The sequence below is a fragment of the Antechinus flavipes genome, chromosome 3 (genome assembly GCF_016432865.1).
Source record: "Antechinus flavipes isolate AdamAnt ecotype Samford, QLD, Australia chromosome 3, AdamAnt_v2, whole genome shotgun sequence".
Classification (NCBI taxonomy): Eukaryota; Metazoa; Chordata; class Mammalia; order Dasyuromorphia; family Dasyuridae; genus Antechinus; species Antechinus flavipes.
This window is the reverse complement of record NC_067400.1, coordinates 396,954,210-397,026,298: the sequence shown is the minus strand read 5'-3', so window position 1 is coordinate 397,026,298 and position 72,089 is coordinate 396,954,210. Positions and strand designations below refer to the sequence as shown.

The 72,089-nt window shown below is 35.4% G+C and overlaps 1 protein-coding gene across 1 annotated transcript; it reads left to right on the top strand.

Annotated features, from left to right (window-relative positions):
• Window positions 1-14,888: 14,888 nt before the first annotated feature.
• Window positions 14,889-42,072, top strand: WDR75 (WD repeat domain 75). The gene is made up of 21 exons (XM_051986038.1): window positions 14,889-15,299; window positions 20,447-20,576; window positions 21,110-21,175; window positions 22,112-22,202; window positions 22,906-23,030; window positions 24,169-24,239; window positions 24,898-25,014; window positions 26,294-26,382; window positions 29,454-29,612; window positions 30,890-30,949; window positions 31,040-31,155; window positions 32,162-32,337; window positions 32,781-32,938; window positions 34,140-34,320; window positions 34,845-34,939; window positions 35,809-35,904; window positions 36,294-36,463; window positions 38,326-38,385; window positions 40,522-40,668; window positions 41,277-41,368; window positions 41,763-42,072. The coding sequence occupies exons 1-21, from the start codon at window positions 15,133-15,135 to the stop codon at window positions 41,968-41,970; spliced, it is 2,574 nt and encodes an 857-aa protein (XP_051841998.1). The 5' UTR covers window positions 14,889-15,132; the 3' UTR covers window positions 41,971-42,072.
• The last annotated feature ends 30,017 nt before the right edge of the window (window positions 42,073-72,089 follow it).

Genomic DNA, 72,089 nt, shown 5'->3' with positions numbered 1-72,089 from the left:
AATGAATGAATGAATAAATAAATAAATGAAAAAATAAAAACACCTATACAAGTTTTGACCCTGTGAGCTAGGGAGGTCACTATATAAAAGACCATCATGGGAGAGGTATACAAGATTGTAAAACTGATGAGTAATGATTGTATTAGTGTATAAAAGCAGCCTATATTCATGCTTTATACGTACCTCCTTTTTAAATTTCACTTAGTTCTCTGTTATTACTACCATACTGTGTCATTTAAATTTCATACATGCTAACTTTTCATTTGTATGATTAAAATAAAATTGCAATATTTAAAAAAAAATCTCTCTCTTGCCTCAGTTTCTTTGGCACTACAATAATAGCTCATGTGGCAAATTATGACCTATACAAAGTGGTAACAGTAAGAAAAGAAGATAAAAAAATCAAGAAATGCCATGAATATATGAATCTCTCCAAGCCAGTTTTTCCCCAAATCTAAAACATATATTTATTTGAGTGATTAAATATTAAAACAAATTTAATTCTTAAATAAGAAGGCTTTTTAAAAAAAATTTATTCCAATGGATTTATGATCTATTTGTAATAAATTGTCTGCCCATCCTATTTAAAATTCTCTTCCATGTTACCATGATAAATATTTTGACAGCTTGTGTACAATATAGAATTGTCTGAGCTTAATCACAATGGAAAGGAAAAGGTAATTTTTTTCTTACTTCACTTAAATATTTATAAACTTTTTTGACTTTACTTAAACATTAATAAACTGACTTAATAATTTCATGGTCACGATGTTAACACTACTGCCCTTAAAAAAAAATACTGTTCATATATTCAAAACTGTAATTTCATCACCTTAAATCCATGTAAATAAACTCAGAGGCTTTAAACCAAAAGAGAATTTTTTTAAACTTAAAAAGAGGGAAGATATAAACATTTCCAACTACACCACATTCTTTTTATTTTTTTAATTGAGTTAAGAGTAATGGAAATATAAATTACAACATGAATGTAAATCTTACTCAGAACTACATTTGTGAACAACATGTTTGAGACTGTCTGCCATTTAATTTTTATTGGCATATACTTAAAATACTTTTTATATGCCAAAACAGGATTTCACCATCTGAAAATTCCACGTAAAAAAAGAGTTAAAAGTTTTGCCACAAATGTCTTGCTTTATTACTACTAATCTATAGTAAAATGGCAAATGATCATTTTAGTAAACTAAATTTCAATTAAAGAAGGAAATTTGTGATTAGGAAACATAATTTCTTAACAAATAAATAGCTCAGTAAATGCCTTAAGCTTAAAAGAAGAGGTAAAGTGATTAAGGTAATTGTCATTAATGAGGACTTTCAAGACTTGAACTTGACCATTACCTGGGATTGAAATGCTTAGAGGCACATGGGTAGAAAGAATTTAACTTGAGGATTCTCTAGAGACTCTTTTCAGCTCCAGGATGATATTCACAGTAAAATGGAGGTAAGAGGAGAGGATAGGGAATCGTTTCTTCATGCACCAAATGCACTCACAGAGTTTTAACATCTGGTTTCGTTTACATACTTTAAGTATGACTTTAAGCAAAGAAATTAAATTTAGGCACCCTGCCCAAGAAGAAGCCTGTCCACAAAAGGACTGCATGTACCATCAACAGCTGGAATTTGTATTGATCCACATTCTGAAGCAATACCTCCTACACACTAATCCATGACCCTTACAGGCCCTTAGCTACAAATTCAAAATGTCACCAAAAAGTATTTTCCATGTTCATGGAACTTTAACAATATGTAGTGAAGGGGAAAAAAAAAGAAAAAAGTTTGGACAAATCAAGACTAAATTCAAAGAAATTTGAACAACTGCCAAAAGGTTTTTCAGAATAAAGCAACTTATATTTATCTTTTTGGCAATTCTTTACTATCAGGAAAAGAGTTTAAGAAAAAGTAATTTGTCAACTTCCAATAACTCTACATACAAATTAGTAAAACATAAAAAAGCCACCAACTCCCCCCCACCCCACCCCCCACAAAAAAAAAAAAAAAAAAAAAAAAAAAAAAAAAAAAACTTTTGGTTCCTTTTAAGGGATAATTATAACCTTATTCCTTAATAGGCTAGATTACAATGAACAAACTTTAAAAGTTAGTGTAACTTTGCTGCCATCATGTGGAAGAAAATTTGGCTGTTTTCATGATAAAAAAATATGAAGAATATGCTCTTCTGCCATTATTATCAATTAAATGATTCCTCAACTTAGTGGTAAAAGAATCTCTGTTTTTGTGACAACTCATATACAAATCAATAAATAAATATTTGTGATTTCCCCCATGCAGAAAATGTCCTTTATGTCCTCTAGAATGAAGATATAAATAAAGTCCCCTCAAAAAGCTGGTAGTTGTAATATGAGCAAAAAGTGGTTCTCCAGGGCACATAATAAAAAGGAAAGGGAACTGCTGTTCTTTTGGAGAAAAATGCAAAACATCAAACTTTTATGTAGGTTTGTACCATGCAACGTTAAACTGGAAAAGGAAATAACTGGCCTATAGGAAAAAGAAGAGACAAGTGGGCTCAGCCATGCCCAGGATGAGCTGAATTGGAGTAAAGGTACCAGGACAATTAAGGCAAGACAGCATAAAAAGTAGACAAACGTTCAAGTCAGAGCCAGCTGAGGAAGCAACAAAAGAGTGTATGGAATGGCAGGACCAAGATATCCCTAAACCCTGATATAATCCTAAAAACTTCAGCACTACCCTAAAAGACTTCTGCAGAACACAAGGAGGCAGAATTGACTGGTAAACTTTATGGACTCAGACATAAGCCTTTGGGGTTATTATGAGAGGAATGGAGTTTGAAAGAAAAAGTATAATCCCCCTAGCACCCATAAGGGATTATTAAAAAAACATTTAGAGCAGCAGAAATTTTAAACAATGATTCTACAACTTGACTCTCTCCCTTGTTGTTCCCATGTGGCTTTATGGTTTAATGCCTTTTCAATTTGATTTGTAACTTCATGATCCAGTAAGAGAGAGTATTCTATACTAAATAGAGACATGGGAACTTGAGATGAGATTTGGATAACTAATTACTCAAATCAGTTATTTTGATCCTGGGAAAAGGGGGGAAAAAGGTTGCCAGAGCAGAGATTCTAGAGCCCCAACTGTTAAATTTAGAGAGGTAAGATTTTCACTTAAATATTTTGAAATATTTGTAATTTATCAAGGTGAGCACTCTTTCTATTCAAACTCTTTATAATTCTACTGCAACTTAATAGATAATATTCATAAGTTACTTCAGTATTCTTATCTCCCAAGATATCATCTGGTGGTTAACCTTCTATTAATAAGCCTCTCCTGATCCTAGCTAGGCTGGGTCTCTGAGTGCAAGAATATGAGTTCACAATATGAAGATTGAATAGTCAATAAACATTTATTAAGCAGCTACTATGTGACAGGTACTGGAATGAGTGCTGAATAAACAAAAAATATTCAGTCTTGAGAAAAGACTAAGAACAACATAACAGTTTTTAAGTACTTTGTAAAAGGATTAGACTTGATTTGTTTGGATCAGAACCAGGATCAATGGGTAAAAGTTGGAAAAAGAAAAATTTAGGCTTCATATAAAGAAAAACTCCCAAATAAATAGAGCTCTCCAAAAATGGCTACTTCCTGGCCATCTTCTGACTATGTTTTATCATCCTCATTTCTCTTCCATCATATCTTTAGACTCTACCTCCAACTTTTCAGCTTTGACAAGAACCAGACGTCCATGCCACTTCCCAAGTAATCTCCTCACTATGCTGACTACACCCCAATCATCAGCTTCATCTCTTCCCCTTTGCAGCCTTGGCCTCCATCCCTGGGTCCCCAGTTCTGTTAAATGAATTTTCATCTGCTTTGCTACAATTCTAAAAACTGGTTACTGGATGACAAATAGGTAACTAAGGCAAGGAAGCTTTACTCAGCTAAATCAACTTATTGGTGTCTATTTTTATTGATCATCTTCCTACTGTGGCTAAGTAAATGTTTTTGTTAACTATTAAATAACCAACCAGAATTTAATTTTGTTCAAGTATTGAACCTAAACAAACTATCAGGAGGCTGTCCTGAATTAGGCCCATACCAGAACATCACCTTGGGACTACTTTTATATCATACCTCTTTCCAATCCACCTTTCCATGTCTTGCCCCAATAAAATATGTGAGCTCTTTGAAGGCAGGGATTGCTTTTATTTCCAGTATCTGTATCTCCAATATTTAACACAGTACCTGAGACAAAAGTGCTTACTTAATAAACCATCTGTCCATTTAGCTATCTATCTAATGGATTACCCCTTCTTAGAGATCTTCAAGCAAAGACCAGAAAATCAATAACCAATAAATATTTATTAAATGCCTATAGTGAGCCAGCAGAGCAGCTAGGAAATACAGAGGATAGAGTGTTGGACCTGGAATCAGAAAAATCATCTTCCTGAGTTCAAATCTGGCCTTAGATACTTACTAGCTTGTCACTTAATCCTGTTTATCTCAGTTTCCTCACCTGTAAAATGAGCTAGAGAAGGAAATGACAAAGCACTTCAATATCTTTACCAAGAAAACCCCAACTGGGTCACAAAGAAGCAGATGTGAAACAAGGGAGTAAGGGAACAACAAAATAGTAAATCAGACACAGGGATATAAATATAATTGTTCACAAGGAGCCAAAATTCTAATACAACAAGTCCAAGTCGTTATGTAAGTAAATATAAAAGGAATATAAAAGGAATAAAGCCCTTTATAACCAAGTCCTTCTCCACCACCTTTTTTTTTTTTTTAGACTTAATACTTTCCTATATTCTCCTTACTATTTCTCAAACTCCATCTCCTGATTTCAGATATTTTCACTGGCTGTCCTTTATACATAGAATTTTCTTTTTCCTTTCCTTTACATCCTGGCTTCCCTATGTTACTTCAACTCCCAAATAAAGTCCTACCTTCTACATGAAGCTTTCCCCAATCCCTTCTAATTCTAGTGCCTTCCTCTATTATTTTTTGTTTATCCTGTATATAGTTTATTTGTACATAATCTTTTGCATGTTGTCTTCCCCCATTAGAATGTGAACTCCTTGAGAGAAGGAATCAATTTTGGTCCTTTTTACATTCCCTGTGCTTAATATAGTGTCCATCGTATATAGTAGATGCTTAATAAATGTTTACTAACTAATGGACTAAATAAAAAGTAGTTAAATACAAAGTAGTTTGAGATGGAGATCACTAAGAGTTGAAGTAATCAGGAAAACCTTCCTAAGCTTAGAGGGTAGTGTTTGAGCTAAATAAATCTTAGAGAGAACCTTGATGAGTTGGAGATAAGTAAAGGCTTTCTAGGCATAAAGATTACCGGTACCAATATAATAATACAAAGATGAGAGATGGAGGCTGAGTGAGCACTAGAAGGAAAGCCAGAACGACTAATCAGTTATGGGAAGGGAAGTAATATACAATGATGCTGGAAACAGATAAACTTGGGACTAGATTGTGAAGGTTTTCTAAACTTCTTTTAGCTTATTTTATCCTAAAGCCAACTAGAAACAATAAAAATGAATAAGAAATAACATAGGTAACTTTAAAAAAATCACTGGTGGCAATATGGAGGATGGAATGAAATGGGACAATAATCTAGGTGAGAAGTGATGCAGATCTTAACTAAAGTAACAGCTATCCAATTAGAGGTGTTAAATGCAAGACATATTTATTATGTAATTCAGTCATTCAATCATGTTCAACTCTTCATGACTCTGTCTACTAGAGCATGCAAATATCATCCTTGGGGTTTTCTTAGCAAAGATGATGGAGCAATTTGTTATTTCCTTTTCCATAGGATAAAGGCAAACAAATTAAGTGACTTGCCCAGGATCATACAACAAGTAAATGTCTGCAGCCAATTATTGACTCCAGGTCCAGTGCTCTAGCCACTGACCACCTAACTGCAAGAGATATTATTGAAATAGAAATGCCAAGATTTGACTCCTAACTGGACATTTGGGGTTGTTGAAGATAAAAGTAAGGTTATACACTAGAGGCTGGAAGAATGATGGTGCCAAAAGCTGTAGTTGGATAAGGCAAGGATTTGGGAGAAATACGAGTTCAGTTTGGCTCATAGTGAATTTGAGGTGTCTAGGACATATAGTTTAAAATGTCCAGTGGTCAACTAGTGATATACTAGAAGTGGATATTTAGATGTAGAAATCATTAGCATAGAAATAATAATCAAACCATAAAAGCTGATAAAGTTATCAAGACAAAAATATAGAGAAAAAAAAAAACAAGGATTTAGAGTAAAATCTTGGAGAATACTCAAAATTAGGATATGTGATATAGATATTGAATCAGCAAAGGAGACTGAGCTAAAGTGGTTTGGACAATTAGGAGGAAAACAGAGATTAGTATCATGAAAACCTAGATAAGATATTGTTATTCAGTTATACCAAACTCTCAGTGACTCCATTTGTGTTTGTTTTTTGTTTTTTGTTTTTTGTTTTTTTTTGGCAAAGATAGTGAAATGATTTGCTATTTCCTTCTCCAGCTCATTTTACAGATGAAGAACTGAGGCAAACAGGGTTAACTGATTTACCCAGGGTCACATAGCTAGTAAAGATATGAGGCTAGACATGAACTCAGGAAGTTGAATCTTCCTGACTAGAGGCCTGGAATTCTATCTACAGCACCACCTAGCTGCTCCAAACAGAACAAAGTATCCAAAAGGAAAATTGGTTGTGTCAAATCAAGTAGACAGATCTGAAAAGATAGCAACTAAGAAAAAACTCTTACCTTTGGCAATATCATTGATAATATTAGAGAAAGGAGTTTCACTGAATAACAAAACTAGTTCACAAAGAGTTGAGGAATACAAATAGAGCAACAAGTATAGATTAACTTTTTAAAAGAATTCGGCTGGAAAAGAGAAGGACAATAACTTGAAAAGATGGTGGTATCTAATAAAAATAAGCATTGAGAACTTTTGAGTATGTTTGGAAGACATAGGAAATGAACCGGTAAATAGGGTATTGCGATTTGAGAATGAAAAGGGATGGATGAAGATGGTGGAGTGATATGGAATATCTTTCATGACCTCTTCCTAATAGATCTAGAAAATGCACCAAACCAAATCCAGAAAAAGTCACAGTCAGTCCTCTGACCAGTTCAGCTTAGAACAGGGAGGCAGAGATGGAGATATACAAACATTGCAAGTCAGGACAAGAGCATACTACCAAGAAAACCCTCCAGCATCCAAGAGAGGCCTGTGTACCAGAGCAAGAAGAGATCTCAGTGTTATGCTGATGTAATGTTCTGGCTAGCTTTCTGGAGGTCTTGGGAACAGCCTTGGTTTCAGCAGAATAACTACCACAAGAATAGTCAGAAATAAAGTCCAAAGTCTTTATTATCTCCTTCACAGTCTGTCTCCTTTGCCTAGGGTCAGGCTAGCTTTCTGGGGGACCTTCAGATGGGCCTTGGGTCTTCTTAGTGGAGGAATGGAGACAGAAAAGCCACCATGAGGCTGGTGAAGTCTTTTCTCTCTCTGTGGCTGAGTTTGTCTACAGTTTATATGCTCTATTACAATTAAATCAATTCATCATAGTGAGTATAAACTAATCATTATATCACTAGGAAAGCATTATTTGTTGTAAGATTAAATCTATCATACTGAACTAGAGAACTATTAATCACCACTCTAAACTAGAAAACCATTGTCTGAGTTAACTGAGTTAACACCTTGTTTCAAGTATACTTATCCAGAGTGCTGGCTTTCTACATCTTGAAGTACTCCCATCCATCTCAGGGCACTACAACAAAAGTTATTAATTTCCAGGTTTGTGGCACACTATCCAGGCCCAAATGTAAATCCAGCAACCTTCTAGTTAGGAAGGGCCCTATATACATAATTCCCAGATAAGAAGGCTATAGGCAATGTATGAATAAAGATGAAAGTTCAGAAGTCAGCAGAAGTAACCATAATAAGTGATGTGGCTCAGATCTCAAGTAAAAAGGAGCATATTACTTCTATTTCTTAGCATAAACTGAAGAGGAATAACCAAGGTAGAAATCTCAGATGAAAGAGGAGCCCACAATTCTGCTGTTCTGAATTATTCTGAAAGAGCTTTCCAAATGACTAATAGGGCTGAATGTTGTAGCAATCTACTCTTACTGAGATCTAAATCCAGGTCAGGATTTTCCAGAGGTCAAACCAGGGAATAGAGAATCAGACTTTGTTCTAAATAAAACAACTCAGAGGCAAAGAAAGTCCTCAAATCCCCTGATTGTCCCTGAGATCTTAAAAACATTGAATTCCCCAAGAAAGCAGCATCAGTAAAAATCTGGACCATTCCTATAGAAGAATGGTAGAACTCAGTCCTAACATCAAGCCCAAAGTTGGGAAGCAGACTGGAAGAATGGATCAAAAACCTAAAACAATCTATTATAAAAACAATTTTTAGTGGTAGGGATAATTAAGGTACAAATGCAGAAGAGAATTCACCGTAGGGGAAAAAATACAGATTGGGCAGAATTTTTTTTCCCCTAAAGTGAATTCTCTTATTATGGGCAAAAAAGTGTCCTTCAGGCCTCTGAGACATTGGCACTTACATCAGGGGTAGCAGTTCTTGATCTGGGCCTCAGAATCTTCCTGTCTCCATCAATGGTACCACAGCCCAATAGGCTAAGCAACCTAAGACCAATTCTAATTCTGAACATCTGCCAAGTCAGCAGAGGGAAATTTTAAGATTGTCAGGATATTCTTCTAGAGAAAATTGTAGCTGTCAACATTTTGTGGCCCAAGACTGCAGAGGGCTGAAACTATTGACTTGATGTACTGAGATCAGGACTGCCGAGCACTTGAAGCTAACTACCGATTGGACAATACTCCATGGGCATATGCTTGGAAAATGGTCCTTTTCACTATCGTGCTATCTCAATGATTGGTGTATATAGAGAATTGTAGAAGGGACTAGGGGGTGGAGTAAGACTAGCCAGAGACACACACTTGGGCTGTAGACGAGGGAGAAGGCAGTCGCAGAGATTCTGCTTTCATCCTGTTCAATCCTATGTCTAAGGACCAAAAAGAAAGACTGAGAACTTTTGCTTATCCTGACTCCGGCTGATTCTGAGGTATCCTAGGTGCTAGCATGGTCGTCACACAAAACCATTGAAGCATCAACAGGATCTACAAATTTGAACCTTCTCATCCTGGAAGTTCCCTTCTCAACCCTTCCATAAAAAGGGAAAACATGTCTCAAGAACACTAGAGAAGAGAATCATTTTTATGGCAACTTCATGACTTTATCACTGCAGGCAGTACTACATTTTGATATTCATCTATAAGAAAAGTCCAGCTTCTTTAGAAGACAGCTTTGATTCTGTAACTCTATGGTGGATCCTGTCAGTAGCCAGGCAAGGCCCAAACTTATGTAAAAATCCCTATCTCCTCCCTCTTCTTTTAAGAGTGGGTAGGAAGACTGCTTTCTTTCTTTCTTTTTTTTTTTTTTAAATAACTTTTGATTGACAGAATCCATACCAGGGTAATTTTTAAAATATTATCCCTTGCACTCACTTCTGTTCCAATTTTTCCCCTTCCTCCCTTCACCCCCTTCCCCAGATGGCAAGCAGTCCTATATATGTTAAATATGTCGCAGCATATCCTAGCTACAATATATGTTTGCAGAACCAAACTGTTCTCTTGTTGCACAGGGAGAATTGGATTTAGAAGGTAGAAATAATCCGGGAAGAAAAACAAAAATGCAAAAAGTTTGCATTCATTTCCCAGTGTTCTTTCTTTGGGTGTAGCTACTTCTGTCCATCATTGATCAATTGAAACTGAGTTACATCTCTTTGTCAAAGAAATCCACTTCCATCAGAATACATCCTCATATAGTATCGTTGTTGAGGTATATAATGATCTCCTGGTTCTGCTCATTTCACTTAGCATCAGTTCATGTAAGTCTCTCCAAGCCTCTCTGTATTCATCCTGCTGGTCATTTCTTATAGAACAATAATATTCCATAACATTCATATACCACAATTTACCCAGCCATTCTCCAATTGATGAGCATCCATTCATTTTCCAGTTTCTGGCCACTACAAACAGGGCTGCAACAAACATTTTGGCACATACAGGTCCCTTTCCCTTCTTTAGTATCTCTTTGGGGTATAAGCCCAGTAGAGACCTGCTGGATTAAAGGGTATGCACAGTTTGATAACTTTTTGAGCATAGTTCCAAATTGCTCTCCAGAATGGCTGGATGTGTTCACAATTCCACCAACAATGTATCAGTGTCCCTGTTTTCCCACATCCCCTCCAACATTCCACATTATCTTTCCCTGTCATTCTAGCCAATCTGACAGGTGTGTAGTGGTATCTCAGAGTTGTCTTAATTTGCATTTCTCTGATCAATAGTGATTTAAAACACTCATATGAGTGGAAATAGTTTCAATTTCATCATCTGAAAATTGTCTGTTCATATCCTTTGACCATTTATCAATTGGAGAATGACTTGATTTCTTATAAATTAAAGTCAATTCTCTACATATTTGGGAAATGAGGCCTTTATCAGAACCTTTCATTGTAAAGATGTTTTCCCAGTTTGTCGCTTCCCTTCTAATCTTGTTTGTATTAGTTTTGTTTGTACAAAGGCTTTTTAATTTGATGTAATCAAAATTTTCTATTTTGTGATCAGTAATGGTCTCTAGTTCATCTTTGGTCACAAATTTCTTCCTCCTCCACAAGTCTGAGAGATAAACTATCCTATGTTCCTCTAATTTATTTATGATCTCATTCTTTATGCCTAAATCATGGACCCATTTTGATCTTATCTTGGTATACAGTGTTAAGTGTGGGTCCATGCCTAATTTCTGCCATACTAATTTCCAGTTATTCCAGCAATTTTTGTCAAATAATGAATTCTTATTCCAAAAGGTAGGATCTTTGGGTTTGTCAAACACTAGATTGCTATAGTTGACTATTTTGATTTGTGAACCTAACCTTTTCCACTGATCAACTAATCTATTTCTTAGCCAATACCAAATGGTTTTGGTGACTGCTGCTTTATAATATAGTTTTAGATCAGGTACAGCTAGGTAGGCCACCTTCATTTGATTTTTTTTTTCATTAATTCCTCTGAGATTCTTGATCTTTTGTTCTTCCATATGAATTTTGTTGTTATTTTTTCTAGATCATTAAAATATTTTCTTGGAAGTCTGATTGGTATGACACTAAATAAATAGATTAGTTTAGAGAATATTGTTATCTTTATTATATTCGCTTGGCCTATCCAAGAACACTTAATATTTTTCCAATTATTTAAGTCTGATTTTACTTGTGTGGAAAGTTTTTTGTAATTTTGCTCATATAATTCCTGACTTTCCTTTGGTAGATAGATTCCCAAATATTTTATGCTGTCGGCAGTTATTTTGAATGGAATTACTCTTTGTATCTCTTGCTGCTGGATTTTGTTGGTGATGTATAAAAATGCTGAGGATTTATGGGGATTTATTTTGTATCTTGCAACTTTGCTAAAGTTGAATTATTTCTAATAGCTTTTTAGTAGAATCTCTGGGGTTCTTTAAGTATACCATCATACCATCTGCAAAGAGTGATAGTTTGGTTTCCTCATTGCCTACTCTAATTCCTTTAATCTCTTTCTCGACTCTTATTGCAGAGGCTAGCAATATTGCAACAATACAATATTGAATAATAATGGTGATAGTGGGCAACCTTGCTTCACTCCAAATCTTACTGGGAAAGGTTCCAGGTTTTCCCCATTGCATATGATGCTTACTGATGGTTTTAAATATATGCTCCTAACTATTTTAAGGAAAAGTCCATTTATTCCTATGCTCTCAAGTGTTTTTATTAGGAATGGATCTTGGATTTTATCAAATGCTTTTTCTGCATCTATTGAGATGATCATATGGTTTTTGTTAGTTTGGTTATTGATATAGTCAATTATGCTAATAGTTTTCCTAATATTGAACCAGCCCTGCATTCCTGGTATAAATCCTACTTGGTCATAATGTATTATTCTGGGGATGATTTTCTGTAATCTTTTTGCTAATATTTTATTTAAGATTTTAGCATCAATATTCATTAGGAAGATTGGTCTATAATTTTCTTTCTCTGTTTTCAACCTACCTGGTTTAGGTATCAGTACCATGTCTGTGTCATAAAAGGAGTTTGTAGTGTTCTTTTTCTTCTTTAAAATAATATGATATGATAATATAAGATGATGGTTCTCTCTGGGAGAAAGAGCAGGTTTCTGGGGGAGGTTTTCTGGAGACAGCCTTAGTATCAGTTCAGATCAATAATTACCCCAAATGCAGCCAGGTTCTGTTCTCTAGTGCTCTTGAGACATGCTTTCCCTTTTTATGGAAGGGTTGAGAAGGGAACTTCCAGGATGAGAAGGTTCAAATTTGTAGATCCTGTTTATTTCTCCTTCCAAGTCTTGTCTCTTTCCTTGAGCCTGGATAGCTAGATTCTTAGAGGCTTATCTCTCTGCTTGGTTCCAAGAGCTCCCTCCGAATGTCTCTAAATCCAAAGTTTTGTCCTTCAGCCTCTGCCTCTGCTTTCTTCAGCCTCCAGCCAGCTCCACTCTTCATGTAATTCCGCTGAAATCTGTCCAAGAGCCTCTGTCTGTTTCATTTATATGAGAGAGAGGAATTGTGGGATACGAGAGAGGGGGATTATGGGTTTTCTCCTATAGTGCTCTCTGGTCCTAAGAGCTTCAAGGGAGGTGTGAATTCACAAAGTTACACAGTTAACTTTGTGAATCTCCCATACTTGTGAACTCCAATGAGTAAAGGTGTGAACACAAGCATTGTATCAATTAGTTCTACTTAATATCTTGTTTCAGGTTCTGGCCCAAAACATCTTCTTGTAAGATCAGATCAATAATCTATCAACTCTAATGAGTTAGCAGTTTGTTAAGATTCCAATAGGAGTTTGGAAGAACTCCTTCAATCTCTATTTTTTCAAATAGTTTATATAGCATTGGAGTTAATTGTTCTTTAAATGTTTGGTAGAATTCACATGTAAATCCATCTGGTCCTGGGGATTTTTTCTTAGGGACCTGGTTAATATCTTGTTTTATTTCTTTTTCTAAGATGGGACTGTTCAGGATATTTACTTCTTCCTCTGTTAATCTGGGCAAGCTATATTTTTGAAGGTATTGGAAGACTGCTTTCTAATGGTACTATTAGAAGAAGTTGGAAATTTTATTCTGGTGGAGAATTTCTACTTATCCTGAGGAATTACAGCCATACAATCTATGAAACAGTTCCATCTTTCCTTTCAGGACCCTCACTTCCAGAAGAGAAACCTGACATAGGAGCAGACTATATAAAAATGATGGCCACTGATCGTATTGGTAAGAAAATGCTCGAACAGCTTGTGTTTGAGAATCCCTGTCCTTCCAGGTTCAGGATCAAACATTATATTGAACATCCACATCAGCCCTTCCCCAGCTCTCCTCCCTCTGGAAAACATCAGAGACATAGAAGAAAACTAACCCTGCTACCCTGCTATAGTGCTACTAGATCCAGATGAATAAGTTTCTATAATGCTATTTAGTTAAAGGGCCATTCTTCCAAGTTAAGATGAGCCTCATCCAGAAAAGACTATAATATTGATCAGATAACCACTTAATCTTTACACTGAAATTTTATGATGTTACCATGATTTTAAAAAAACTTAAACAAATTATTAACACTTAGAATTCATTTCTAAGAGATATGGACACCACTGTTTGAAAAACATAACCTCATGGCACAAATATTTTCAGATATCATTATTTTTAGAGTTATTTGAGAATGCACACATTTCCAATCTAAAAATAAACCAATAAAGGGTCTTTAAATGTATTAAAACTTATTTTGTATGCATTTATACTCTAACTCTATTCCCCCAATTGAACGAAAAAATCCTTCCCATCAAATACACACACACACACACACACACACACACACACAAACAAACAAAACAAATTCCCAGTGTCTGTGCCATACAATTTATTTCTCTGCATTTGAAGCTCCTCACGTCTTTGGCAAGAGGTGAGTAGTCTGTTTTATATTCACTCCTTTGAACCTGTGGCTTGTCATTCAACTAATCAGAGATGTAAAAACTTCTAAATGTTTTTTTCTACATAATGCTGTCGTTTATTTACCAAATTCTGCCCATTTTGCATCAATTTATAAAGATTTTCCCAGCTTTTTTTTCTAAAAATGCCTATTTCATAATTTATTATGGGACAATAATAATCCATTGCATTCATAAAAGTAAGTTGTTTTGCCATTTCAGACAACACCTTTATCCATACATCACACACTCTAGCTAGCACAAAATTAGTAAACCATTTTTTATTGGATGCCCAATTTCGTATAGCATCCAACAGATAATTTTCAGTACTATTCCCCTACAGCTAAGCATGAAATGTAGGATATAATCACACACACACACACACACTGTAATTTTAAACATAATCACACTAAAGAATCACATAACGAGTGTTTTCTTATTCACTGTTTATCCTAGGACTACAGAGGGCAGTATAAGCGGATTAAGCTATTAAACTGAATGTTTTCTTTTGAATGCTCATCAGCTTCCTCGTTAGGTTTTGTTTTTTGTTTGTTTGTTTTTTTTTGGGGGTGGGGGGATCCAAATTTTGTGAAGCAGAAGAGAGTCTTGGGGAAAAGTCCCGAAGGAGAACTAAAGGGCCGGGGTGCACCTGCGTCGGGGACTGCAACAAATGTGGCCTCAGTCAAATACAGAGACTTAGAACACAGACCAATCGGAAAGAAGGATAACTTGACTAAACCTTTGCACGCCATGAGAAATGCCTTTGACCCCTGGTTTTAACGTCATCAGAGACTAGTTTTGCCAATGAGATATCATCGGCGCCGTTCACGACGGGGCAAGGCAGGGGAGGAACCGATGTAGGTCCGGAAATCTCCACATTTACTGAGGGCGAAAGCGACTTTCGAGGCTTATTTCTTGGGCCAAAATGAAGCTACTTTTTTGCAAACAACTGGGTGATATTTATATGTTGCACTTTGCTTCAACTTTCGCCCATTTGGAGTCTCTCCCAGACGTACTATCGGGCAACTTACGACCTAACAAGGACTCTTCCGCCTAGACCAGCCAATGAGTGAGTTTGCTCATATAGCCGGAAAAAGGCCCCGCCCACAAGGCCGAAGGTCAGAGTTCAGAGGCTCCGGCGCCAAGATGGTGGCTGAGGACAATCTTCGCGTGGTTCGCAGCGGAGGCAGCAAGTTGAATTTCCGTAGAGCGGTATTTTCGGCCGATTCCAAGTAAGGGTTCCGCTGGGGACGGAAGCGGCGGGGAGCGGTAACGAGCTGAGTTCTCCCTCGCACGTGCCGCTGGAGGTGCCAGCTGTGAGGACTGGGGTGGGGGAAAGCAGAGGAGACGCGAACCACAAATGTGTCCATCGGACGCGCGATCGAGACGGGCATGCGGCAGAGCGGGGCAATGTAATGGATCTGGAGCGGTGCTCAGAATGGGGAGGAGCTGGGGGGCCCGAGCCCACCGAGTCTGATAAGTGATGCATACACTCCTGCATATGCACACGTGCGCCGTGACAGACGTGGAGCACACGCGCATACTGACACACGCTCTTTGCAAATAGAATCCCGGGGCAAAGCTCCCACGCAGGATTTTATTTTTTTTTCTTCTTAGAACCTCATCTAATTCTTCATTGAACCCTAGGGATATTGGTCTAGTCTTTGGGGATTCTGTTTTTCACTGAGTAGGGTTTTGGGTTTTTTTTTCTTTTTGCATTTACTTATACAGCATTCATTTCATTTTTGTATAATAGATTTTTATTTTCAAAATACATGTAAAGATAGTTTTCAGCATTCATCCCTGCCAAACCTAGTGCTCTAAACTTTTCTCCGTTTCCTTTATTCTCCCCTAGACAGCAAGCAATCCAATATAGGTTAAACATGTGCAAGTCTTCTAAACATACTTCCACATTTTTCATGCACCATAAGAAAAATTAAATTAAAAAGGAAGGGGAAGCAAGCAAATAACAAAAAGAGTGAAAATATTATATTGTGAGCCACATTCAATCTCCATAGGTCTCTTTCTGGATGCATTGGCTCTCTCTATCACAAGTTCATTGGAATTGACCTGAATCATCTCATCAACATTAACTTTCCTAAGACTTTTGAGTTCCAATTTTTTTTTCTCTCCTTCCCTAAGACAGTGTGTAATCTGATATAGGTTATACTTATACAGTTATTATAAACATTTCTGTGAGTCATGTTGTGGAAAAAAAATCATCAAAAAGGAAAAACTAGGAGAGAAAAAGCAACTCCCCCCCCCAAAAAAAAAAAAAAGTTGAAAATAATGATTCAGTCTGCATTCAGTCTTTATAGTTTTTTCTCTGCAGATGGCATTTCTCATTGTAAGTGTATTGGAATTATCTTAGATTGATTTATTGCTGAGAATAGAACAGTCTGTTGGTTGATCATCACATAATCTTGCTGTCTTTGCTCCTGGGTTCTGCTCACTTTTTTCAGCATCAGATGAACAATATTTTAAATAACCTGGAGGCATCCTAGAGTGTGTCCAGAAAAACCTCTGGGTTGCTGGCTTTCTCTGATACTTAATAGCTCAATGATGATAGACATACCTTAGGATCAATGAACAGTCATTTCTTAAGTTCTAAACTCGATTCCAAGGACAGGGAATGGTTCCTACATAAGACAAAGTTTACATTCATTTCAATAAAAGAAGCATTAATTAATCTTCTGTTTGCTCGGCACTATACTAAGTGCTAGTAAGAAATAAGAAAGCAGTTGATAAATATTTTCTGTTCCTGTACTAATATATTCACACATCAACTGCTGCTCCTTCAAATCTTTTCTCCTTCCTCAAAACTAACCATGGCTTCCTCTCCATAGTCTCTCAGCTGAGAATTTTGCCTCTCCCTCTTTTTCTACCTCATCTTATATTGCTTAAATGCTTTCTTCTCCGTAATCCTTGTCTCAAAAGAAATGTCTTTACTCCTTACCGAGGCAAACCTCTCTACCTGCACAAATGATGCTGTGCCATCACATCTTCAATAGATTCCCCTTTCCTTCATTCCCTCTCACACTTTCAATCTTTTCCTATTGCTTTCTTCCCTACTGTTTACAAACATGCTCATGTTTTTCCACATCTTCAAAATACCCTCACTTGATACCTCTATCCTTGCTCACTGTAGTCTTCTCTCCTCTCTTCTTTGTGACTAAGTTTCTTGAGAAGACTGCCTTCATTTTCTCTTCTCTTAACTTCCTTTCTAAACCCCTGCAATCCAATTTTGGGTCTTTTCATTTTACTAAAACTGCTGTCTCTAAAGTTACCAGTGATCTCTTGTCAAATCCAATATCATTTTCTTCCTTCTCATTTTGACCCTATCACCCTCTTCCCCTTGATACTCCTCTAGATTTTTGGGACACCATTCTCTCCTGGTTCTACCTATCAGCCTGCCACTCCTTCATCTCCTTTGCCAGAATTCATTGCGATCATATCCTCTAACATTAGATGGGCCTTGTCTTTTCTCTTTACTGCTTCCTTTCGTGATCTCATCAGTTCTCATGTATTTAGTTCTCTATGATGATGACTTTCTAACTTACCTATCCAGCCTTATCTATAACCTCTCAACTAACCAGCTCTTTCATCTCCAATGTTGTTTCAGACATCTCAAACCAGATGTCCAGTAAACATTTTAAGCTCAATATTTCCAAAACCAAACTCACAAACCCTTCCCCCTCCAAATTTCTCTGCTACTGGCACCACCAAATTACAAGCACCCTAGGCTCACAACCTAGGAGTATTGCCAAGACCTGTCATTTTTATCTTTGAAACATTTCTCAGGTTTACTTCCTTTTCTCCTTTGTACTATCACCACCCCAGGACGTCAATCCACTGATACTGGTCTCATTGCCGTTCCATGAACAGGACACTCTTTCTCTTGATTCCAGATATCATCCTTGGCTATCCTCTATGCCTGCTAGACTCTCTTCTTTATCTCTTTCCCTGGCTTCCTTCAAGTCCTAACTAAAATCAGATGTTCTACAGGAAGTCATTCCTAACCCTTATTAATTTTAGTGTCTACCCTCTTGATTTTTTTCCATTTTATCCTGGTTATAGTATGTTTGTACAGATGTTTTGCTTGTGAGCTCTATTGATTAGAGATTTTCATTTGTCTCTTTTTTTAATCCAAAGCAATGACTATTAAGCATGTTAGACTCTCTTCAGTTTTTTCTTTAAAAATTTTTGCTAGCTTTTTTTTTATATTACCATAATTTCCAAATATCTTCCTTACCCAGCAAACCATCCCTGATAATAAAATAACAAAAAAATTCATAGGAAAAACTAATATATTGATGACTGACATATAAGGGACATGGCTATCAGTTCCCATTCATTCATCTTTTGGGTGAGGCAGTCAGGGTTAAGTGACTTGCTAGTCACACAGCCAGTTCCAAGGTTCTCCTTTACTCCTGAGCCCTTGCTCTATCGACTGCACCACTGTCCCAGTTCCCATTCATTCTTTCCTATTAATTATGCACACAGATGATCAATGGCACTCTTGTCTTTGACATCAAAAGAGTCTTTGGTTCACATCTGCTTCCATCATTCAATTCTAGGGTCCTGTACAAGTCATGTATCTTGAAGCTTTAGTTTCTTCTGAAAAATGGGGGCACTCAAAATGACTTCATAGGAATGTTACAAGGATTTAAATGAGAATGTCTATGAATTACTTTGCAAACCTTACCATTAATATGTAAGTGTCAGCATTCATGGCAAAATTCTGATATTGAGTACACATTGTAGAAAATGAAAGTGATGACTAGGGGAACAGATGGCATACTATGACAATGTGAGTTTTAAGTTTTTAGAATAATAGTGGGTAGCAGAACAGTAACTAATTCTTAAACTCTTTACTATACCTGAGATGAAGATAGTGGCTAGTTTTTGTTGGTCCAAACTCACCATGATACCTTTTCGGAGTAGGCAGTGATGTCATTGACATAAGGTCAGAGGATCATATATTCAAGCTTAAAGAGATTGATTTTTTTCTTTTTTTACTGATAAAAGGAAAATCAGAGGCAGGATTTAAATGCAGATGCTCTGCCTAGAGAACTGATACTCTTTCCACTTTGCCATTATTTCTAAAAAATTATAGCTCAATGCATGAACTTTGATGGCTTTGCTACTCTAATATTGTATATCAAAGACATGTACTCTCTAATTTGGAATCAGGGCTGGTTTTAGCTCTGCTCTTTATTATGCAGGTGACAAGTCATTTAACTTCCATTAGACTCCTCATAAGATTGTGAGGTCCTTGAGATCAGGGACCATATTTTGTCTTGCTTTGTGTTCCCAAAGCTTAGTATAGAGCCTGTGACATAGTCGGTGATCAATAATGTTTATTGACTGATTCAAGTCTTAATTTCTGTATTGGATTAGATGATCTACAAGACTCTTTACAGCTCTAAATCTACTTCAGTACTTCCACGTCTTATTTTGTGTGACTATTGCTGATGGTTTTTCATAAATTTTTTGAAGCATCTACCTAATGTCATAGGAATTTTACTTTTTTCTTTTTATTATTTTAAAACTATTTACTATAGTAAATAGTAAACCTTTATTTACTATAAGGTCATGAGTGTGTCTGTTAGCAATGTTAATATCTCATTGATGAATGAGTTGTGAATAAAATTTTGAAGTATATTCAGAATATATTTTGGGTAAGTCAGGAAGTATATAACAGTTAATTTTAAAAGTTTCATCATTAAGATTTATTTATCCAGGATACTCCATTCTTCAAACTTTCTGCTAGTCCTCTTTTTCAAGTGATAGTGGTATATTACCTAAAATACCATACTAGTTGAAGTCACACACCAAAAGGGAATGCATGTGGGAAGTGATTTTTCTTAATTAGATCATTTTTGATACCGAGTACCTATATGACTAAAATATGAATTGTGTAAGCAACTATATCTGATTTTTTATTTTCAGGATAAAAAGATATTAAATGTTAGTTACCACTTGCACTAGATAATATTATTTGAATTTCTACGTGAGAAATTATAAGCACTAAATGCTGCTTTGGAAATTTCAGGAGGACATGTTTTTTCAATTATGCCCTTCATATAGAAAATAACATAGCTCACCTACCATAAGTGTGGAATGTTTCTTTGCTCTGTTTTTCTAGTGCTGGCCATGGATTTAGCTTAATGTATTGATTCACGTAGTAAGCCTAATTTACTTTGTGACCATAGCTCACTTATACTTTAGTGATGGAGAGAACACTGGAGTTGGAGTTCAAATCTCATTTCTGCCATTAGACAGAATATATATGTGTGTGTGTGTGTGTGTGTGTGTGTGTGTGTGTGTGTGTGTGTGTGTGTGTGTTTTTCCTATTTAATGTGTTTTTTATTTTTAGGTATCTTTTCTGTGTCTCCGGTGACTTTGTGAAAGTATATAGCACAGCTACAGAAGAATGTATATATGTACTGCAGGGACACAGCAATTTAGTGACTGGAATCCAGCTCAATCCTCAAAACCATCTACAGGTTGTCTGATTATTTATAATTGAATATTTTAGCATTTGCCTCTCTGATTGATTTTACTAGAAAATTTACTAGAAAATTTTACTAGAAAAAAGTTAGTTTGAGAATTTAGTGGGTTTGTGCTAGGAACACACCCGAATATCCATTTGGAAGTGAGGCAACTTTCAACAGTCTGAAATGCCTCAAGACACTTGGGTTGGAGATAATTTTATCTAAAAACTGCTATTGATAATAGAGCCATTCTTTTGGGGTTAACTTATTGTCTTAGTCCCTTCAAAAATGAAAAACAGTCCACCAATTAATTCTAAGTCAAAAAAACAGGTGTGCATTTTAGCCAAGATTTCCCAAATTAAGAAAGATGAAAAAATGATAAAACTCTCCAGTATAGACAAAGGGGTAAAATTGTCCATTTTTCAAAAGCAGAAAAATCTTAATTCTTCAGAAGAATTATTTTTTATAAAAAGATTAATTTTGTTTTTTTGTCTTTTTTTTTACTCTGTTTTCTAATCAGTTATATGTTATTTTTATTTTTTCAGCTATATTCTTGTTCTCTTGATGGCACAATTAAGCTCTGGGACTTCATAGATGGCATTCTGATAAAGGTATGGTTCCAATATGAGATAATGTGAGCTAATAAAATCACATCTTTTGTGATCTTGGTCTTTTTGAAGTTGTCTTTGGAACATGGTCTTCAAGGGTGGAAAGAAAAAAGAAAAGTAACTAGAAAAGATACTCTGAGAGCGAAGTTTTTCTTTGTAATTATTTGTGTTGAATAGAAGGAAGGAAAGGAGCATTAAGGGCTTACTATGTGACAGGCACTAGGCTAAGGGCTTTGCCAGTTACCTCACGAGGCAGACAGATGAAATGACTTGCCCAGGATCACAAAGCTAGCAAATATTTAAGATCATATTTGAACTCTGGTCTTCTCAACTCCCAGACTTTCATTTGCCATATAATTGCAGATATTTAGTAATCTAGTTGTCAAGATTGTTTCTTTTTGTTGTAAGGGGATATGAATAATTTTTGAAATTCACATTGCAATTTAAAATCTTTTATTTTGCCCCTAAAATTATGCCAGTGTACAAACTGTTTGTGCACATTCAGAAAGTAAAAAGAAATGCCTCATAAGCATTTAATCAGCATTTTTAAAATTGAATATTGATGAAGCTGTTTGTATCTTTAGAATCAAAGGCCTGTTGTTTGCAAATGACTTTTTTTTAACCATAAGTTCTAAAAAGAATTCTGGATCAAGTAATCTCTTCTTTCCAAAGCATACTTTGCAGAAGAAATCATATAGCTGAATCTTAAGTCGAGTCAAAAATTTCCAAGTTCATTTTTGTTCTGTTAGATATTAATAGTTGGGAAATTTTAAATATTGCAAAAATTGTTTTCTGACTCAATCATGGAAAATATACCATCCTTTATGAATTATGTTTACTAGCAAGCAAAATTATTTTTTTGGTTTATTAACTTATACAAATAATTGATTATTTTAATATTAGATTTTATAACATCCTTGTGTGGTTTTTATCTTTCAGACTTTTGTTGTTGGGTGTAAACTCTATGCCTTCTTTGCATCTGTCCATCTTGAGGACTCCGTATTTATTATAGTAAATAAAGAAATTCCAGGTACATTTTAATAATTGTATTAATGTTTGTTTTGGTGGTGTCTTCTTACTCCAATTCAATTATTTCCTATTATATCAAAATGCATTTTAGGGGTTGCAAAAGTTATTATATAGTAAGAGGTTATCCTGAAAGGAGATCCTTTTTTTTTTTTTTTTTTTTTTTTTTTAAATAAGGCTCAGCATCACAAAAGAGTCAGAGATAGGTTTAGAAATGGAAAACATCTCATATAGCCCAACTCTTTTGTTTTGTAAATAAGGAAACTAGTTCCTGTGAAGGAGACATGGTTTGCCTAAGGTCACACAGGTTATAAGCAGCAAAGCTTTTTAGAGATTGAATTGTAGGAGTTTTTCCAAATCAGTTTTCCAGTGATACATTTATCAGTAGAATTATTCTCTGTGCCTTTAAACTCTATAATTCTGTAGTCATCTTTTTACATGGTATAAAACTTTGGAAAGTGGAAGCTTATGGGAAGAAATACTTAAGCTTCCATTTATTATTGTTTTTAATGCATATTCTGTTGCCTGAATTTCTATTTTAAAAGAAATATCTTTAATATTTTCCAAAATTACTAAACAATTACTAAGAATCACTAATTACCAAGCACCAAATGACTTTGATGTTACTAATGTAAATTTCTTTGTTTAAAAAAATGCATATCAGTTCTTCTGTAGACTCATTCATTAATACAGTTTTCTTTGACTAGATGGATTCCAGTTGGCTTCATTGAAACTTCCAAAATCACCAAGCCAAGAAGTAGAAGCTAAAGAGTTATCATTTGTCTTGGATTACATAAGCCAGTCACCTAAGTGCACTGCCTTTGGAAGAGAAGTAAGTTTTATTTCTAAACTTTATTTTTTGCACATGCCATCTACCTTAAAATCAAAACATTTTACATTTTTGTTTAGAATTTCAAATCAAATATGAAGAAATGTCACTGAACATCCTTAAAATGAATGGCAATTTAGTTTTGAATTTTTAAGAAGTTGTCATCATTTAAAGCATTTTTGGGTCTTAGATATTATCTAGTGTAGAAACTAGATCTCAGAGAAGGAAATTAGCTTGACCCTAGTTACAAAATTCCTTAGCAGCAGACTTCCGTGCTGCCTTTTAAGGTTTCTTTCAGTTCTATTGACAAAAAGGAACCCTTGATATTTAGCCCCAGAAATGTAAACTCACTAAAACATTGGTAGCAAATTAGAGAAAATCATCATTTTACAATTCATGTTGAAGTTAACTATCTCTGATCTATAAAATTGCTAAATATTTTGTGGCACCTACCATACTAGTAATTCATAACTTGTAACTACAAGTTAATTTACCATCTTATCATCCTCTCCTACCAAACATTCTAATACTTTATCACTAATTGGATAAGAAAAATTGAATTGAGTTTTAGATATGCTGAATTTAAGATGTTTTTGGGACAAACAGTTTTACATACTCAGTTGGCAAGTGGAGATGCTAATTGGATTTTAGAAAAGAGGTTAGGGCTGAACAAGTAGATCTGAGAATAATTTGCTTAAAGATGAAAATTGATCACAGGGGTGCTGATGAAATCAACAAATGAAAAGAAGATCTTTGTAATAAACACGCATAGTCAAATAAGCAAGATCCCACATTAGCCTTGTTGGGAAAAAAAAGTATGTCTCATTTGTATTTTAAGTTCATTATTTCTCTGTCAGAAAACAAGTAGCATGCTTTATCTTCAGTCCTCCAGTTTACCACTGCATTGCTAAGAGATCTAAAACTTTTCAAAATTGTTGTCCTTTATAAGTGAGCACCACTTAGTTACTTTTTGGATGCTTACATCATTAACCTAATAAATATTAAAATGCTTTATTTTAGAAGAAATATAGCACATTTATAAGGAGAAAAACATTTGCAATTTAAAAGTTTTGATGCTTTGGTTTTAGGAACATAAACAGCTTATTGTGACTAAGATCAAGCTGTTTCTTTTTCAAAACAGGGCCAATATGTTGTTGCAGCTCGAGACTTGTACATGTCTGTATATTTCTTCAAAAAAAAGAAGACATTTAGGTGAGAATTCATTTTGTTATTCATTGTCACTATATTTGTTTAATGTATTGAGTTTTTTTTCCCCTATGAAATTAAACTTATTCTAAAACTTAAGGTGGTTGTTGCTTAATTTGTAGTATTCTAAATTTCAAAAATGTTTCTTGTGTAATACTATAAAATGAATGCTTGGTCTCCAGTCATAGAAATGTCTGGCTCTAACCCAAACCTCACTAAATTTAGACTATCAGATTCAGAGGACACCTGAAAAATTATATAAGTCAACTTGACCATTTTATATATGAAGAACCTGAGACCTAGACAAAGTAGAGACAAACCCTCTCATTTATAATCTAGGAAACTTAAGATCCATAAGGGTGAAGCCCAGCAACACACCAAGGTCTCTTAGAGAATTAAAAAGTCAAAAATAAAAATTAAAAAAAAAAGTTAGATTCAAATATATGTTGAATTTGCATATTAGTGTTTATTTACCAGAGAAAATTTATGATCTGTTTTTTGTTTACCTCCCAATCTTCCATTTAATAGATTTTGAAAATTGCAATTTTCATTCCCACTATTTGTATAAATACTTTTTTTTGGGGGGGGGGGGGTTATATAAATATAATAGTACTAACATGGTCAGAAGTTATTTTTATAATCATGAAAGTTTTTTTCTTTTCAGGTTTTCCTTGCCTTCAGGAAATAAGAAGAATTGCAATAATATCTTTACTTGTATAGCATGTCATCCTAAAGAAGATTGCATAGCATCTGGACATCAGGATGGGAGAATTCGTCTTTGGTAGGTTGATTCATGAAGATTATACTAGTCTTACATATAATAGTTTGCATTATCTTTGAAGAACTCAGAATTGTATGTCCAAAAAGGAAAACACCAAAGACTATCATTAAATTAATTGAAATTAGTTACTATTATCTTCTATTATTATTGCCTTCATTAACTGAGTTGTTTATATTAACCTTTTGAAGAGAATGGCTTTATCTAGTTTTAAAAAGCAAAAAGTGAAAATAGGATATGCTACAGATGAAAAGTGGTGAAAGAAAAAATATTTTAACTTTTGCACGCTAAAAACAATCAGTTTTATGTGACATTTCAACATTGTTAATTGGTTATTGTATACAAGACATTGTGTGGTTTCTGGAGTTTTAACAAAAACTCCATTCCCTTCATATATATACTCTACTAAAAAGATAGAGTGTGCACAGATATTAAGTTGAAATTACAAGTTATCAACATTTCAGTTTCACTAAAACTTTTGGAGCACCTGATACATACAGTGAAATTTCAAGAGGAGGGAACGAGGCAGTAGTATTTGAGATGATAAGGAACTGCCTCATGGAAGAGATCGTATTAAACTGTTCTATAAATAAAACTTAAGGGGGAGAAGGGAAAATAAGTGAGTGTATCCCAAACATGGAGGTCAACTTCATAAATCATAGAGGTAGATTATACTTTATTATGTATGTGAGGGGGAAAGGAGGGGGGAATATAGGTAAAAGTCCAATTTGTCAAAAAGAGAGTATAAAATAAGGGAAAAAAAGATTAAAACCCTTAATAGTAGATTGAAGTCATTGTGGAGGGCTTTAAATCCCTGGCTCTGGATTTGATATTCTAAAAGCAATAGAAAACCACTTGACTTTTTTGAGTAGGGGATGAGAAATAGTCGGATATGTGTTTTAGGAATCTCAAGTTTGGTAGCTGTGTGGTGGATGGATTTGAAAGGGGAGAAAGTGAAATCAGGGAGTAATTGGGGGACTCTTATGTTAGTCTGGTAAAGGTAAAAGCCCAAATTTGGATAAAAGCTATGAAAATGCAGAGGGGCTGAAGTAAAAATTGTTCTGGAGATACAAGCTTATGGCAGATACTGGGATAAAGGATCAAAAAGAATTTCAAGGTACTGAAACTGATTAACTAGGGTCACCTTCAACAAAGATTAGGAAATTTAGAGCAAGGGTAGGTTTGAGTGAAAAATGTGAATTTCATCCAAATGAGGATATTTTGACAGATTATTATCACATTCTTGATTGAGCTACTGAAGTTGTGTCTTTTTCCTCAATAGGAGAAATTTCAATGATAATAAAAACTATACTTATACATCTCTACATTGGCATCATGATGTTGTTATGGATCTTGCTTTTTCAATAGAAGGTAAGTATATAATATTTTGAATTTAGAGATGAATTCTGGGGAGTCATTTGAGTTGCTTAATTTGTTAAAAGAAATGTAGAATTTTAACTTTTTTCTATATATATAGGTATATATATGTATGTATGTGTGTATAACCATATTATAATATAATTAAACATAAGTCCTATTCCCATCTTACATTATAACATGGAGGGGACTCTTGAGTCATTGAAGCCTATGACAGGAAGACACAAGCTTTAGTAGACCCTGCCAGTCTAGAAAGGTATCAACAAGCATAGTAATACTAACATGCCTGCTTTCAACGAAGTAGTCTGACTGGATCTAAAATGGATCATCACAAGGAGACTGGACACTAGATAAGGAATTCTACTGCTGTGATTACCCCTGCCCATCTATTCCCTCTTCCCCCTCCCCCTCAAAAAAAAAGAATTTTTTTCTAAATGATCCTTATCTTAGACAGCCCCCTTTTGCTTCACAATGGCAGTGGCAGAAGAGGGATAAAGGATGCCAAGGATCACTCTTTTTAAGCCTATAAGTGTTAATTTAATCATAAACACTTTAAATGAGAAATCTCTACATAATGATGTATTTATCTTTATATAATGATACATAACACTGATGAGTTGCCATACTAGAGGAAGTGAAGAGGAAGTGAATTATATTAATCTTAACATTATGATGAAATAAAAAGACAAGTGAAAGTTTAAATTAAATGGGAGGATGGTTTACAAACTCTCCATGAAGAGTTATATTTAACAGAATTGCCTTTGGACAGTAACAAAAAAAAATTTCAAGGGATACTTGTTCATCTCATATTGCAGTGCTCATGATGAGGTTTTTTGTAAGTAACAAAAAACTGAAGACAACTGCAGCTTCTGCACCCAATATCTGTTGCAGGGAGATTGAGAAGGAAAGGAAATTCTGCAAAAAAAAAAAAAAAAAAAAATAGCATATTACTTCGTGATTTCAGTGCAAAGGTCAGCTTAGATGTAGAGTATGAAAAATTGCTGAAAAATATGATTTGAAATTTTTAAAAAGTAGTCAAAATCTTGTATATAGAAGAATCACAGTTATCCAGTTTTCAAAAAGTAACGGGGTAGGGTTTAATCAATAACTTGATTAGCTACTTAATAGCTTAAAACTACATAATTTTTTTTTTTTAGAACACCTTGTATATCATGAATATTTTCTTGAATAAAAGAGTAGGGAAATACTTTAATGAACAATAATCATTATCCCAAAAAAATCACAATTTATGACTGGTGACTAATGTGGAAATCATTTATGAATCAGCCAACTATGTTAACTTGTTGGAGTAGAGATCAAAATAAAAAAAATCAAATTTTTTAAAGCAAAAAGAATATGTTTATGTTAACTATTAATGCAAAAAGTAGGAAAATTTTATAGTATTATTATGTGGTTTTTATTTTGTATATAATTATGATCATCGGTATGGATTAACACCATTTCTTAAAGAAGTTCAACTAATATAAATCAATTGGCACAGTGAGGAAGCCAGAATAAATATTAAACATGATATCTGAGCAGTGACATATCATAGGATTGAAACTAGAGAGATAATAGGTGAAAAGTGAAAATAATTTAAGATTTGTGTAGTAATTTATTCATGAATGAGAGGAGAGAAATCAAAGTTAACATCATAATTCTCTGTAAATAAAACTGAAGATGGCAGCTAAGTGGCACAGTGGATAGAGCACCAGCCTGAAGTCATAAGGACCTGAATTCAAATGTGGCCTCAGACACTTTACCTCTTCCTGGCTATGTGATCCTGGGCAGTCATTTAATCCCAATTGATTCAGCAAAAAATAAAATAAAGTTATAAAATAAATAAATTGAAGAGCAGTGTGTATGTGTCTAATCTTGTGTTAGACAGTACACACAAAGGAAATCCATACTGAGATGTAACACTTTTAATAGACTAGTTCCTTTTTGTTATTCTGTGCTTAGTAAGTACCAAATAACACCAACATATTTTTCATTTTATGCTTAATACCAATAGCATTTCCGTATATAAAGAACAGAAAAATGGGGATTGCATATGAAATTTCCCCTCCTTTTGTGAATAATTTGCTTCTTTAAATTAAAAAAAAATGCACGTGTGTGTGTGTGTGTGTGTGTGTATATATTATACAGTTGATGAAAGATACAGAAAATACAAGATTTACTGAGTGTATCCCCTGAGCTATAAAAACAATTGAGTCAATAGTACAAAATGTTGCCTTAAAGGCTCTCCTCATTAGTTTGTCTCATGCATATGTTAAGGTCATAGAAAATTCCATGGCAAAAGCCACAATTGATAATTTTGTTTGACCACCAGATCACTTTTTCTACTGATCTAGAGTATCCAGCAGAAGGTCTCCTACAAGTCTTTTTAATTGTTGAGAATCCTCCAGAGAGATGTTCTTGTTTTCCATCTTGCTCATTATAATGAGTTGCAGAATGTCATAGATTCCTAATGAAGTCCATAATTACTTAAGAATTTTGCCAAACTACACATAGGTAAAAATCCAAGGGCATAAAGAAAATCACTTGTGCCGAATGTAATATGCTCTTAGATGGACAGCTCCCAAAGCTCTTCTTGTATATATACACGTAGCACAAGCTTGGTTTGGCTGTGAAAATTTGCCAGTTGCATTTTATGAGTTGAATTTCATTTTTGGCTCATTAGCAAATGCATAAGAAAAATTATCAATGTGTCAGATTATTTCTACAAGTAGTATTTGATTTCAACACTAAACTCTACTAAAACACTAACATCTACTCACAACTTAGAGGAAATGTAAAGCTAGGTCACCAAGATCTTCACCATTAGATATTTTGTTTTTCTACTGTTCACTAATAGATTAGAAGGCTTAGTCATTGAAAAAATTCTTTATAAATTTAAGTCATCATTTGTTTCCAAAGTAATAGTAAAACAATTTAAGTGGAATCTAAAACCTTAGATGTTAATCTCTCTCATGTATTTTGAAGTATTCATACATTAATGCTGTTCTATTTAAAATTTCTCTAATAAATATTTTCTTCGTTCCGTGTGTGTGATGTATGGAAAGGCACCAGTCTTTTGAGTGGCGGGCGTGAATCTGTCCTAGTAGAATGGCGAGGCGGTATAGAAAAAAATAAAGAGTTCCTGCCCCGTTTAGGAGGCACCATTGAACACATTTCAGCCTCACCAGGAGGTGATTTGTTCTGCACTTGTCACTCTGATAACAGTAAGTACATTTTTAAATGATTTGGTAATACAATCAAATAAAAAGTCAGTATCCCATAGATAGGAAGCAGGATTTAAAATTAGTCAGGATCTTGAATAACTTTATAATGGGCAATTTTACTACTATTCTTCCCCTTTGTTTTTTATAAAGTAGATACTGGTAACTATATCAAAGCTTGTTTTATCCATCTTTTATGTTGTTATTCCAAAAACCATTAAATTGCTAAGTATCATTCTTTAGATGTCATTTAGAGAAGAAAACTTCAGAATCATTAAAACTAACCCCTTTCTTAGGAATTTTAAGTGCCAAAGGTTATATGGATAGTAAGTGACAAAGCAAGAATTTAAACCCAAGTTCTCTGATTGCAAATCCATTATTCTTTTTACTTTTCTACATTGCCTTCTTGAGTACAAAATATCAAAGTATTTATACTAAAATCTGACTACTCCTTATATAATGTGATATTTTCTGAATCATCATTGATAGCATTTTTTAACAGTTCTGGTATAATTCTGGAATGATCTAACTAAATTTTTTTTTTCTATTAGATCAAAAAATTCATGTATATTAGACAATATACATAAGTTTTAGTTGAAAGAACTAATATTTATCTTAGAAAAGGGGAGACTTGAGGACTTAATTTCATTCTGCACATAATCAAAAGCTTTTAAGGAAAGTGAATAAGGCTTGGTCAGCGTGGTGCCAGAGGATAGAAATAAGACCCAGAGATGGAAGGTCCTTGAGACACATTATGGTTGAAAATTACCAGGAACCTCTTACTCATTAGAACAATCTCCAAAATTAATTAATTGCCTGGGTAGTGTAAAATTCTCTTTGAGATTGCAGGTTTTCAATTTTTGGTTGGGTTACCACTTAGGATGCTGTTACATGGAGAATGTTTTGATTCCTTCCAAATCATAGTTTATGATTAAATTAATTTTTTTTGATAGGTTACTTGTTAGTGCTTTGAGTAAATAAAAATCAATTGTCTTCTTTATTTAAGTATTAAAAAGTTCTGAATTAGTCCCAACTTTAAAACATGTTTCTTTCTCCCAACTCCTTTCAGTAGTGGGGAGTTTATGGGGGTGGAGCATTGCATGTAATGTCAGATTTTAAAATATTATTTTTTTTATGAATTGGTCACCTTTCACAAAAAAGTTGAAGAAAAGAGGGATCTTGAAAACAAATCCATTTTTTAAAAAATAAACAAAAAGTAGTCAAATCCTGATGTATTTAGAAGTCACATAAAATCATTGAATTTTATTTATTTTCCACAGAAATTATGATCATTCACCGAAACCTTGAGGTTTCTGCAATAATTCAAGGACTTGTGAAAGGTATTATCTAATAAAGATCATTTGTAATTGCCTATATTTATAAATGTTCATTTTCTAATTAGGAAACTACTTGTCACTTTTCCTCTGCAGATAGTGTTGTCAACACTGGTTTGATGATTGATCCAAGAACTAAAGCCCTGGTTATGAATGGGAAGCCTGGCCATCTACAGTTTTACTCTCTCCAAAATGACAAGCAGTTGTACAATGTAAGTTTATATTCAGTGCACTGTTAACAAAGTATTGCCAAAATAATTTACAAAAGATCCTGCAAGTCAAAGAAATTGTATAATAGTAATCAGCAAAAAATTATATGCTTGTGTTTACTTGAACACAGTACCATCTATCAACATAAATCTATTAGTACTATCTTTAAAAAAAAAAGAAAGAAAGAAATACGAAACATAGAACCTAGTTTTTTTCTACTTGAAAGACAGGTTTACCCACTTTTTTTGGTAAAACAGTGCTATGATATGAAGGCTTATAAAATGATTGTATAAAGAAGAGGTATCTAATAAATGTTTGACACTTGTGGTATATATAAGATGTATAATTGTTTTTGAAAACTGAGTTGCAAATTCAATTATTTTAATATAGGGCATCATTTTAAGGTATAGTTTTGCTTTCCTTTCCATTTTAAGAAGTTACATTAAGAATTTGGTTATTTCAGTTCTTCTGTACTAAGAATTTTTATATTTATGAAAGAAAAATTGATTTTCCTATAATCTTTTTAAGATACTGAGAAAGTTAAAACTCGGGCAGTCATAATTCTAGTTCTAATACTACCACTAGCCAGTTGAACTTTAACAAGATCTCTTTGAGCCCCAGTTTCCTAACATGTAAAAATGAATCTTTTAGCTCTGCTATTCTTGAATTCTACATTACACAGAATTATAGAATTGGGGAGTTGAAAAGACCTCAGATCATCTAAACATCTAAACTCCATCTCATTCTTGAAAAGAATCCTCCAGTGTAAGTTAAAAGAGCGATATCTACTGAAGGCCTCCAAAAGTGGGGAGTAAAGGGAAGAAGGGTGGAGCAGCCCACCTCCTTCTAAAGGCAAGCTGTGCAGCTTTTGGACAGAAGAATCTCTCTTGTCAGTACAAGTGAATAACAGCGTTAGGAAGATATCAGTGCCCTTTATCTTTGCTTTGACATAAAAATATTTTGTTTTATATTAATATTCTTCATGTCTTTTTTCCCAAAAATTTTTAGTTAGATATCGTACAGCAGGAATATGTTAATGATCCTGGTCTTGTTCATATTGAATTAATGAAGGCTGCCTTTAGTTCTCAAGGCAACTGGCTTGCAACAGTGGAACAACGACACGAGAAGGAAGCAGAGCTTGAATTACAGATGAAATTGTGGGAATTTAATGAGCAACAACAAGGGTAATGTTCCTGTATAACCAGTCCACAAAATGAAAGAATTAATGAGTTGACTTTTATCAGCAAGTCTTTGAACTTGTTAGTCAATGCTTTAAAATAATCTGAAAAGTCTTTTAAAAAGTAAATTGAATATGACAAATTTTCTAAGAGCAGAAACCTTGCATTCTATATAATTCCTTTTACTTTTCATATGAAAACTCTTAAATATTTGGTGAGAGCCATTCCAATATACCTGGAAGTGGGACATAAAACATAAAAATATCTTTGAGAACAGAGACCATAACCACAATTTTTAATAGATAATAGGGTATCACTTGGCCTTTTCCCAAATAGAAATATATGCAAAGAAATAAAATTCTGTGTAAAAGATTTTATGTAAATGTGCATTTATAACTGACTACAATGTAAGAGTTGTAAAAAGGAGATTTTTCTTTTCCCTTGTGTAGATTTATTCTTAACACAAGAATCAACATGCCACATGAGGACCATGTAACAGCTCTATGTTTCTCTGATACAGAAAATTCAGAAACTCCTACCTTGGTAACCACAAGTAAAGATGGGCACTTTAAAGTCTGGATATTAACAGATGACTCAGATATATATAGTAAGTTTTGTTTTTTGTTTTTTTAAACATGATGATTTTTTTTTTCACAGAGCATTTAAAGTTGAATATGATATTTTGCTTGACATCTGAATAATTTTCCAGTGAAACTATAATATTTTTGTAACAAATGTTTTCATTCATCTTAAATTAATTCAACAAATTTTAAATTGAGAACTTTGTAAGCTGTTCAGGAAGCTTTATTCAGTTTAACCATATTATTGTTTAAACAGCATATTAGAATTGTGTGCACTTGAGCTGCATCTTTGTAGTTTGAAATGTTGACAGTTTTGCTTTGACCCATCTTGCTAAAATAGAACTTTTGTACATATCACTGTTAATCACACTTTCTACTTGTGTTACAGTTTTGGAATTATAGCCATTCCCGACGTTTAGCATGTCCAGAAAAACTTAATTATGTTTTCCTCAAAACTACCTGTCTTCCAAATTTCTCTTTTTATGTTAAGATGCTTTCATCCTTCCAATCAACCAAATTTGTAACCACACACAGTCTTCTTTGGTTGTTTTCAAAGGAATAGATTTCAGATGGTTTTGGATAAACAGTTTTTTAAGAATTTGTGCTTTTGTTTGGGACTGTTTTATATCTTTAAACACTGGTTGTCTTTTTGGATTTTTTCTGGAATTTTTATCTGTTTTCCACTTCAGTTCATTTCCACCAGAGGGAGCACAAACAAAAGAAAAGATTAAATGTAATTTAATAATTCAGATCAGTCCATTTTGCTTATGAGCAGATTAAATCAGGAATAGAGGAAATCAGCATTGTTAAAGCTATATTAGAAAGAAGAATACTCTCCTTTCTCCCTCACCCCATCCCAATGTGGAAACTAGTAATTAATAGATTTATCCCTAATTGAAATAATTCACTTTTTTGAGGGTATATTTCCATTTTGAAATTTAGTAACAGATGTTAGCATTAATAAGAGTGAATTAGAAAACTTTTATGCCAAACGTCCTCCTCTCCTCAAGGTTGTGTCTGCATCATTGGAGGGAACATTGAGATCACATAATTCATTTAGAAAATATTTTTCCAACTTTTTTTTGCATTTCATTGGCATTTATTACACATATTTTAGTGATAAATTGTATTCACATTATATTAATACTTTTACTTTATGACATTATGGATATGTTATTATGATTTTTGAGACTATTTTGCCCATTAGAATTTCATTTATTTTCACAGAACAAGCTATGGGCTGGACTTGTGATTTTGTAGGCAGTTACCACAATTACCAAGCCACAAATTGCTGTTTTTCTGAAGATGAGTCTTTGCTTGCAGTTAGTTTTGAAGAAATAATAACAATATGGGATTCAGCTACTTGGGAGCTTAAATGTACATTTTGTCACCGTCCTGGGAAAATAAAGTAAGTAATCTTCAGTATTAGCTACAGTTGTATTTATTGACATTTTTTAATTATGAAATAAATCTTTGTCCAGAAAAATTTGTTACTATGTTTATTCCAAAGATAACATACAGCAGAACTTGGAACCTAAAGTTCTGCTCTTACCTGCAGGAGCCCTCTTAAATTTTTGTGTTCAAGATTTTCTCATTCTGGCTAAAGAAACATTCAACAGTGAGTCTATCTTGTTCTTGTATTTGGTAAATGATTTGGGCAATCTCTATACAAATGTATGATATTTCTTATAAGAAATAAAATTTATGCTTTTTTTTCCCCAAAAGTTAACCTACTTCTCTTTTAAGAAACAAAATAGATTTCCCAAATAGATTTTGCTATCACATCCCATAACCCATTTTTCATGTGAATAATTGTGAATGATGAAGTTTTCATGTGTTCCTTTAAAACTATAGTCCAGAATATAAAATGAAGAACAAGAGTGCATATTTCCTTAGATTTTTTTTTTTGTGTGTGTGTTTGTTTTTTTCCAGGAATCTTTGTTTTGGGAGACAGACTTGTTCTAAATACCTTCTGGGTACAACTGAAAAGAGTTTTTTGTGCTGTTGGAACCTCCTCACTTGTGCATGTGAGATCCTTTTCTAATTTACTCTGATTTCCAAAGAAAATGCTTGCAACATACAGGAAATTGCTCTTGAATTCTGGAAATTATTAAAAAAAAAAAAAAATCCAGATTTTATTTTAGCCACCTAAGGTCATTCAGTTTTTATTGTTTTCCTGGACAGCTAGATTTCCCAGCTTTTGAAATACCACACCTATAGATGATAAGTGTTAGAATATTTGTCAAGGGAGCAGCTCTGTGGTTCAGCAGCTACAATGCCAAGCCTAACATCAAGAAGTTCCATCTTGCATTTAAATTTGGTTTCAGATACTTACAAGCTGTGTTACTCTGAGCAACTCACTTAATTTTTTGATCTGTAAAATGACCTAGAGAAGGAATCAGCCAACCACTCTGGTATCTTTGCCAAGAAAACTCTAAATAAGATCATGAAGAATAAGACAAGACTGAAATGGTTGAAAAACAACAGTTTTTTTAAGACAAGAAATAAATTCAGATTTTCTACTTTCGCACTTTGCTCTCTCCAGTAGAAAAATACCCACGGCCAAGGGAATTTGATGAATTAGGAATAGTTTATTTAGACTATACTGTAGTTCTGCCCTGTTCTTTGATTTCCCAGCATAATATTCCAAAGATTATTTAAGTTTATATACATATTTGAGGTAGAAATGGGAAATAATAATTCTTTTCATTCTGTCTTCTCTCCCTGGGAATAACCAAGTGACAGTCTTGCATGAGTGAGCCAGTCAGTTTGAAATCATCATAAGCTTGGAGTACTTCATCATCTGAACTTTGAACAAGAAATTGTCTGCGTCTTTTATTGTTTGGTAAAGCTTATTAAGAATTATTGATTCTTTTTTGTCTGGATATTCTTACAGTGGAATGGAGTGTACAGCTCAGTGTTATAGTTCTGGAGCCTGATCCCAATTCAGATAATATTGCTGCAATGTCTTGGTCTTCAGGGGGTTCAGATTGTAAGTACAAGACCTTCCTTCACTAGCAAATGGTGATCAAAGTAGTTGGAGATAATGTTTGATTATTTTTTTTAACCTGTGAGTTAATTGAGTTAGATTTAACTTCAAAACAAATCTTCATTTGGAACTGGGTTGCCTTAGACAGACTACTTCCCTTTCCTGATTTCCAGTCCCCAGGCACATTGTAAAAGCTCTGTATTCATACTTAGTTCTAAGAAAATTATATGTTTTCCTGAAAATAAGGATAGGGGCATACTTTCTGGAGCAATTCATAAGTTTGGTATACTTTGCAGTTCTTTGTTGAGAGAAAAAATGTATGTATTTAAAGGGAACTTTACTTTTCAGAATGTTAATGTGTGTGTGTGTGTGTGTTTTTTTTCCCCCCTCAGTATTTGTGTTTAAACCTAGTGAGCCAAGGCCATTGTGTATTCAAAAGAGTATCTGTAGAGAGAAAGTCCAGTGTGCTGTATTTGTTCCAAGAGATGTCCCTGAATCATTTATCTCAGAAGATTACCAATGGCTAAATAAATCCCAGTTTTACTTCTTAAATGAATCACAGGTAACTAACATTTAGAGGGTTTTTTTTAAACTTTCATTTTTAATTATTGACTAAATAATTGAAGTCCTACACTGATTAAAATGTATCTCCTACATCCATTTACTATCTTCTCTTATGGTGACTTATTTCATTAAAAGTTTCAATTTCCAAAAGGAATTGTGTTTTCTGAATTGTCCTCATTGACATAAATTAAAAATCAAAATAACTCATTTGATTAGTGCTTTTCTAGAGCACTAGTATGCTCTAGTATGCTTTTTAGAGACTAGTATGATGTAGACTAAGGAGCCAGTCTTTAAGCCAAGGAAACCTGAGTTCAAATCCCACTTCTGATACATACTGTGTGACCCTGGACAAAATACTTAACCACTCACTGTAAAGAGTTGTCTAACACTGTATGTGGAAAAAAAGGTACTAACCTCTTTTGGTAGAGGAAATTTATTCATCCTGGAGTACCTTATGCCAGTGCAGTTCTAGTCTCTCTCTCACTCTCTCTATTGCTTTCTTCATGTAAACTTGTGAGATGAGTATTAGCCCAGTTTACAGATATGAAAACTGAGCTTGGACTTTAGGTAAATTACTCAAAGTCACTAGTCTCTTGGGTAGTAAATACCAGAGGCAAGGTCTTTTTACTTAATATTCTTGATTCCCCAAATTCAGGGCTCTTCCTACTACACCACAAAAGATCCCCCAAATCTATTTTATTTATAGTGCTTTTCCTCCTACAGACCTCATTTGGCTCACTGCCATAATAGAAATCTCCTGTTTTCTAGTTTTCTACTTGAATTGCGTTCTTCTATAATTTAAGCATAGTATCAGAAGCCAGGTTTCAGAACTCCATGCCAAGGTGTGAATGCTCTATTAAATATCATAGTAATTCTACACCTTGCAAGCAAAGGACATTGCGATAAAGCCTGTTTAAAACTTCAGAAGCCCTTGATTTCAGCAGTATGAGTACTTCGCACACAAAGAGCAGCACTCAGGGTTTTGTCTATTTCTATAGTGGGAAAGAAAATGGATCACTTTAAACTAGTTGAGTGATGGGTCTCTCCAGACTTGTCCCAACTGGGCCTCTCCCTAGTTGAAATTATTCATAGTTTCAGAACTGAAAAGAATGAGAAAGAGTTCATCTAGTCCAGGCACTTCTTTTAAGAGATAGGGAAACTAAAGGTCAGAATGGCTAATTAATAACCATCTGTGATCACCCAGCTAGTAAATGTTAGAAAAAGACCTGGATTTGACTCCAGCCCTCTGCCTGATAAAGAAATGTTTAAAGATTTTTTTTTAAATGTATTTTACCCATATGATAGTGTTTTATTCCTCTCCTTCCCAGAGCTCCAGCTCATAACAGACACAGCCTTCACCAATCCTGGTTTAATTAATTAAGATCTATGCTGCCGTGAGACTTTAGAGTAGGGTTTGGGTAAACAATGCTAAAAATGCTGTACAATATTCATTAAATCATGATTAAGAATTATCTTTAAGTTTGATTTTACTAAATTTTATGTAGTCTTCCAAGACACATTTCTAACTTTCTAAAAAATAATGGTTAAATATGTTTAAAGTTTTCTGGGGGGGTTTTGTTTTATTTTATTTTGTTTTGTTTTCGATTCAGACGTGGTTTTGGCACCAGGCAATTCTCAGAGTACAAAGCAACTCTAGTAGGGAATTGACTAGGTTCTTGTTTAGGATCACATAGCCAGGCCTTGAACCCAAGTCTGCCTGATTCTTGAGCCAGCTCTCAAATCTACCAGACCATTTGCTACTATTATTTTATTATGAAGAAATCTATATTCTAGAAGGTGCTAGCCATATCTTGATTTCTTGTTAAGTATAACTTTTTGTTGCTGTTTTGTTCTTTTTAGGATTTAATGACATTCAGTACAAAATCCCCAGAAGAGAAACTTACACCAACAAGCAAACAGGTATGTTAAAGCCATGCTGACAGTGAGATACTGAAGCTGAAACAAAAAAATAAGGGGGCCCTTAGATTCTCACCAATAAGCTGACCTTACACAGAACTAAAAAATAGTGAAATACTATGTTTAGAGAATGCCTCTAGTTTTAAAGCTGTGTTCCTTGTCTTCTTAAATGATTGTATGCTTTTTATATTTTCCTCTATTTCTCCTCCTCTGAGCATAGGATCATAAAATCCTAAATTTTAAGCTAAGTTACCTATTAAAACTCAGAGAAATTAAAAGATTTGCCCAGAATCACACAGGTGGTGAGTAAGCAAGCCAGGGATCAGAACCCAGCACCTTTCTTATTCTGTTCCAGGAGTCCCATTCAAAAAAATTATTCATAGTTTCAGAACTGAAAAAGGTGGGAAAGAATCCATTTGTCTAGGCATCTCTTTTAAGAGATAGGGAAACTAAAGGTCAGAGGGGCTAATTAACCACCTGTGGTTGCCCAGCTAGTAAGTGTTAGAAAAAAGACCTGGATTTGACTCCAGCCTTCTGCCTAATATGCCATGTTGTAGTAAGGAATGTTTAAAGATTTTTTTAAAATATGTTACCCATATGGTAGGGTTTTATTTTATCTCCTTTTTATAATATCGCAGTCATTTTTTAAAAGAGGAAAAAAAGCCTTTTCCTAATTCTTAGATTGAATCCTTCCTTATAACAAAAGTAAATATATCCAAAACTGTGACTACCTCCAAGACTATAGACAAGGACATGTTGAGAGGCTAAAAAACATATATAACTTCCAATGTGTATATTTATTACTAATTTATGCTGTGGGTACTGATATGAAAACAAGAAATATTATTTTACCTAGATTGATATTTATATGATACAGGCACTCCTACCCTACCTATTCCTACCTGGTATTGAGGAGGATGATAATGAATAATTACAGGTATCATTGTAATAACAACAAGAAACATCATGTGCTTTAAAGAATTCAGAGTACTTTTATGTACTTCATCCCATTTGATCCTCCTGAGCACCAGATTAAGAAAATATTAGACCTTATTCTTTAGATAAGACTATTTTTCTTGCCGTTTGTATTTTTATATATTTTTGTATTTTTAGTAATTTAGCACAGTGCCTAGTATATAATTAGTGCCTGTTGATAATGAATGAATGAATAAATGGGAAAGCTGAGAATCTGAAAGACCAGGTTAAGTAGTTTGCCAGTAGTCAATCATAATAGATTCAAACACAAGGAAATTCCAGCACTTTACTCCCATTGTGCTATTTCAACCCATTCATTACTACTATTGTGATTTTTATCTGTCATGGCTTCTCAAACTTTTTAAAACTTTTTTCACTTGCAAACTCTTTTCACCCTAGAAATTCTATGAATCAAACATTTTCTGATCATAAATCATAATTCCACAAACCCCACATTCAGTTACGGATTTGCAAACTACAGTTTAAGAAGCTGAGATAATAGGTGTTTATACAAATCATCCATAGAAATTAACTCCCCATACACTGGAAATTTTCCTAGAGATTTGTTAATATGTTATAACCCCTGTTTCACACTTGGTTGGACCTGAGCCCAGTTGTAGCTGTGTATTGACATTTGTAAGGTAATTGCTGATCATAATATCAGTGATAAATCTGATGTTGGCTTATATGTACAACCACCTAAGACCAAGCCAACAGTGATTTGAAAATGAGGACCATGCCCAACAACTAGTTCTCGATCAACAAATACATTTGCTAGCAAGGCATGACTAAGAGGGAAGAGCATGGCAACAGCAAGAAATTCAGATTCTGCTTACATTTGATTTGACTGCTGTTTTATGCATATTTGTCCACAACAGAGAAAGGAAGACCCTTTCCACTATTCAGGTATGGCTTTAGAGAGATACCCTTGAGGTCATTTTTTTTTTTAAATCTAGTAGCAACCAGGAAATAATAAATTTCATACCCTATTTTAGAGTAAGCAAATAAATAAAACCTGCTACCTTTAGTCTTAAGGTGAAGCATAGTATGAAGTTAAAGGATTTTCATATTTGCATTAAAATAATCCCTGTAACTTTGAAGCAGCTTCTATTCCATCCCTTACAATAGCCTTCACTCCACCACACCCTCTTCCGTTTCTTGTAGCTAATAGCAGAAGAAAGCCTTCCAACAACTCCCTTCTATTTCCTGATGGGAAAGCATAGAAAGCAACAAGAAACCAATCCAAATGAAATGATGGTGAATGAACTCATCTATCACCCTTCAGCAGAAGACATACCTGCCATCAGTGAGGTAATAATACTAATCCAAATGTCAAAGTAATTGAATACGGTGAATTGCGAACTACTATACAACTGTTAGAAAAATCTGTCTTTTCACCATGGACAAAGGAAGAGTCCTAGAAATGGGGAAAGGGAGAAGTCATGGAAGCATTGATGGGGAGAATTGGTTTCATAATATTCAGTGTATATTAAAACTGGAAGAAAGTGGAAAGGGTAGCAATAAAGATGTGTATTTCAACCCCTGCCCCCATTTTACTGATAAGAAAAATGAATTATAGAGAAAGGAGGTGATTTACTCAGTCTCAGCTCCAAAGAAATGGGACCTGTCTTTCCGAATCAGAAGTCTAGTGTTCTAGGCAGTACACTATGCTGCCTGCTCATTAAATAATTACTTGTGTAACATGCAAATTTAAAGTTTAAAAGTTGTGTGCTGTTTTGAGACATAGAGAAAAAAATGTGTCAACATTCTGTGATTAATTGCTGTAGCTTCTTTAATGGAACTAGATAGGTTACATAGAGGAAGATAAAAATACTTAGTAAAATGAGGAATTGAAAAATTGTGAGTAAAACAAAGGGAAAATAAATTAAAATTGTGTTTGTTTGTTTTTTTAAATTTAGCTCCTTCAAACTCCTGCCCATGTACTACCATCTGCCTCCTTTCTGTGTTCCATGTTTGTTAATTCGTTATTAATATCCAAAGGTACTAAGAGGTAAGAAGACTTGAAATTAATTACTAGTTCATGTGGTTTTTAATAGTAGTTCATGATAGTGGTTGTTAGAACTATTTGCTTGTTTTCCTCTTCTTCATAAGAATATTTGGCCAGTATATTTTTATATTAAAAATTAAAGCAATTTAAAAATTAACATTAAACTGTAAACAAATGTGATAAACACAAGTTATAGAAAAAAAGGTGGTGTTTTTTTAAAACCGTGAAGTAGAGTTTGTTGTATAGAGATTCATGTACCAAAATCCAATTTATAAAATGTATTTGCTAAGAAATATTTTTGGTACTATTGTGTTGATGTGTAAATATATCAAAGTAAGTGTTATAAGAATCACTGTCTAGTAATAGATTTTGTTTCTCTGAATTTTGTTTGTTACAGTGCTGAAGAAATTCCTGATGATATAGAAATGGAAAGTGGAAAGGCAACTGATGACTCAGATGAAGAAAATGATATTTCTGAAAAAGTCCAGAAGTCAACAAATGACACAATTATAGAGGACGAAATAATACCCCAGCTTTCTAAAACTCAAGAAAGAGAATTAAGAAAACTTAGAAAAGTGGACTATAATTGGATGTGTTCTCTTTAACAGCACAAAGAGAGACTTTGCACTTTATTTTTCATCATACAGTTACATCTTTCTTAACATTATTCCTTTTATAAAATAAATGCCATATTTTGGTAGCCTGTACTTGCAGGAGATGGACCTTTTCAAAAAAGTTATAATAACATCTTGTAATTATTGCATTTTTTCCAACTGGTCTCAACTCATTTAATACTTAAAACTCTTTAAGGTAGGCAGGGTAGATATTTTCAAATCAATAAGGAAAGATACTAAATGATTAGGAAAAAAGCACTGGTGCTTTCAGTTGGAAGGAGATGGAGAAAAAGCAATTAAAATAACATTTTACATGCAATACCTTACAGCAGAGGCATCAAACACACCATCTATGGGCCACATCCACAACGCCCTTGAATATGGCCCGAACAAGATTAAAATGTAATTGGGAAATAAAATAATAAAAATACAATAAAGCATAAATAATACATTGTTACATGAAAACTATGCAGCCCACAAGGATTTTTATATGTAGCTTAGTGGCTCCCGTTTGTATTTTAATTTGACACCACTACCCTACAGAGTATAAACATTAAGTTCACTTCACAATTGGCACTTTGCCAGACGCTGAAATTGCAAAGACAAAAATTAGAATCTCTGTCCCCAAGGAGCTTTTTATCTCACATCTTATAGAAAGATGCAAAAGATACAGTCTTCTGGCTGTGTTTATTGACCAAAAAAGAGTATTTGACTTAGTAGAGCAAAATGTAGCCTTGGAAACTTTCTAGAGATCTAGATACTTGAAAATCATGAAACACAAGTCTTCAGAGAAGCAAAATTGCCAGTGACCCAATGGGCAATGGAGATATTACATTGAGTACACTCAGATATTTTATCAAGGACTTATTTTCAAGACGTTTTTCATGAAGTCAAGGAAACAAAGGTTAACATGGAGATCTGAAGTGTACCTGCTGAATGTTAAAGACCCAAAAGGAGACCTCCATTTGCTGTGACTTGAGCCTGAAAGTATGAACAGAAAAAGTCCCCACTCTAAAAGAGCTTACTTTCTAATGCAGGAGATGGCACATGAAATGTGTCCAGAGAAAAGGTCCTGTTGTCCTTAGGTGAGAGTGGAAATGAAGATAATGTTAATTCCACTTGTAAAAATCATTTCTGATGTTGAACTCTATGACAATGCTGAGAACCTTAATGATAAGAACTTTGTTTTATGGGTCATAAGTAGATGTGACCATAACCAGGTTCTGTCAGGCTGGGATTGCTTCCCCCAGGCTGAATGCATTTTTCCAGAAGCTTAAGATTCAGTGTCCAAGGGAGGTAATGGTCCAACTGATGGGGGCGGGGAAGGGCCAGCTGCCTGGCCTATGTTGCCACTTGTCTCCTGTAGGGGGCCCCACAGCTTCAGATAGACCCCACTGCCCCTGTGAGAGGCAGTGGGGATTGGATGGTCCCTTGTCCACATGTTGCATTTTCAAATAATGGTTGTGAGGGCTAGGTTAGAAGCAAGACTGGCAGGCTGAGGAATGCCTTGGGTAGATACCAGAGGAGAACATGGGCAAGAATTCTGTAGGAGGAAATTCAAATGGGTTGCAGTCTCTACTGTTGGAGGGTGTACACATGTCAGTATTTACATATTCCTTGAATTACTTTTGATAAGATGTGTAGGAAAGTAAGTTTGAATTTCCTAGGTATAGCACTCTCCTGGTTCTCTTTACATCTCTTTTTTTGTCCCCTTTGCCTGATCATCTGCCTCTTTAAGAATTCTAATCTAGAGCCTTTTCACTTTCTCCCTTGGAGATACTTCAAAAGGGTTTAATTCACATTTAAATGCTTATGACTTCTTTACATGTATATTCCATCCTATTCCATTCACCAGTTTTACCAGCACCTCTATCTGGTGGTTCTGTTGGCATCTCGGGAACAAAATTCAGATTAGGATCTTCTTGACTCCAAAGTCCAAAGCTCTATACATTTCCTCCAATCTTATGTGGATGGGTGTGTATGTATGAATGTGTCTTATGTTTGTGTGTGTGTATCTATATATATACATACCTTCTAGTAGTCTTATCTTTCACTATTTGGCTCTGTCTTCCCTTTAACCCATCACAGAAGCTGCCCAACATGCTGGGAACCTTCTTTTATATTGGACAAATATCAGGCTGCCCATACCTCACTCCCCACATGACAGGCTCATCATCTTTTCTAGTTTGTAAGGTAACTCTTCTACCTGCTAAATATATCTAAACTGTTCTTCCCCAATTTCCCCAATCCATCTTGTTTTCCTAGCTAAAAACATGGTAAGCCGGTCTCCCGAATTCAGAACCTTAAAATCAGCTTTCCTTTTGCCCCTTCCTGCCCTACTATAACATTATTTTCTACATCATTTCACAATCCCTCAATGACTTATCAAGTACTTCAACAAATCCAAACAGGTAATATTTTCACCTTTTTTGTTATCTTTGCATGTATTTTGAAAAATAAAAAACTAGTTAAAAATCCAACCAGTTTATTTCTCAAAACTCAGTGCTTTAAGGTTTATGTATCCAAATTTCCATGACAACTCCCTCTTTCAGGAGCTTTGTGTTAGGGTCAGGCTTTTTGTGTCTGATGGGGAATGATCCCCTGGAGTTTTCTTATTCTGTGTTCTGTTGGATCTTACTTCTGCATTCTTGGGATATTGAATATTATCTTATTCCTAAATCTCAGAGACATCTCAGTCTGGTGACCAACAAACTCATCTGATCCAGGTCAAAGTCTGAATATTGCCTTAACAATATGAGCATTACAAGTCCTTCACCTGTGTTTGAATGAACAACACAAACGTGAGCTTGTCCCTGGTGGAAGCACTAGTGAACTACTGTTGGATTTCATGTTAGGACTAAAAAACTTCAGTGATAGAACAGCAGGATGAGTCTTTACTCTGGACTAGATCTGGATCTCTATTCCTCTCTCAGGATTACATTCACAGTTTCTATATGTAGTTTTTTATAATATGTAGCCTAGAGCCTTCGATGATAGTGACTTGCTCTGCTCCGGACCACCACCCCAAGGTGCAGAATGCCTCAGTCCTCACTTGATCTTTGTGAGCATTTATCAAGAGAGTTGCAAGTCAGCATTGGTTACTATTTCCTGAACAAGCTTGGGCCCATATGGACATTTCTTGTCCTGGTACTTACCTGTCTCCTGCAGGAAATTCCTTATTTGCTCTGCCCTAGACTATTTTCCCCATATACACACACTGGTGTTAGCTAAAGCCATCGACAGCCTACCCTCCACCCCATATTCTCCTTAAAAGAAATCAATTCTTAGGGAAAAGAGGAATTTAACCTATCTGGCCTTTCAGGAAGTGGGGGCAAGAGTAGTTAGTGTTGCAGTCCTGAGAAATATCAGCAGTTATCTGAGCCAATAGCTATTCCATCTCTTCCTTAACCAAGTGCCATTTGGTGCTTGCTTGACTGAATCCCTAAACTGCTTGTGCTTTGGGATTAGTCAGTTTAGAATTCCCAGTTGATCATAAGATAGCTTTTTAAGGTTTGCAAGGCTCTTAAACATTCTCTCTGGAATCCTCTCAAGCACCCCCAGAGATAATACTATGGGTATTGTTATTCCATTTTATAGATGAAGAAACTGAAGTACCAGTCACTAGTCCATGATCACACAGCTAGAAATTTTTAGATTGTTTCGCATCTAGGTCTTCCTGACTCTTAATGGACAGCTAGACATGAAATCAAGAAGACTCTTCTTTGTGAGTTCAAATCTGATCTCAGATCCTTTAATTGTGCAACCCTAACCTTTATCTGTAACCTGGGCTGGAAAAGGAAATGGCAAACCACTGCCAAGAAAACCCCAAATGGAGTCACAGAGTCAGACACAACTGAAAAGATTCCCCAACAACTATTGACTCCAAGTCACTAAGCCATAATCCTTGGGCCTTCCAAAGCTCTCTAGTATTTGGGCTATCTTTCATCTTGCTGCTATAGAATAATGTAACTAGTTTTATGTAATACCAAAGGTTCACTAACACTAAAACCATTCCTTAGATAAAATGGAGTTAATTGCTGTCCAGACAGGTGAAACTTTCTAAAGTCTAGTATAGCTTCCTTCTCCACTTTGCCCCACATCCAACCCTCCCTGCCACCTTCCCCCTTTTATACTCTGAACAAACTACAGTACAGTATTTTGAATGGCTTCTAAGAGAAGATCAACAAATAGGAATACAGGGCAGCAGATTCTAAGTCAAAATCTGGAACCGTCCAGCAGGCTACAAATCCTTTGTCACTATTGATGCTGAGTGTTGATGAAGGAATTCTCATAGCGTCACAGATGGAGGACTAGATCTCTCAGGCTCCTTCCTACTTTAACAATCTATGATCCAAGTAGTAAATGTTATTGACCAATGTGATGTTTGACTTAACCAAGATCATGCTCAAATTACCTCATGCCCCACTCCAGCCTACGTGGTCAATCTGGATAATTCTAGTAAATGCTTAACTTCTTAACGGGAGGGACAGCATGTATCTAAAATATAAAATGTGTGATCATTTACTGCTCCAATAAGACTGGGAGGTTAAAGAAAAAAAAGCCTGCTTTTCAAAGAACCCATTTATAATCATGACTCTCAGATTATACATCTGTTGAGATATGTCCTGAAACAGATTTCACGTTAGAATGCAAGGTACATAGACTTATTCTAGGAAAGAGTAAACTATAATTTTCCTTAGTCACTTTCCACCTGAATCAGATCATCCTGCCAATCCTTTAGTCAAATGAGCTTTTTCCCCCTTGGACTTCTCATTTTGATTTCTTCCAAACTAACAATGCTGTTGATTGTTCCCATCATTTCATGTGTTCTTGTAATCTTTGTTCTCAATTTATTAGTTTGAGTTTGCCAGGCCAGCAATCCAGAGATTATTTTGTTCTTTCCATCATGTATGATCTATGATTAAGGTAAAGAACAACCATATAGGGCTTTAGTTATAGCTTTATGGAATGACTAAATAGCAAGATTTTTCAGTATTTGCATAGTTAACTGAATTAAGAAAGAGCATATTTCCCACCTAATTATGCTTTTTATTAAAAATTACTTTATTTTTATTAAATTAATTTTACTTGGCTAAGTACCAATTGTTTTTGTAAAAATTATACACAGCAATATTAAAGAAATAGTATTTATGTACATAGCTCACTCATTAATCTTGGACAATTCTTAATCACTGTATGAATCCTTTCTAGTTTTCCTAAACTTAAATAGAACTAAATTGCTCTAAACCTTATTTTATATGAAAATCTCCCCTGGCTTTGTCTGGCCCTGGCTTTGTATCAAAAGCTCTTGGAGACTGCTTCCTTCCTGTCTCTTATCTTCATTCTGACAGTTAATAACTTACCAACTTCTCTTCCTTATAGTTCTAGAATATCTTATTTTCTATAATAATAGTTAATTTTGTGAATAACTTTTTACTTCATAAAGCATATTTATTAGAATGTCATGGAGTACATGATATATTATTTTTATTTTCTAGATGAGGACACTTATATACAACAAGACTATGCTGCTATTAAGCTGGTAGAGCCTGAACTAAAATCCAGGTCTTTTATTTTTAACTTAAGTAGCTTTTCTGTTATACCTCCTCCAATCCACAGTCCCTCAGTACAGATTGTTAGCTACTGAGAAAAATAAACCCATATAATTTTCTTAACCTAATTATCCAGAATGTCTAGGATTAGCATCATCTTTCCTCTGCATCTTCTTTCAACCTGTGAGAAATTAGAAAAAAGGAAAAATATCCATAGCAAGTCTACAGGATTGATTTCTATGACAATTCCAATGTTGTTGATTTATCAGTAATTTCCCTGCCAAAAGTCCTCCAAGTCCCTTTATCAGATGAACATTCACAATCATGTACAATTTCTCTTATGTATAATTTTGTTAATTTTATTGTTATGGTTATTTGGTTATTTCAGTTTGTATCCCCCTATTCATGACACCATTTGGGGGGGTTTCTTGACAAAGACACTGGAGTGGTTTGCCATTTCCTTCTCCAACTCATGTTAAAAAGGAGGAAACTGAGGTAAACAGGGTCAAGTGACTCGCTCAGGATTACACAGCTAGTAAGTGTGTGAGGCCAAATTTGAATTCAGATGAGTTTTCCTGACTTCCTGACTATTCTGAGAGTCCAGCAATACACTGTTCTACCTACTTACCATAAATTTATATTCTTATTTATATTTAATAACATAATATATGTTATATTCAAATACATTCATATACTTTCATTATATTCAAATATTCAAATATTTTCATTTCATAAGGGAAAGTTAAAATTTATATGAAATGAAAGGAAAAGTCAATAAAGATATGGTTTAGGAAAAAAAAAAAAAACATAGATTTGTTTTAGGGAAGAATGTGCCAATGTGCAAAATAACAGCTAACATTTCTATAATGCTTTAAGGTTTTCAAAACATTGTATTTATAATATTTCATTTGATCTTCATAATAACCCCAGGAAGTCATTGCTCTTATTAGCCCTATTTTACAGATAAAAAAACTGAACCAAAGGTTAAAACAAATTGCCCAGAGTTAAATAATAAGTTTCTAAATGAGAACTTGAACTCGGGCTTCTCTGACTTGAGTCAGTGCTCTATTCTCTATCTGACCCTTGCTGCCAATAGATTGATATAAAAGGTTAGTAAAAAACTTATGCAAATAATAATAATTAAATGGAGGGTTTCCATTGGATACACACGTTATAAGGTGTACAAAAAACTCTTTGAAGAAAGAAGAAAGGATTTATATAGAGAGGGAAATATAAGGAGATCTTTAAACAAAGGCAGTGAAGGAACCCAATGCTCTGGGAAAAAGGCATAGACATTTTCCTCTCCCTCTGGGTCCTCCCTTTATTCTCCCCCTGTCTGACTATTTCTCAGTATACCTTTGCAGGACTATCATTTACATCCTACACTTCACTTATAGGCGTATCCTATGTACCTGTCCTAATCTTCCTTTTCTTTCAGTGTTATCTTCTCTGTTTCAAAAATTCCTAAATCTGTTTTAGCTACTAAAGTTAGGGTTTAAAACTGCACTAAGATTTTGGGGAAACCCTGTATAGCCAGATCTAGTTTTTCTGAAGGATGCAAAAGCCTTGGTTCATAGTTTGAAAGAATTCAAAAAAAATTGTTTTAGGGAATTCTCTTATAGTCACAAACGACTTTATTAATTCCATAGAAGATGGATCAAACTTTGGGAGAGTCAGGCCATTAGAAGTTTGAGAGACTTTTATGTATTGAAATTTGTGGGTTCAATCAGCAGGCTGATAGCCTACATGCAGAGAACAAGGTACCGATAAGGAAGGAGTCAGGAGGTCTTTTCATTCAGATAAGGAGTCTGGATGTCTTTTAGCAAGATATTGTTATTTAGGGAAGGAGACAGGTAAGAATTCAGGATGGGGCTTTTACAGGAGACAAATAAGGATAATAGATAAGAGGTTTTATTGCTCCACATTCCTTAGCTAGATAGAAGGTTTTGAGCTCTGACCCATTATCTCTCCTGAGCTCTAATTTTACTTTAGTAAACTGCTTGACATTTTATGCTGGATGGCTGAGAGGCAATATCCAATATAGAACTCATTATCCACAAATCTGCTCTTCTTCTGAATTATTAATAAATATAAACAGAAAATTTTTTTCTATCAAGGGTATCACCATTCATGCAGATTCATAACCTTACAGTCATCCTCCATATCTCATCCTCCCTAATCCCACATATTATATCTGTTGCCAAGTTTTCATGATTTACTTCCACAAGTTTTACAATTGACTCTTTGTCCAAAGTTCCATTCTTCAAAACCTGATCCTAGTTCAGGCTTACGATACCTCTCAACACACACACACACACACACACACACACACACACACACACACACACTTTTACATGTACCATCCTATCCATCACTGGCCAGTGATATTTCTAAAGGTGACCATGGATGGAGTGGAGATGTTTTCTTCAAGTTCATCTCAGACATGACCTCTTCCTGATCTCTCCAGTGGTTTCTTTGCCCACTCTCTTCTTTCCACCAGAAAATTACTTTCAATTTATTTTTTATTCACTTTTATATGACTATATTTGTACATGTTGTCTTCTTACTATATAGAATAAACTCAATAAAGTTTAGAGATTGTTTCTTTCCTATTTTTGTTTTTTATAACCAATCCTGGCCCTGGCCCTGATAAACTGGGAACTAAAGAAATATTTATTATTGACTGAACTGCTGATTGAAACCGGTGTAGGGCAAAGAACTGAAGCAAGTTTGGTATATATAATATAGTGAATCTGGGATTAGGAAACCTAGGTTCCAGTCCTACCAGATTTTTACTGATATTTCATATCTGTGGGATCTTCACTCAGCCACTTAATTTCTCTGGGCCTCTGTAAAGTGAATGGGTTTGACCAGACAATCGCCACAGTCCTTTCCAGCTCTAAATCCTACGATAGATCAGGATGACTGAATGTATCCCTGGATGGAGTGGAGAGACCTTGGCTTTTTTAAGCTAAGGTTTTTTATTAGGTCTCAGTTTGAATGAGGCAACTGCCTGTTCAGTGATCAAGGATTGGTAAGAAATGAGGCAGGGAATGAATGACCTCTTTTACATAGTTCAAAAAAAATCATTCTAGGAAATATCTTAGGGTTTACTGGCTAGATTTCTTTTTTACAGGCCATGCTTTAAACTCAAATCTTTCTGGCTCTCGTTGATTGAATTCAATTAAATTCAGCTCAACAAAAAAGTTATTAAGTCCTTACTCTTTACAAGTCATTGTGCTAAATACTTGGTATAGAAGATGAAATGGTTCCTGCTTTCAAAGTGCTTAAATTTTGAAGAGGAAGAGATGTGGAAAATCTAATCTAGAAAACAGACAAAATGATTGCTAGAGTTTTTCATTGTTTAACACCAGCAAAGTCTTCAGCCTTAGAGTATGAATCACTACTAGGGTCTCACAGATATCACCAGAGATGCCAGGTGTCTTCACCTGCACTCATAGAAATCCATCATCTCTCAGCTGCTTCTTTGGCCACCTTCTCCAGTATTAAGTGCTTATATTTTGTTCCTTTCTGACACTTCAGGACACTCTTTCAAGTTCATTCCAACAGTTTTATCTCTCTAATTTGTAATCTCCCCCACTGGAAACTTCGATCCCAGAGCTGGTTCCTTAAATCCCTAAGAGAATCTTTTTGTCCTACTTTGCCAGGGATCTGGCCTCCTTACCACTTCCCTGCTATGTCCCTTCATGGATATGCTCACCTTCCCCATGTCTGTCTTACTTCTCTTTATATTCTCTCTTCCTCTATTAAAATATAAACTTCTTTAAAACAGGGGCTGTCTCATTTGCATATATTTCTATGTCTAAAACTCAGCATAGTGCCAAGTAAATAATAATTGTTTCAAAAATATTACTCTCAAGAATTCAATGATCATTTTTGTGCAATGATGATCTATAGAATGTGGCCTAGATTTCTCCTGAGCATCAGTCCCACATCACTAACTACCTATTAGACATTTTGAACTGATTATCCTGTAGCCATTTCAAATTCAATATATCCGAAACAACTTATTATTTCTTCTTCAGAATCCATTCCTCCTCTAAATTTCCTTATATCTTTTGAAAGTATCATTATCCTTCTAGTCCACACAAGTTCAAAACAATGTCTTTGATTCTTTGCTCTCACTCTCTTCCATAGCCAATAAGTTGATAAATTTTTTCAATTCTATCTCTATAACATACCTCATATCCATCCCCTACATTTTATCCATACAGATCCAGATCACCTCTGACTTTATCTACTGCAATATACTTCTAATTGTTCTCCCTCCTCAAGTCTCTTTTCTTTCCTATCTATCCTCTATCGAAGGGTCCTCAAACTACGGCCTGCGGGCCAGATGCAGCAGCTGAGGACATTTATCCCCCTCACTCAGGGCTATGAAGTTTCTTTATTTAAAGGCCCACAAAACAAAGTTTTTATTTTTACTATAGTCTGGCCCTCCAACAGTCTGAGGGACAGTGAACTGGCCGCCTATTTAAAAAGTTTGAGGACCCCTGCCGGCTATACAATTGTCAAAGTGATCTTCCTAAAGTGTAAGTATGACCATGTAACCCCCAGGCTCAATAATTTCCATTGACTTTCTACTGACTCTATATTGTCTATAGATCAATTAGAAATTCATTTAAAACCCTTCATGTAGCCCCAACTCACCTTGGGGGTTATTATACGTAACTCCCCTTCATCTACACCTTTGTCCCATCTTAGATACCCCCAAAAAGGTCACAGCCTTCGAATTATCAGTGCCCATAACTAGATTCTTCCATGATCCAGAAATTTTTTTTCTCTGAGGCAATTGGGGTTAAGTGACTTGCCCAGGGTCACACAGCTAGGAAGTGTTAAGTGTCTGAGGCCAGATTTGAACTCATATTCTCCTCACTTCAAAGCTAGTGCTCTATCCATTGCACCACCTAGCTGCCCCTCAGAAATCTTTAATTTTATCTAACCACAACTTCCTATCTTTCTTTTTCATCCCCTGTCTCTCCTCCTAAACCTGTCTTCTTCACTGGAACATGTCATTTTGCTTCCCTAGTATATTCCCTAGTATCCCCTTCATTTTGTCCTTTCAATCTTGACCTTATGGCTAAGCATTTTAATTAAATACCATCCATGTTCCATCCTTGATTTCCTTGCTTACCTGTCATATGAATCCTCACTCTTATTCCTAGTGATAACTAGGTGGTGGAACACCACTGGAGAAAAATCACAAATAAGACCTCCCTGATCCATGAAAATATTTTTATTCTTCTCCAATTGACACTATTCACCACTTTGACTGTTGTGAATTTTTTACTTCTTTTCTTGAACCTCTAAGAGCATACTTTCCTTTCACTATAAGCAGAAGACATGATCTGCTACATTACCAAGAAAATTTGCTCAACTGATATACAAAAGAGTGAACTCTCACCCTCCTTTGCTACTCCTCCTCATTATTCATTATTTCTCTATTTCTCTTGATTTTAACACCATCCTTCATGTTCAAAACCCCAGTATTATCCTCAACTACCTTCTCCATCACCTCCATCTTGGTAATTCTATCTCTATATCTCTCTTGTACCTGCCTCATTCTTTCTACTTCCATAACCACTATTTTATTCCATTATTATTACTTGTCATATGAAATAGTGACATTGAAATAGTCTCTTAATTGTTTTTCATCATTCTCTTTTCTCTCTCTCATCCTTCTTCTTTCCAGCTGCCATAATAAACTTTTGAAAACATAAATCTAAGCTGCATGACCCTGGGCAAATCACTTAACCCCAATTACCTTTCAAATTAAAAAAAAAAAAAAAAAGGCATGCATCTGACTGTATTATTCTCCTGATTAAGAATTTTCAATGGCTCCCTAGTGCCTATAGGATAAAATTCAGCATCTTCAGTTTAACATTTAAAGTCCAGCACAAACTTAGCCCTCTTTTCCAATCTTCTTTCTTATTATTAGCCCCATCTTACACTTACTATAGTACAGCCAGCAAGTTGTTCCATCCATATCATTCTATCTGCTACTATGAACCTTTGCTTCTTAGAAGTTCTAGCATTCTTTCCACTACCAGATCAGGTGCCTCCTCCTTCGTAGATCTTTCCTGATACATCTTCAACTATTAGTTCTCTATCTCCTGAAATGTTTAATTTATGTGTTCTGCATTTTTCTGTCTCCATGTTGTAACTGGCCCTCCTTTTTCACCCCCCAGCCCTGTAGAAGGTAAGCTTCCTGAGGAGGAGGAAGAGGAAGAAGAGGAGGAAGAGAAGGAGAAGGAGGAGGATGAGGAGGAGGAGGAGGAGGACAATTTATATTCCTCCATCTTTGTATCCCCAGTATATGTCTGGCATCTAATAGGCACTCAATAAATACTTTATGAATTGAAACCTATTGTAGAATTTAATTGTTGGACATGACTTCTCTACTGCCAAGTAGCCTCATCAATTACAAGCTTGATCCCTTCAGGACAGTTAAAAACCATCTGTTCATAATATCTCGTGAGCGTGGGTGGGAAAACGGACAGCATTGAGCAACATTTCCATGTGGTTATAATCACAGGCGAAAACCTGCCAAAACACCAAAATGTTCCTCTCAAAATAAATACTTCTTTGTCTGTAATAGTGCTTAGGATAGCAAAAGAAAGCAGTGGAGAAATAATTTCCCATATGCAATAAAAACATTTTCCTTAAAAATATATATATATATGTATGTATATAAACATACATACACACATGTGTATGTGTGTGTGTGATTTAAGTGCACTGGGAATGCTTGAAATTAATTTTTTTTATTGAACTCTGAAATTCTCATCTTGATGATCTTTTCATTTATCCCACTCTCACTTCTACAAAATGCTCTTCAACTTTATTGCAACTTCCAGTCCTTCAAACCTTTCTTCTAGGAAATTATTTCATTCTATCTTTATTTGTCTTCTAACACCATGGATCTCTATCAATCAATAAATCAACAAGCACTTATGAAATTCTTACTATGTGCCAGGAACTGAGCTACAACTGAGAACTGATAACTACTGCTACTGAACTGAACTGGTGATACAAAGAAATGAAAATGGCAGCCCCTATCCTGGTGGAACTCATGGTCTAATAGGAAAAACAATCACAAACAAGTTTAAATAGGATAAATATGTAATTGTTGTTTCTTCTTCATTCTAGATTGAAGTGAGGGAGGGCTGTGCAAGGTCACCTGGCTCTCTTTCTCCTCCAGAGCCATCTGAGTTCAGTGACCAGATACAGATCAGGATGACTAGAGATGGCCCTGGATGCAATGAGAGACCTCAGTCATTTTAAGCTAAGGTCTTCCACAGGTCTCAGTTTGATCAAGGCCACACCCATTCAGTGATTAAGGTGAGGTAACAACTGGAGCAAAGAATGGTCTCTTTCACCTAATCTAAAAATCTCCAAAACAACTAAATAAATAAATCTGCGAGGGGAAGACCCTTAGAGTTTCTGGCCAAAACACAAATGATTGCTATTTACATTCATTTTTTCTTAGTAAATGACTTATATAAGATCACACAAACAGATAGTAACCATGTCTCAATTTGAATCAAGGACAAATAACTCCTGTTTAAATGCTCTTCCCACTACACCAGATTTTATTACATTCCTACAGCTCTCACCTTAATCCAATACCTTAAACTTAAAGTTTTCTTGCTTTCAGTCTTTCTCCCACTATAATTCATTCTTCAATCCACCGATGAGTTTACTTTGCTAAAACAGCTTTGCTTGTCTTCCTTCCTCACCTGAAAATCTTGAGTGACTACTAGAGCTGCTATAAATATTTTTTAAATTCCTTTACCTAGTGCTTAAGGCTTTCCACAGCCCTATTCTGAGCTACTTTTGCAGCTTTATCACCCACCACTCTCTTCTGTGCATGTTATAATCCAGTCACCTGGAGCCTTCATCATTCTCTGAACATGTCTGTGCTTTTATTCATGCTGTTCTGTTCCTTCCCTTTTCCAAGTCTGTTTGTCTGATTCATACCCATCCATCTTCAGAGCCAAACTCAGCTTCCAATTTCTTTATGAGGCTTTCCCTAAATCTCTCAGCTAGAATGTCTCCTTCGTCCAATTTCCTATAGCACTTATACATCATTTTGTGACTTCTCATTTTGTCTTATATTAGAGTTAATATCTGATGTCATAGTCAACATGGGCTATCTTACTAGAAAATAAACTAAATGAGTTGGTATTGAAACACTAATAGAAAGAATGAGGGAATGTATATGGCAAATGAAGGGTTTAGATTAGGTGACTTCTAATGTTCCATTCATGGAGAGGCCAGATAGCTTAGTGGATAGAATCCAGGGCTGGAATCAGGAATACCTGAGTTCAAATCCAGCCTCAGATGTTTAGTAGCTATGTGACCTGGGACAAGTCATTCATCTCTGTCTACCTTAATCCACTGGAGAAGGAAATGAAAAACCACTTCAATATGTTTGTCAAGAAAATCCCATGGACAGATGGTCCACAGGGTCACAAAAAATCAGACATGTCTGACTCAATGCTAAAATTATATGATTCTAACACTCCATTTTAGAAGTAAAGAATCATTTCTCAAGTATCTTTCCACATAAAGCTGTATTTATATATGTCAACCAGGGCTGCTTAAAGTAAGGTAGATTTATGACAGGTAGATTTATGACCTAGCCATCATTTATAATTAACCAGATGGTGGCGTTGTGGCTGCCCACATGAATCACTTGAACTTTAGCTTTCATGTGGTGAAAGACTGGCTGACTTACTAGAGGGAACAAGGTAGAACAGTGTTTAGGGCTGTGGACCTAGCATCAGAAAGACTTGAATTCAGTCCAGGCTATGACACTTCTCTTAATGGGATGACCCTGAGCAAGCCATATAATCTCTGCCTACCTCAGCTTCTTAAACTTTAAAATGGGGAAAATAATAGCACATATCTCCTAGAATTATTGGAGGATAAAATGAGATAGCAAATTTGTTCAGTTTGGGTCCAGAGGGCAGAACTAGTAGCAACAAGTGGAAGAGAAAGACTTAGGTTTGATATTTGGAAAAAACATTCTAACACATTCTAACAATGCAAGGGAGAGATGAAAGTTTTTCTACCTTGAAAGTCTTCAGAAGCTGGATGGGCACTCATTGGGGTTGTTATAGGAAAAATTATTGATCAGGTATAGGTTATACTAGATGGCCTCTGAAGTTCTCTGATTCTGAGTTTCTCATTCTGTGACCTGCATGATGGAAATAAGAAATTCCATAGAAGGAGTTCTCTTAACTAATGAAATCACAGATTTAGTCTTATACCTAGAAAGTCTTCAAATGTTCCTTTCAGATTTTCTTCTTGCTTATTAATATTTGTTTTATCTATAATCCATTTAAAATTTTTCCTGCAACTAAAATTGGATTTTTCAAATGCAATTGACAATGTTAACTCATTAGATCTTCCATGTCTCTGATCTATCAAGTTCTCCAGAATGTTACAATAGTTTTTAATTTCTGTACATTTTTATTAAGGAATTCAAGGGTTAGATGTAATGCCGGAGAAACTGAGGCAGGAGAGAGATTAAAGAGTTTTAATATTTTATTAATGGGAGAGTAAGATTGACTGGACAAGACTCTCATTTGGAATTATTCAGTCAGACAGAGATAAAGATATACTAGGACCAAGGAATCCATGTTGGTCCCAGGACTGGAAGATCCAAAGAATCTAGCGTCCAGCATACAGCTGCCAGCCGCCATCTTCCAGCAATGAATGGAGGAACCCCAACTTCTTAAATACCTTTTCTCTAAACAAAGGAAGGGGTGAGAAGCAAGGGAAAACCTCTATCAGGATAGGGAGGCCATAAATCCTAGAAAACCCAGAAGCAGGATGTCTAAATACAAAGAAGTAAAGATATCAATGAGATATCTTGGAATATTTTAGAGGGATATTGTAAATCCTTGAGGACAAAAAAGAGTCAGGAGGCCTACTCTCTTGTTTATCTTGCTAATTTATAACCTTTGAACAAATAATCCTCAGTCTTACTGGATCAGAGGGGGACCCACAACTAAAGAGATTGAGACAGAACAGTTAAGGAAACTGAGATAAGGGAAACTCGTACAGAGAAACTGAGTCAGGACAGTTAAAGAGAACTGTGGCATAACATGGATATGTTTTAATTTCTTCAAGTTAAAATGATTAATATCTTCCCAGATAGAGAATAATATCTGGTCAGAAACAGCTTAAACAATAGTAACAACTAGATGCAAGACACTTCCTTCCCCTAAATAGTAACATGAACCAATGCTCTCTTACTGTTATATAGATTTCCACATAGCAGTCTGAAATCCAGTTGGATTACATCACCTTCTGAATTGTGTTCATTCTGAATTAAAATGGTTTTGTAGGAAGGGTCCCTTATGCCCATTGCCACAGACCTGTGCATGTGAACATGTTCTGACCAATAATAACCATTAGTACTTTAATGTTTTCCAAATAGTTTATGTAAATTATCTCATTTGATCCTCATAATAACACTGGAAGGTAGATTGTCACCATATCACAAATTCATACAGATGTAGAGCTGGAAGTTATCAATATAATCCTTTTATTTTGTAAATGAGGAATCTGAAGCTGGGAGTTTAGCATTATCCCCATTTTGTAGATGGGAAAACTGAGGCCCAACAAGATGAAATCATTTGGTCAGGATCACAAAGCTACCAAGTGTCAGAGGTGAGATTTAAACCCAGGTCTTCCTGACTCCAGCTCAACCATTGTACTCATGATGCCTTTTATGACCCTAACCTGAGAAAGTCTTGTTCTTTTTTGAGTGTAAAGGAAGCTATTATTATATGCTGTCTGCTAAATATAGCAGAGCACTGGCCCTGGTGTCAGGAAGACCTGAGAAACATGGCCTCAGACATTTACTAGAGATGCAACTCTAGACAACTCACTTAACCTGTTTGCCTCAATTTTCTTATCTGTAAAATGGGGATAATAATAGCATTTACTTCCCAGTGTGGTTATCAAATGAGATAAAATTTGTAAGGCACTTTACAACAATGTGTGGCACAATAGGGTTGAAAAAAAATACTGTTTCCTTCCTCCTCATTGAAAAACACCGAAAAACACCGCAGGCAAAAAAAGCAAATACTTCACTGACAACAGCATGAAATTCTGACAACCTGCCACAAAAGTGTCCTCCACAGCTTTGTTTCTAGAGAGTCTCCAAATGTTCTTAGTGGTCTGCTCCACTAGAATGGGAACTTCTTGAGGACAGGGACTGAGGATTTTTGTCTTTCTCTGTTATCCCTAGTGGTTAGTACAGTGTGGAAAAAATAAGCACTGAACAAATGCTTTTTGATTGATTGATTGATTGATTAAAACTCAAGCAAGGAAGTCAACATTTGTCCTTATGGACCTGACCAAGTGAGTCATCAGTGTGGCTCTCTGGGAAGTAATTCTGACCATTCTGCCTCTGTCTGAATCATGATTAATCTTCTAAGTTATCTAACTAGTCTGGAGTTCTCCAGACTACGGTACCTATAGACCTCAGGATGACCATGCCCAACAGTATAGCCAGACATTGGTTTAGTTTTATTCCAGCACTGATGAGGTCTCCCAGGACAAGGTATAAAGTCCAATGCTAATGAGGACTTTCTTCTAGGATTGATGATCCTAGAAAGCAGGATGGTACAAAGGAAAGAGCACTGAGTTTGAAATCAGAAGTCCTGGGTCTAAATTCTGCCGTTTCCATTTATGATCAGTGTGATCTTGAGCACACTTAATCTCTTGGGGACCCAGCTTTTTTCATTTGTAAAATGAAGAGGCTGGACTAAGTAAAGTGCTGGACGGGGAATCAGGAAAACATCTTTGTGAGTTCAAATCCAGCCTCAGACACTTGGTAGCTGGGTAACCCTGAGCAAGATACTTTGCTCTGTTTGCCTCAGTTTCCTCATCTGTAAAATGAACTAGAGAAGGAAATGACAGATTGTAAAGGGCTGAAACTCTGGAGTATATTTGAAACAAGGTTTTAACTCAGTGGAATTGATGAGATGATGGTTCTCTGTTCACATACATATTTAGAAAGGGGGAGAGGTTATTTTAACTACTCATAACTTAAGAACAAATGTAACACACTTAGTCTGAACAACGCCACTGGAAATTTATATTATGTGAACTACCATGTCATCTCCAGTTTTCACATAAATCTGTTGCTATATCCAAAAACAACCGAATGACCAGCATAATGTGAATAAATCACTTCATACTGCTACCACCAGAATTACTTCCATTGTAATTTTTTCCCCCACAAGTTAATATGGTCGACATTTACAGCAGATCACTCCAGTATCTTTGCCAAGAAAACCCCAAATAGTCACAAAGAGTCAGACACTGTCACAATAAGCTCCCTTGTGGCTCTAAATCTATGCTCCTAGATTTTTTTAAACAAGTCCTGGAGGAATTAATTCTTTGATAAGTTTAATTCTATGAGGAGGGATGAATTTCTTGTTTTTCCTGTTGCCCACTGAAACAGATTGGTTAGTTCATAATTAGTCTATGCCACTGAGCTATATCCTTAGATTTAACTTTTTAAAGGGAAATTAAAGAGAGAAGTGGAGAGGAACAGAAACATAGAATCAAGGGTCAAACAGAGGGTGTTAACAGTATCTGATACTCCAGGAATAGGAAAAAGGAAAGGAGTTCCTGGTTCACCCTGTGAGCTGTGGAGAAACACTGGCAGAACAATGGAAAAATTCTATATTCAACCTCCTGGACCTAATAGCTGAGTTCCCGGATTCACTAGAAGCAAATCTGTGCCTTTTTGATCATGACTATAGTGAGTTCCCTGGACTAAAAGGACCCAGGAAAAGGAGACTGTCTCAACTCCAAATAATTTTCTCTTGGGGGTATTTCCATCTAGATGAGTACTAGAAGTCAAGAGAAATGTATAAATTTCTGGGAGGTGGGCTTACTGGAGAGAGCAGTTGTTTGACACTTGGCAACCCTGATTTTTTTTTTTTTCATTTTTATAAGGAGTACTGATCTGGAGAACTATATTTGTTTCATTTTCTGGTTGTGCCTGAACTCTTCAGAATTCTCTTTGGGTTTTCTTGGCAAAGATACTAAAATAGTCTGCCATTTCTTCCTCCAGCTCATTTTACAGATGAGGAAACTGAGGCAAACAGGATTAAGTGGCTTGCCCATGGTTATCCAATATCTGAGGCAGAATTTGAACTCATATGCTCTTGGTTCCAGGCCCAGAGCTGTATTCACTATACCTTCTAGCTTGCTTTTCTATCTAAATCTATTATAACTACACAGATGAGTTCTGCCTTAAGGACTATTTCACTTCTGTTTTTACACACCCAGCACTTAGCATAGGGCCTGGCACACAGTAAGTCCTGATTAGATGACCATCTTGGACTGGACTTCTTAGACCTGCAGCTTATCATGGAAAGTTTTAGACTCAGGAGACCTACGTTTGATATCCGACTCTCACATCTGCTAACTGAGGCCACAAGCAAATCCCAGCATCCCATACTTAAAGCTGGATGGGATCTTAAAGGCCATCTAGTCCAATTCCTTCATATTACAGACAAATAGACCGAGGCACAGGCAGTTTAAAATAACAGGTGTTGGATTATGCAAGGACTTGTGGCTAATCAGAATCCAAGGGTGAATTTAAATCCAGGTCCTCCAGCTCTAGACCAGAGCTCGTTGAAGGCTCCATGCTCCTACTGATGGTCCTGGCCTCCTCCCTCCACCGGGTCTCCCTGTGGCCCATCTTCTATCTTGGCATTCTAACCCCAATTTGGCAGTTGTCAATATGGCAGACTGTGGGAAAGAGGAAACTCTTTCATCTAACATCTGGAAGAATTTTATCAGAGTCGTGTATAAGCCACAAACCCCTTGAAATGATAACCGACGGGGAGGGCCTCTGACAGCATGAGAGTGACCTCTCTCCAGAGCTCACTTCAATAGTTGCTGAGATCAAGTGACTGCTTGAGGACCAAGTGTGGGAAGTCCTGTAAAGTCAAGCATGTGGCATAATACGGAAAGACTGGGCAACAGGAGCATCAGATGGGCCAATATGGTCTGTAGTAATCAAAAAGGAGGAGACTTTTCTTAAGAAAAGGCTTTTTTATGGGCTTTGGGGCAAGGGGAGAGTTGCAATGGATTCAGTTAAAAGACACACAAATTAGGACTTAAATGATCTAACTTCTCTCAGCTCTGCTACTACTACCTGTGTGCTCTTGGACAATTCACCTTACCTCTTTAAGACTCAGTTTCCTTATCTGTAAAACAAAGAGATCTGACTATGTTATCTTAAAAATCCCTCCCAGTCTCTCCCATTCCCAGTTCAAGAATAGGTTCCCAGGGGTCACTTGGTATTACACATAGTTCACCTATCCCTTTTCAGTCTGCCGGACATTTATGGGTAGCCACATCCCATTTGTCAAAAAATCAACAAGTCTTTAGTGAGCACTTACAATGTGCCAGGCACTGTCCCGGCCCTGGAGATACAAACAGAAAAATAATGAAATAATATCAAATCATAAGGCTCTTCAGTATATGAGAGTTAGAACAAATTAGGGCCATTTTAGCAAGGGCTATATCCAAACAGCTTCAGAAAATGTTGTGGAAAAGCTCATTTTAAAAAGCATTAACAACAACCCCAAAGGTCTTTGTTAATTACCTTCATTTGATTCTGTCAATGCATTGAATTCCAATTCTTACTTTGGATATGACTTTTTCTAATACTGACTCACATTTGCACAATGCCTTAAGATGCACAAACTGCTTCTCATACATTTCTTCATTTGGGTTTTATGACAACCTAATGGCTTCTTTTAATAGATAAAGAGAAGCTGGGGAGCATAGTGGGCAGAGTCCTGAGTCCAGACTCTAGAAAACTCCTCTTCCTGAATTCAAATATGGCCTCAGACATTTACTGTGTGACCCTGGACAAGTCACTTAACCATTTGCTTCCATTTCCTCTTCTATAATTCTGTAAAATAATCAGAAAAGAAAAGAAAATGACAAACCACCCCAGTAATTTTGCCAAGAAAACTCCAAAGGGTTCACAGAGAACACCATCGAACATCATTTTTAACAGATGAAGAAACTGAAGTTCAGAGTGATGAATGACTGACCTATGATTGTTCAGGCGGTATTACAGATGAGATTTGAACCCAGGTCTTCCCTGCTCCAAGTTAAGTGCTGTATTTACCATGGCATACTCATAGGCATTTCATCTCAGCAGCCCTAGAATGACTCTGACTCCAGGGAAGTCAATCTCTCTTTGCTTTATGCAATCTCCAAAAAGTGATCTAGATTTCCAAACTTGGAGCCAGGAAAATATGAGTCCGAATTTTATTTCAGATCCTGAGATCACACAGTGATCCTGGACAAGTCACTTAATCTCTGCCTCAGTTTCTTTCTCTGTGAAATGAAGTGAATAGGAGCGCCTCTCTCCCAGGATGATTGTAAGGATTAAATGAGATAACATAGGTAAATCATTTTGCAAACCATAAAATGCTATGTAAATGCTAGTTATTATTTTGTTAATTATTATTATCATAACTATCAGTTGTAGAGCAATTCCTGCTCTACACTGTGGAGGAAGTTTCTTCAGAGGAAGCTTTCTATACCAATGGCATCACAATTTTGCATCATAAAAAGTCCTATGATACTACTTAGGCATTTAGCTTAGCACAATGCTTGGCACTTAGTAGGCACTAAATAAATGTTTTATTGACTGATTGGCAGAACTTAATTTTATTGCTTTCTGAGTAGATGCTTTCCATCTACTTTTAACAGATGGGAAATTTTATATGTCCTTTAAAGCACTCTTTCAATTCCTTTTGCAAAGCAGATGTGGCATAAATTCTCATAAAGAAGGCCTCAACCTGACATCAAAACTCATTTCCTAGCACTAAATATTTTCCAGACTCAAAACATAGTCATCTTTGGGACCTGGTTTTTGGTGGCTAAACACTGCATCCCTCACTGGGGAGTTTTGCTTTGTCTAGTGATCTATATTTCCTGTGCTATTATTATAGGGTGGAAGAAAGCCATGTCACTGACTCATCTCCTAATTAAACCTGTTAAAAGAATTAAAGCAGAACATTTCAATTGTATAAAGAGCAAGGTGATACATCATATATCCCAGAGTTAAATATTATGCAAAAACAGGACTGGGCAGAAAGTCAAAGATGAGCAAAGTCACTTAAGCCTAGTTTCTTTCCTATCACCAATTAACTGTATTTTAAAGAATCTACTGTTGGGATGGCAGAAAGTTACAAGTGATGTAAAATGATCCTTAAGAGTATGTTGCAATGAGATGATTCGGTCCAGTTCCAATGATCTTGTGATGAAGAGAGCCATCTGCCCCCAGAGAGAGAACTGTGGGAACTGATTGTGGATTACAACATAGTATTTTCATTTTTTGTGGTTGTTTATGTGAATTTTGTTTTCTTTTTCATTTTTTTCCTCTTTGGTCTTATTTTTCTTGTGCAGCATGACATTTGTGGAAATAGGTATAGAAAAATTGGACATGTTTAATATATATTGGATTACTTGCCATTTAGGGGAGGGAGTGGGAGGAAGGAAGGGAAAAAATTTTGGAACACAAGAATTTGCAAGGATGAGTGTTGAAAATTATCCATGCATATATTTAGAAAATAAAAAGCTTTAATTAAAAAAGAAAAAGAAAAAGAAAAAAAAAAAGAGTATGTTGCTCCATCCACCCAAAGCTGTAAAAGTAGCAAGCCAAGGATCATGGTCCATGTGAAAAAAGATGGCATTTAAAAGTCAGGAAACCTGGGCTTGAGTTCTTGGTTTTGCTATGTGATGTTGGCAAAGTCATTTCACTCTCGGAGCTTCTGACGTCTTTCTGTTTCCTCATATGTTAGAATGGAGTTGGGCCAGATGATCTAAGTCCCTTCCAGCTCTAGTTATTGCTTATCCTTCATTTTTAGAGAGGACCAGTGACATCACAGAATGATGTCTTGACTTGTGGGTGAATTGGATTTGAGGCAAAATTGCACAAATTTATCAGCTTCAATCTCTCTTCCAGAGTCATCAGAATCTAAGGGCAGGAAAAAAGTCAAGACCCTTCTTGATAGCCCAGGATGCAGTGGTTAACCTTGATATCTTCAATATCTGATCTAGCTCTAAATGCCCCACAGCACCTGCTTGAGCCACCTTCATGATCATTAAAACAAATCATTCCCATCCATCCATTTTTCTGAGTTTGAAGCCTAGCAATTACCCTCAACCTGGTTTAGTTTATCTGCCAAGATGGTTTTGCTGGGGTATGATCATTGTTCTGCTAGAGCTTCCTGGTATCAGCTCTAAGTGTGGAAATAAACGCAAACAGAGCTGACACAAGAGAAATCCTAAGTCTTGAGTCTAGTGCTTATTATCTGGGTGAACTTTATATCCTCTCTGGTTCTCCATTTTCCATCTGTAAATGGACATCTTAATATCCCTTTCAGTCAAGGCCATATTGTTACATTTTTTGAGAGCTGATAGTTAAATGTTCAGTGTGAGCATTTATATTTTGGAAATCAAGTAGGACATCATTTATTGTTTCATCAATTGTCTATTTTTGAAAAAGTGATGGATGGGGATGGGGAAAATGTTAATAATGCAAATTAAACTTAAAGAATGTGTCCTGCAAACAAATTGTTAAACATTTAAACCAGGTTGTTAAACATTTATCAGCACACCCCTTCTCAGATCTAAATCCATTCAGCTTACTTTCTCATCTACTCCTCTATTACTCTTTGGTTCCAACCATCTCTAGGAAAGACATGAATCTTTTTACAAGACAGACAACTCAAGTCACTTTTTGACATTCAACCAACCAAGTTTTTATTGAGACTCTAAATGCAGCACAATGATTTCAGAACGGCCTGGAGAAACTTACATGACCTGATGCTAAGTGAAATGAGTAGAACCAAGAGAAAATTGTCCATAGCAACAAGATTATGTGATGATCAATTCTGATGGACGTGGTTCTTTTCGACAGCGAGGTGATTCAGGCCAATTCCAATGGCCTTGTGATGGAGAGTTATCTGTACCCAGAGAGAGCACTATGGGGACTGAGTGTGGATCACGATATAACATTTTTACTTTTTTCTTGTTGTTTGCTTGCATTTTGTTTTCTTTCTCATTTTTTCTTTTTTGATCTGATTTTTCTTATGCAACATGATAATTGTGGAAATATGCACATGTTTAACATATATTGGATTACTTGCCATCTAGGGATGAATGTGGGGGGAAGTGAGGGAGAAAAAATTAAAACACAAAGTTTTGCAAGGCTGAATGTTGAAAACGATTTATATCTATGTTTCAAAAATAAAAAGCTTTATAAAAGTAATACAATACAAAATATTATGTAGATGTAAAAAGAAGCAGAAATAATGCCAGAGGAGCAAAAGAAAAATTCACAGCTTGTCTCAAAAAAAATTATAAAATTATTGGATTAAAAAAGAGAAAGAATCTATGATATGCTTTAAAACTCTGTGGAGACATAGATCAAGTTTAATATGATCTCTACCCTCAAAGAAATTATCATCTACCCAGTTGAGGGAGGAAAAATAATAATACATGTGAAATAATACTGAGCAAGACAAGACTGTAGGAGTAGACCTAAATTTTGTGGTGTAGACTATGATTTAATTCAATTGAACAAACATTCATGAAGTGCTTAGATGTTCCAAGCACTCTATGCCCAGAAATACAAAAACAAAAACAATACAATCCCTGCCCTCACAGAGCTTACATTCTTTTTGAGAGGATTCAGGATGTTCATAGATGCAATCAATCAATCAATATTTATCAAACTCCTACTATGTGCTCAAGTATAAAATGCAAAGAAATATATACAAAGCAAGTTATACACAGGAAGTTTAGAAAGTAATTAATACTGCAAAGGCATGAGAATTAAGAGGGGTTGGGAAAGATTTCCTATAAAAGATGGGATTTTAATTTGGAATTAAAGGAAACCGAGGAAATCAACAGGTGGAATTGAGAATGGTATCTGAGATATACTGAGAAAATGCCTGGAACCAAGAGGTGAAAATGTACAAAATACAGAATATTCACAGTCAATACAAAGTATTTTTGGGACAGAGGGCACTGTAAGGATTCACAGGACAGGAGGATCAGTTAAAATTAATCTACATTAATCTAGGAAAGCTTTTTGGAAAAAATGTGACTTTTTTTGAAAGTTATGTGTTAATTTTATTATGTACTTAGAAAAGAAAGCAAGTAATGTATAATAGAGGTTTATATTTTCATGCACAATTCTTTCTTTTTGCCTTTGTATATGGAAATGTTCTTTTTATTTAGTTTGATAAATTCACAAAAGAAAAAAAAAGATAGAGGGTATTAGCTACATACCAAGTAGCCTATATTTGGGGTAGCAGGGGGGCACAGAAAACAGAGTGCTGAGCCTGGTATTAGGAAAACCTGAATTCAAATTTAGCCTCAGACACTCACTAGTTGTATGACCTAGAGCAAATGTGACTAACTTCAGCTAAGCCTAAGAAAATGGATAGGATTGATGCGGGAAAGATTCCTTTCTAGATTCCTACCCTCTCCTAGTTAATAATATAAATTGCCCTTTAACTCACAAATCCTGGTCCCTTTGAATTCCAATAGAAGATCTAACCTGTTCCCAGCCCCACCCGGATCTGAGCCAACTTTGGGGCTACACCCAAAAGCACCTAGAGCTAAGTCTCCTATTATAAAAAGGCCACACTGGGAACCCCTCTTTGCAGAGATTCCAAACATGGTAGCCATGTGAGGACCCTCTGTCCACTGGACCCTTTGTCCAGTGCCCTCCTTATCTCTATCTTCACCTAATAATAAACCTCTTTTATCAATCTAGCTCTCTGGGCCAATAAATGCTTTTACTGGGAACTCATGCTGCTACTAGACCCATTTACCACCGTATCCTTGCGCCGAATCCAAGGGGGTTGCAGGGGAGCTTTGCTTGACTCCCTGTACCCCAAACCTGTCACTAGACCTCAACTAAACCCTAATCTCATATAGGTACCCCAAATCTAGACCCCAACATTTGGTTCCCTGGATGAGAATCTAGAAAGGAATCTTTCCCACATCAGGATGTGAGTAAATTGAAGGTTGAGGGTAGGGAAGTCCAATAATATCATCAAGTAGGAATGAGTGAGGTGTTGGCAGGGTAATGGAAAAATCAATGAACAGGGAGCCAGGAAACCTGGATTATAGTCCTGGCACCAACATTATTTCACTATGATTCTAGACAGTCTTTTCTCTCTGAATCTCATATTTCACACATAAATCAAATGGATTGAATTTAATGGTCTCTGAGCTTCTTCCAGCTCTATCTCTGACTCTGAACTTTATAAATCTCCTAGTTTGTTAGTGAGCCAATAAAAATATACATGGAATAGTAAAATTTATCCAAAAGGTCTCATAATCATTATTCTAGAATCATATAGTAGGAATCACAATTCTTCTTTGTATAGTACTTCGTGGTAGACTCTTCGGAGGTCTTATACTTCAACTTCAGCCCATTCTCTACAATTTCCACTGCTTCAGAGGTCAAATCCAAACCAAAATTGGATTAATCCCCTTCTTCTAATTCTAATCCCCTTTCTTCTTCTAATTAATCTTTCTTGAGGTTATCTGTCTTCTGTTTGAACAATCTATCTCCCAAAGGAGATTACTATCTCCCAAAGCATACTATTCTGTTTTGATGTCAGCATTCATTGTTAACACATTTTCCCTTATTTTGAACTAAAATTTGCCTCCCTGTAACTCCATTATTGGTCATTCGTTCAATTACTATTTTTAAATGTTTTATTTTGTTTTTAATTAATGGAGTAAGACAAACATCTCCATAACATAATATAATAAAAAAGATGATTGCACTTGAAACTGCAAATCTACCATGCACAACTTTCTATTCCTTTCAAATACAACAAAATTATCATGTATATTTTCCCTATTCCCCATCCCCCAGTAGTGATGACTGCCTTTAGCACCCAGAGTATTTTAAAATCAGCCAGAGTCAGGATAAGGGAAAATCCTTGATCTTTATTCTTTGTGGAGGTGAAGGAGAATGGCAACAGGAAGTGAGAGCAATCATAACACGAATCCAGCCAACAGTGCCTCTGCCTCTCACACTCCACCCATCAAATCCTCTATGCAATCTCCTATACAACACATCAAACTTGCACAGAGAGTGGGTGGGACCATTCTCCCTCCAAGCATATATTAATATTGTCCAATTGCTAATTAGCCTCAAGTGCTCAGACCTCAATGCATCCGCTCAGCTTCAGCCCATTATATCCCAACCCTAGAACTTGCTATTATTAGCCACAACTAGGTATAATACATGTATAAAATTAATTCTACACACACTTCTAATTATTAGTTCTTTCTCCAGCATTTTACAACATGTATTATGTGCTACACATTGTTCTAAGAAGAGGGAATACAAAATAAAGCTGAAACAAAAAACAAAAAAATAAAAACCAGGCCCTGTCCTCAATGAACTTTCACTCTAAAGGTGGAAATAAAATAAAAACTCTGTACAAACAACTATGTAGAGAAACAATTGGGGATCATATCAGAGGAAAGGCAAAGATTTAGGAGGATGAGGAAAGACTTCTTGCAGTAGACATTCAAGAAAGCCAGAGAAATGGAAGAGAATTCTTAGCATGGGGGACAACCAGTGAAAAATAAATAGATTGGGAAGATGGAGAATCTTACGTGAGGATCAGCAAGGAAACCAGTATCACTGAATCATAGCATATGTGGAAGGGAGCTTTGCCTTACAGAGAGCTTGCAATCTTCCTGACAATTCCATTTTCCATTAGCAGCTATACTTGATTTGGACTTTATGGGAGCACCATGCCCCCAAGATAGGTCCCTCCCAGGGCAACTCCATTGCCCCTCTTCAGCTTCCCTTTGTATGTTGTCTTCCCTTTTAGGTTTTAAGCTACTTGAGGGCAAAGATTATTATCTCTTTTTTCATTTATATCCCCAGAATTTAAGTAGGAAAAAGTTAGATTATAAAAGGCTTTGAAAGCAAAACAGAGAATTTTATATTTGATCCTGAAGGTAGTGTGGAGCCACTTGTGTTTATTGAAGGGAAAGGGTTTTTTGGTGTGTTTGTTTGTTTTTTTTTTGTGTGTGTGTGTGTGTGAGAGAGACATTTGTATGTGTGCAAGTACATGCAAGTACTTTAATGCCTGCAAAGGAAACTTCCTTAAGCATTCAAAGACACCCAAATTAATCCAGTGGTCCTCAAAGTGTAATCCAAAGAATTGTTGGGGTCTCTGAAATCCTTTCAGAGGGTCTATAAATTCAAAATTATTTTTTATTTCTAATATAGTAAATAGCTATAAATATAACCCATGTGAACAAAAACTCTTTGAATAGATCCTTGATAGTTTTTTTAATAACATGAAGATACTGAGAACAAAGGTTTGAGAACCATTGTAATAGACTATCAACAAGAACCATATAACATAAGAACCAACAAGAGTCCATATAACTTGCCTCTCAAAACATCCTACAAAGGGAATGTGATTTGTGGTCATGAAAATTTCCTGAGGTCAATGAAAAGATTCTAGAGATTATTGTGAACATTGCTCATATTAGACTGACATTTTACTCAATGTACTTGGAATGGTTGCCTGAAGGTGTGAGCAAAAAGGTCAAAACTGAATTTTATGTGCAAATCAATAAGCATTGAGAGAAAACAATTTCTGCCAGTGTTAGGGAGTTTTTCATCTAGATGGGATGATTTTTTGATTAAAAAATAGTACTTTCATACTATTATTATATATTTGGGATCCTGAGATAATTCAAATGAGTTTTTCCCTCTATCAGAGTAGATCACACCCTCTCCTCATCTCACTCATTGACCTTTATGAGTTAGTTACTTGGTCTAAAATGTTCTTTCCCTGCTGACCAACTTGGTGATTATGGTCTCCATCAAACTAAGGTAGATCAGTCCTCAGTCAACAGACACATAATCCATTACTGGACCAGTATTCAAAGTGTTTCCAATTTGGTCAAGTTTGCCAGAGTTTCTGCTCCACTGGCAGCCTGCAAGAACTCTGGTTCAACATTCATGTTATGATGTGTGATATTAATAAAAGGAGGGAGTGACCATAATCTAAAATACTAGTGAAAGAGATTGTTTTCTTAGATAGTTTTAAAATTTATAGGACAGAAGAATTTCTGGGAAATCTGCAAAGGATTAGAAGTGCAAGGGACCTTTGAGATGATATAAGTTGTTATGGTTCTCATTTCCAAGAAGAGGAAACTGAGGGCAAGAAAGCTGAATTGAGTTGCCCCGTGTAACACAGAAAAACTTAGCTAGAATTTGAACATAGTTCCTCTGGTTCCAAACTATTTCTTTTTCATGTATCATGTGCCCTGGAAAACCTTAGAAAAGTTGTCCATGATTTTGAAGCATGCGACTTTTTTCTTTCTTGTATTCCTTTTTAACTCTGTCTTCCTGGATGCTTTGCTTATATCTATACAGGAAAAAGAATAGTGAGATAATGCTAATATGCAAATAAAGTTTCTTGGCCCAATTGCAGAGAACAATCTATCTGGTGGGCTGGAATCTCTGATTTCCTCAAATGTTAAAGTTGATCAATGGATTTTACAACTTGAAATAACTTTGTTTTATATACAGTTGGAAGTAACTTTGGAGTAACTGGATATGTCATAAAAGTATTCTAATTGAATTCTTTGCCTGATAAAGTTCAGAAAACCTAGTATAAGAGAGTATCAAATATAATTCATGGACTGTCTTTTAGAGTTTTCTAGAGTGATATTATTGCATTTATTTCTAGGGATGGGTTACTTAAACCTCTTTAAACTATAGCTTCTCCAGCTAAACCAAATGGATAAGGATTCTTGTCATCATTCATTATTTTGAAAAGTCTTTTGAAATCCTAAGATGAAAGACAATATATAAAAACACAAAACAATCTGGGTGTTTGCTTACTGAAGCTATAGAGAATGGAACCCATTCCTTCTAATTAACATTTACATAGCAATTGATATTTTCAAAACACTTCATAATTGTTAGTTAATCCACACAACATCCCAATGAGGTTAATAAGAACTATTGAACTTTTTTTTATTTGCCCAGATACACACCCATCTATGCCCAATGACTTATCCCAACCTATACTAGAACTCTTCAGAATTTCCAATCTTATTGTCAGACTATTAAGCAATACTGCCTCATGTAATTATGCACCAGGCTCAGTTCCTTCCATCTCTCTAAAACTATTTCTGTTCTTTCCTTAGTCATTTTCTTCCCACATAAAGGATGCCCTATAAACTGAAGCTAATACCATTTATTACTAATAGTATTAAAGAGAAGATAAAAAGAAGATAGAACAATAACATTAAAAAGCTACAGACTCATGAACAAAATGGGCTGTCTCTATACATTAATGGCAATAAAAAATTGTTTCACATCATTGCCTGTTTTAAAGTATTTATTTTACTCCAAGGTCATAGTCCACTCATGTTTTCAATGCCAATTAGTAGTAT

Bases quoted from the DNA above. Each gene is read 5' to 3' on its own strand.
- WDR75 (XM_051986038.1), top strand. From the start codon at position 15,133: ATGAGTGAGTTTGCTCATATAGCCGGAAAAAGGCCCCGCCCACAAGGC. The intron at 29,613-30,889 runs GTAAGTACATTT...TATTTTCCACAG, and splicing joins CACTTGTCACTCTGATAACA to AAATTATGATCATTCACCGA. The intron at 30,950-31,039 runs GTATTATCTAAT...TTTCCTCTGCAG, and splicing joins AATTCAAGGACTTGTGAAAG to ATAGTGTTGTCAACACTGGT.